Below are 72,089 nucleotides of genomic sequence, written 5' to 3'. Positions count from 1 at the left end.
ATATTTTGATAATTACAGTTTGTATTTCTTTACAAAACGAGTATGCAGAAAGTGGCTATTTATTTCATTTTTATGGTGTATGGTGTTCTGAAATATCAAATGATTATTTCATCATGAAGAATTTCAAAATTTATTATATTATTTTAATATAAAAACCAAAAACAGAAAAACTATTGACGAGACATATTTTCCGATATTTATATTTTATGTTGCAAGCAAGATGAGTCGAGAGTACATCTTATTGATATTTGACAACATGTCGTAAAATAAATGTCACTAATTATTTTACGACACTAGTTTAAATATTGAAAAATTCCCGACATCGAAATTTCCGACATTTATTTTAAGTGTAAAATAAATATCGGTTAAGCATTTTATGACATTTATGTGATCTATGGCGACATTTTTAAAATGTCGTCATAGCCTTATTTTCTTGTAGTGATTAGAGTGGGATGAACGACATTACAAAGGGAAGAACTCCAAAGCTGAAGTATACAGGATGAAACTAGCTGATAGCATGTATTATATATGGCAAGAGAGGAATGCAAGAATATTTCAAGCAAAACAGAGGAATACATCAACAATTACTCGACTACTAACACAGGATATACACTGTCGAGGGGGCTTGAAAGCAACGAGTGAAGGGAAGGTTACTAGAGTTAAATTACTATCCTAATGTTCATAGAGATATGTAAAGGGTAGTTATGGTAGTTAGAAAGAGCGGAAATGATAGAAGTGTAGCCGAATGTGGGACTATTGTTCAGATCAGGCTACCGTGAGAAACAGTATGTAAATACTACTTGGTAAATAAAACTGTTTAATTACCAAAAAAAAATATATTAAGTGGTTAAATTTTCACCCTAATTATACGGATGAGTTCACTAATTACACAATGCAGCATGAGGTTACACTACTAGAAATCCGGTAAAAATCGACCAACGTTGGTCGGTAATGGCCAAAACGCGACCAAAACGCGACCATTTACGTGTGGACGGTATTTTTGTGGTCGGAAAGGCATACCGACCAAAGTTGGTCTGAAATTACCGACCAACTTTGGTCGGTCAATTAAATTCAAAAAAAAAAATATTACAAGAAAAATCGACCAAAGTTGGTCGGTATTTTAATTGTATAATAAGAAGATCCACCATCTGGGAATCGAACCGGGGTCTGTACTGTGTTAGGATACTATTCTACCACTAGACCATTTGTACATATTATTTTAAGACTGTCTTTTATTTGATTTATACTCTTTAATTATATTTTCGCACGAAAATAACCGACCAAAGTTGGTCGATTTTATTAAAAAGTAAAATTACCGACCAAAGTTGGTCGATTTTTTTAAATGACCGGCCGAATTATCGAACCAATTTGAATTGGTCGGTTTTTTTAATATTAATTTTTATTTATTTTAATTGAAAAACCGACCAAAGTTGGTCGGTTTCTTGAAATATAAATTTCGCGGGATTCAAAAATAGTTTTTCGCATTTTTGCACCAAAGAAAACCGACCAAAGTTGGTCGGTTTCGTAAAAAAAAAAATTAAAAATATATATATTTTGAAAAACCGATCAACTTTGGTCGGTTTTTTGACCGACCAAAGTTGGACGGTCGACCTTGGTCGGTTTTTGCCGAATTTCTAGTAGTGTTACATAGTTTATGCTATTTGTTGATGAAATCATGCCAAAATTAACTAAACGAGCGCCTACCAAAAGTTTAAGAAGCATTATAGAGAGTAAGGATTTTAGAACAGTAAAAGTGTGTATATATATATATATATATATATATATATATATATATATATATATAATTTTACCAGAAGTTTAATTAGTTAGTATAAGAAGAGGTAAATTGATATAAGATCAGTCTAATGATTTGATGCATCATCACATAGCCCTCGTGTAACTCCTCGAGAATCATATCATTCGCTTATCACGTGTTGCCACCAAAGTTATAAATACTCGAAATAAGATCCTAGATCGCCCTTACCTACAGTGTTTAAATGCAAACAGTTCAGATATTTAGGCTCGATGTCCGAGAAAAATAGTATAAGAGCAGACGGGATTGCGGTGCGTAAATGGTACCGAAGTATGATGTGATAGAGCTTAGATTACACGAGATTGCGGTGCCTAAATCGACTCATTTATAACTCTATCATTTTCAAAGAGAAAAAGCACGTATGCATGGATGGAATATTCGTGGGATATATATCGAGCAAGTTGATATATCCATATATGGAAGAATGTAAGTCTTTTAACAGGCAAATCACCAGCTTTTACGACTGAAAATATTTTTTAATCAAACCTAAAGTCATACATTATCTATGTTAGCTTGTAAAGTAACTTAATTAAAAAATGCTAAATAAAAAACTTTAAACAAAAAACAAGTGGTGAGAAAGTTAATTAACTTGAACGCTATAGTGGATTACTAGTGTTGGTTATGACTTATGAGTGGGATTCCTCTAGCTTCCCATTTTCTTATGAGTTGGACTTTTCAATAATTTGACTAATTGCTTTTAGCCCTTCACCTCTTTTTTATTATTATTTCTTTGGTCGTAAAATAAATACATCAATTTGACCAATTTTAAAATTAAATTAGATTAAATTAACTTAATATTCAAAAATTAAAGTCTAAATATTTAAAAAGTATATGAAAAGTATTGTATGTTGCAATTAATTTTTAATTTGTTATCCTTCTTTAAGCTAATATGTTTTGATGTCCCACAAAACATATTTTTTAATTTGTTATCCTTCTTTAAGCTAATATGTTTTGCCGAGGGGCTTTCGAAAACAGCTTCTCTACTCTATCGGGGTAGGGGTAAGGTCTGCGTATACATTACCCTCCTCATACCTCATTAGTGAGATTTTACTGGGTTGTTATTGTTGTTGTTGTTGTTGTTTTGATGTCCCACAGATTTGCCTATATGGGTTGTATATTCCATATATGAAATCACCCAGAATTTCTTTACGCCCTCTCACCTCCTTCCATTTATTATTACTGTATTATTGACTATTATCATTAGTATATAAACTATAAAGGAGAAGATGATTTATACTTTAAATACAAATACCACTCTAGAAAGAGAAATTAAAACAGGCAACAAAGTCTATAAAGTGGGGATTAAAACCCCTGAAAAGTGGGCGGGCTGGTCAGAGGTTGGCCCACATATTCTTGGCCCATTGGGCTCGTATCCTTTTTTAAGGTGTTGGTCTGGGCCGATTATAATATTGTAATTGATAATTGAGCTTTTGACAAAGTTAGCCGCTCGGCAAAAATTATAAACAACCGCCTAGACCACAATTGCATATTACAACTTGTAGCCAAAAATAAATAAATTATGTTAACTAGCATATCTGTGCCGCCCGCCCTCCCTAGTCACCAAAGTCCAAAATTTGGCGATGGATCACCACTTCTCTAGCATTCATTTATTGATTCTCCTTCTTGCACTAAGCAATTTCTTCTATCGGATTGTCGTGTCCGTTGGAAAGTTTCGATTGTACTTTTTTTTTTTTTTGTGAAATTGAAGAAATCATAAGTTTCCAAAGAAAGAGTACGAGTTTCTGAAGGAGATCGGAATTGGCCCTAAAAATCTAGGTTGTTATGTCAATGGCACCTGGAAAGCTAGTGGCTCCGTCATCTCTACTGTTAATCCCGCCAACAATCAGGATCTTAATTTTTAACGATTTTAAGTTTTTTTTTATATTTAAATTGTACTACTGGTTAATTTAAAGCTATTTTTGTGGATACAGACTATTGCTGAAGTTTTAGAAGCTTCTGCCCAAGATTATGAGGAAGGCATGCAAGCTAGCTCTGAAGCAGCAAAGATATTTTGGTTTAAAATTCACGTGCTAAAGTAACATTTATGATCTTGATGAGGGAGGTTTTATTCTTCTTAGTTTCTGCCGCAAAAAAGGATCCTAGAAATCCTTTTCCTTGTAACCTCTTTCTTTTATGTGTATTATTAAGGAACAATTGTAGTTTGGTTTAGAACAAATATCTGGTATACATTTTTAAATAATTTAATTTCAGGCCCACCATTAGTATATATTTACATGGATATTTATGCATTTCTTTTGGTGAAAATAAATTTAAATATTGGTATATTACAAAATATATATAAAATAGACTGTCACTATACAAAAATTATACAAAATAGACTGTCAGTATACAATTTATATACAATACATTGTCACTTTACAAAATATATACAAAATAGACTATCATTATACAAAAAATATACTAAATTGACGGTTACTATACAAAATATATACAAAATAGACTGTCACTATATAAAAAATATACTAAATAGACTGTCACTATACAATTTATATACAATAGACTGTCACTATACAAAATATATACAAAATAGACTGTCACTATACAAAATATATACTAAATAGATCGTCACTATACAAAATATATATACAAAATAGACTGTCATTATACAAAAAATATACAAAATAGATATTTCTGAGTATTAGATATAATATGTTTGGGCAGGAGGGACATTTCATGTCAATAAAAAAAAACATGGGCTATTAAACTTTTGAGGGGCTGTAGAGGATAATTTACCCTTGATAATTCCTATCCTAGCTCACGAACTATATGGGCTTTAAATGAGCCGGGTCGGGCTCTTTTAGAAAAGTCTTGTTTAAAATAGATTCTAATCTGTATTTAAATTATACTTAATTAATTGAAAAAATATAACTGGACAGTATTTTGAAAACTTTTACAGGATCTTAGCATAATTACTTAATTAACATTTTTGGCAATTATATATTTGCACATATAACATAATTCAATTGGAAGGAAGTCACACGTTTCCTTAAGCATTTAATACCCTTTTATTGCTAATTTAATACTCAACAAATGATTTTTATCTTTTTATTCTAAAATGATTTTGTCATTAATGATGATTTTATTGGTACTTTCCCTCTCTACCTATTATGATGGTTATACATATTTTATCATTTGTATAAATGATTTTTTTTATTGATAAACAGGAATGTTTGGATAATAATGCATACTTGGATAAATAACTAATAAATAACTACTCCTATTATATACGTTATATATAACTTATATATAATTAGTATAATAAATAATTATTTAATAAGTATATTATGAAGTATATTTCAATATTATTTTTATATAATATTATGATATTTGGACATACATATACATAATTATTTTATCAATTCCATGAATATATACTATATATATTCGGAGTATTTTAAATTTTATTACTCAAAATGTATCATATATTTATTTTATGAATATTGTATATTCAGAGTACATGATAGTTGTATAATTTCATAGAGTATAATATTATTATTATATAGTATGAAAATATAAATATGTAAATGATATAATAATGAAATAATGTATATTCTTTTGTGTTTATTTGCGCAGTTTATTTAGAAAAAAATGCAGATTTACTTATGTTAATAAATATAAATACTAAAAGTGATAGAGTTATCATGAAAGAGGATGAGGAATAAATTGATAAGAATTTAAAGTCATCCCCTTAATTTGAGGGTTAGTATTTATTAGTTTCTAAACCTGATAACTATTGCACGTGAGCAATTTGTGCTACAATTGTTATTAAATCTGTTATTTTTAAAATAAATCAAAAGCATTGTTATTTATTAAATAAATTCTTAATTAGTGCTCTACAACGTAAAAAAACCTAATTAATTTAGAGAACTTAGTTAAATACTTTTATGCTTTTTTCCCCACTAATTGAATTCTTGTATTATTTAGTTTATTTTGTTTGATAATATGAATCACCAACTCCAAAATAACAACAACAAAAACCCGGTATATTCCCACAGAACCATCAACTCCAAAAATGAATTGGTAAAATACCATCAAAGTACCAATATAAGTTGTGGTGGGATAGATGGATCCCTCCACCCTTAACCAGAGGTCTCGGGTTCGAGCCATGAACATGAAAAAATCATAATTAGGAAATGTTTCGCCCTTAAATGGGTTTTATTTGGTGCATATTTAGATATAATCGGGCTTCAAAGCAAGTAGCGACGGACGGGAACCCATCCAAAAAAAAATGTCGTCAAATTAATTGCGGTAATTGTTTTTTATTTTTTATTTTTAGAAAGAAGCAAACGGCGACTGTTCTCCTCGTTGCTGCAACTCCTGCAACTTACATTTTATGTGGCAGCTACAATTTGGCCTGAAGGAACAGATATTTTATCTCCTTGGCTAATTTTTATATTATCTTTTAATTTTTTCCCCATACCTCTGAAAACAGGAATAGACATAGGACCACTTTCTTTTTATGGTGATAATAGAGTTCATATTTCCAAATTGACTCTTGTGGAAAATTAAAATTGTTTTTTAGTTGTTTTGCTTTATGTTTACATAAATTTTTAAACAGTAAAACAGAGATATGACTTATTAAAAAGATTGAAAGAAATTTTAGTCAATAGGTAAACCGATAAAGATGTGATAAGCGACTTATAAAGTCAAATATATATGATGAATTAAATCTTTGTATTGTTAACAGATTTTCTCGTCCTAACCAAACATCTTACATATTACAAGATTGTTAGACTCCAGTTTAATATATGCTAGGTGGCATAGTTAATTGGTCTTTTACAAAGACCAATAGAAGTCTATGTCTAGTTGGGATTAAAATTGTAATTTTTTTAGTTAGTGACCCTATGGGCTCACTAACTTATAAAGAGGAGACACATCATCCTTAAATGGGCACCTTTTAGAAATTTACAAATATAGAAAGTTAATTTTATAAATATCGAAAATAGAAATTTTCCTTTGGCTAACGTATGTTTTTTTTAAACTATTATAAAACTACGGGAGAGGAATATGAAATTCAAACATTGGATCCAATCTAAACTAGTGAACGGTCGTGGCGAAACGATGACTATTGTTCATTAGACCGTTTTTATGGGCCCGCAATATTTTAGCAGATTAGGGGCCGGTCATCCGAATTCATGCAGATGGAGCACACGAAAATCTGGGAATCGTTTTGAATTCCTGTTTTATGGCCCTAAAATGCCAAAAAGCGAGGAACAGACATGGCGAAATGATGACTATTGTTCATTAAGTGGTTTTATATGTGCCCGCAAAATTTTAGGAGATTCAGGACCGGTCGCCTGAATTCATGCAGATGGCGTGGACTATAGTACAGGAAAATCTGGGAATCGTCCTAAATTCATGTTTTATGGCCCTAAAACGCCAAAACAAGAGGAACGGTCATGGCGAAACAATGACTATTGTTCGTTATATCGTTTTATATGGGCCCGCAAAATTTTAGGAGATTCTAAGCCGCTTGCCCAAATTCATGCAGATGGCGTGGGTTACATCGAATAAAAATCTGGGAATCGTCATGAATTCCTATTTTATGGTCTAAAACACCAAACACGAGGAATGATCATGACGAAGTATTAACTATTGTTCAGTAGGTCATTTTTTATAGGCCCTAAAAATTTTAGGAAATTCGGGGTTGGTTGCCCGAATTCATGCAGATGACGTGGACTATTGCACACGAAAATCTAGGAATTATCCCGAATTCTTTTTTATGGCCCGAAATGCCAAAAAATGAGGAATGGTCATCGCGAAGCGATGACAATTGTTCATTAGGTCATTTTTTATGGGCTCGTAAAATTGTAGGAGTCTCGGGGGGGAGGGGGAGGGGTCACTCGAATTCCTGCAGATGGTGTGGACTATAGCGAACAAAAATCTGGGAATCGTCATGAATTCCTAGTTTATGGCCCTAAAATGCCAAAAAATAAAAATCGATCTTGGTGAAGCGATTACTATTGTCCATTAGGTCATTTTTTATGCGCAAACAATATTTTAGAAAATTTGGGGCCGATCGCCTAAATTTATGTAGATGGCGTGGACTATGGCACATAAAAATCTGGGAATCATCCAGAATTTCTGTTTTATGGCCCTAATACGCTAAAAAATGAGGAACGGTCATAGCGAAACAATGACTATTGTTCATTAGGTCGTTTTTATGGGCTCGCAAAATTTTAGGAGATTCGGGGCCGGTCACCCTAACTCATGCAGATGGCGTAGATTGTAGCACATGATAATATGAGAATCGTCCCGAAATCCTTTTATATGGCCCAAAATGTCAAAAAAGAGGAACGATTATGGCGAAGCGTTAACTATTGTTCATTAGGTCATTTTTATGGGCCCTTAAGATTTTTGGAGATTCGGGATTGGTCGCCGAATTCATACAGATGACGTGGACTATAGCATACAACAATCTGGAAATTGTCCCAAATTCCTTTTTTATAGTCCAAAATACCAAAAAACGAGGAACAATCATGACGAAGGGATGGCTATTATTCATTAGGTAATTCTTTATAGGCCTGCAAAATTTAAGGAGACTTAGGGGTGGTCGCCCGAATTCATGTAAATGGCGGGGACTATAACACACTAAAATATGGGAATTGTCTTGAATTCCTGTTTTATGGCCTTAAAATACTAAAAAACGATAACAGTTATGACGAAGCGATGACTATTGTTCATTAGGTCGTTTATCATGGGCCCGAAAAATTTTAGGAGATTCGGCATCGGTCGCCTGAATTCATGCCAATGACATGGACTATAGCACATGATAATCTAAGAATTGCACTAAATTCCTGTTTTATGGCCCTAAAATGCCAAAAATGAGAAACGGACATGGCGAGGTGGAGACTATTGTTCCTTAGGTCATTTTTGATTGGCCGACAAAATTTTAGGCGATTCGGGTCCGGTCGCCTATGCCATGTAGAAGATGTGGGTTATAGCACACGAAAAATTGAGAATCAGGCGAAATTTTAAAATTTTAGGCGATCCGGGTTCGGTCGCTCGGGCCCGTGCAGAAGGTGGGTGGGAATCGGGCGAAATATCGGGTTTATGACCCTTAAACGCCAAAAATGAGTAACTGTCATGGCGAGGCGGTGAATATTGTTCCTTAGATAATTTTTGATGGGTCGACAAAATTTTAGGCAATTCGGGTCCGGTCGCCTAGGTTCATGTAGAAAGCGTGAGCTACGTTACACGAAAATTTAGGAATCAGGCAGAATTTCGATTTTTTGGCCCTAATATGCCAAAATATTAGTAACTATCATGGCAAGGCGGTTAATTTTATTTCTTAGGTTATTTTTTATGTGCCGGAAAAACTTTTAGTGATCGGGTCCGGTCATCCCGACTCTTGTAGAAGACGTGGGCTATAGCACGAAAATCTGAGAATCAGACGGAATTCCGATTTTATGCCTCTAAAATGCAAAAACGAGTAAGGGTCATGGCGAGGTGGTGACTATTATTCCTTAGGTCGTTTTTGATGAACTGGTAAAATTTTAGGCGATCCGATTCTTGTCATCGGGACCATGCAGTAGGCATGGGCTATAGCACACAAAAAAATGAGAATCAGGCGAAAATCCGATTTTATGGCCCTACTACGCCAAGAAATGAATAATGGTCATGGCTAAGCAGTGACTACTATTCCTTAGGTCATTTTTTATGGGCCACCAAAATTTTAGGCGATCCGGGTCTGGTCGCCCGGGCCCATACAGAAGACTTGGGCTATAACACACGAAAAACTGGAAATTGGGCGGAATTATAATTTTATGGCTCTAAAATGCCAAAAAAATGAGTAACGGTCATGGAGAGGCAGTGACTATTGTTCCTTAGGTCGTTTTAAATGGGCCAGCAAAATTTTAAGTGATCCGGATCCGATCGCCCGGGTCCACGAAGAAGGGTGGCCTATAGCACACGAAAATCTGTGAATCAGGCGGATTTTCGATTTTGTGGTCCTAAAACGCTAAAGATGAGTAACTATCATAGCGAGGTGGTGACTATTGGTCCTTAGGTAATTTTTGATGGGCCGGAGAAATTCTAGGTGATCCGAGTCCTGTCGCCCAGGCCCATGTAGAAGGCGTGAGTTATAGCACACAAAAAATTGAGAATCAGACCGAATTCCAGTTTTATAGCCCTAAAATGCCAAAAACTGAGTAACGGTTATGGCGAAGCGATGACTATTGTTCCATAAGTCGTTTTTGATGGGCTAGATAAAATTTAGGCGATCCACATCTGTTCGCCTGGGCCCAAGCAGAATTCCAATTTTATGGCCTTGATACGCTAAAAATCGAGGAACGATCATGGCAAGGCTATGACTAATGTTCCTTAGGCCATTTATTATGGGCTGACAAAATTTTATGCGATTTGGGTCAGGGTGCCCGGGCCTATGCAGATGGCGTGCACACGAAAATTTGAGAATTGGGCGGAATTCATGTTTTATGACCCTAAAACAACAAAAAAGAGGAACGATCATGGAAAGGCAATAAATAATGTTCCTTAGGTCGTTTTTGGCGGACCGATAAAATTTTAGGCTATCCGGGTCTGAGCTCCTAAGCTATGCAGATGGTGTGGACTATATCATACGAAAATTTCGGAATGAGATGGAATTCCAGTTTTATGACCCTAAAACGCCAAAAAGTGAGGAACGATCATGGGTAAGGGATGAATAATGTTCCTTAGGCCGTTTTTGATGGGCCAGGAAAATGTTAGGCGATCTGGGTTCGGGCGCCCGGGCCCATGCAGATGGTATGGGCAATAACACCCGAAAATCTGATAATCGAGCGAAATTCCAGTTTTATGGCCCTAAAACGCAAAAAGAGGAATGGTCATAGCGAGGTGATGAATAATGTTTCTTAGGTAATTTTTGATGGACCGGCAAAATTTAGGCGATCCGGGTCCGGGCGCCTGTGCTCATGCAGATGGCGTGGGTAATAGCACACGAAAATATGGAAATCGGGCGGAATTCCTATGTTTATGGTCCTAAAACACCAAAACACGAGGAACGGTCATGGCGAGGTGATGGCTAATATTTATTAGGATGTACTTGATGAGTCGACAAAATATTAGGCAATCCGGGTCCGTGCGCTCGGATCCATGCATATGGCGTGGGCTATAACACACGAAAATTTAGAAATCGGGTGTAATTCCAATTTTATGGTCCTAAAATGCCAACAAACAAGGAACGGTCATGGCGAAGTGATGATAAAAGTTCCTAAGGCTATTTTTATGGACCGAAATTTTTTTAGGCGATCTGGGACCGGGCGCTTGAGCTTATGCAGATGGCGTGCACATGAAAATATGAGAATCGGGCGGAATTCCAGTTTTATTACCCTAAAATACCAAAAAAGGAGGAATGTTCATGGAGAGGCGTGACTAATGCTCCTTAGGTTATTTTTGATGGGCCGGCAAAATTTTATGCGACCAAAGTCCGGCCGCCCGGGCCTATGCAAATGACGTGGCTATAACACACAAACATCTGGGAATCAGGCGGAATTCCAGTTTTATGGACCAAAAAGCCAAAATATGTGGAACGATCTTGGCGAAGCGATGACTAATGTTTCTTAGGTTGTTTTTTATGGGCCGACAAAATTTTAGGTGATCCGGGTCAGGGCGCCTGGGCCCATGCAGATGGCATGCACACAAAAATCTGGAAATCTGCTGGAATTCCAATTTTATGGCCTTAAAACGTCAAAAAACGAGGAACGTTCATGGCGAGGTGATGAATAATGTTCTTTAGGCCGTTTTTGATGGGCCGACAGTATTTTAGATGATTCGGGTACGAGTGCCCAGACCCATGCAGATGGAGTGGGCTATAGCACAAGAAAATGTGGAAATTCTGCAGAATTCCAGTTTTATGGCCCTAGAATGCCAAAAAATGAGGAACGATCATAGCGAGGTGATGATTAATGTTCCGTAGGTCATTTCTGATGGGCCGACAACATTTTAGGTAATACGAGTCTGGGCGCCCAAGCCCATTCAGATGGCGTGGGTTATAGCACACGAAAATGTGGAAATTGGGCGAAATTCCTGTTTTATGCCCCTAAAACGCCAAAAAATGAGTAACAATCATGGAGAGGCGATTGCTAATGTTCCTTAGACCGTTTTTGATGGGCCAGTAAAATTTTAGGCGATCCGAGTTCGGGCGCCCGGCTCCTTGCAGATGGCTTGGCCTATAGCACAAGGAAATCTTGGAATCAAGAGAAATTCCAGTTTTATGACCCTAAAACGCCAAAAAATGAGGAACGGTCATGGCAATGCGATAAATAATTTCCTTAGGCCATTTTTGATGGGTCAATTTTTTTTAGGTGATCTAGGTTCGGGTTCCCCATCCTATGCAGAAAGCGTGAGCTATAGCACATGAAAATCTGAGAATCGGGTGGAATTCCAGTTTTATCGCCCTAAAATGCCAAAAAACGAGGAACAATCATTACGAGGCGATAACTAATGTTCCTTAAGTCATTTTTTATGGGCCCGTAAAATTTTAGGCGATTCGGGTTCGGCGCCCGTGCCCATGCAGATGGCATGGGCTATAACACAAGAAAATCTGGGAATCGGGTAGAATTCATGTTTTATGGCCCTAAATCGCCAAAAAATGAGGAATGGTCATGGCAAAATGATGACTAATATTCTATAAGCCGTGTTTGATGGACCGACAAAATTTTAAGATATCCGGGTCGATCTACCCCAACCTCGGTTCGGTCGGTCATGAGGCTTTAGGGGCCCGGGTCCATACAGATGGCATGGCATAGCACACGAAAGTTTTGATGGACCGGCAAAATTTTAGGCTATTCGGGTCCAGGCGCCCGTGTAATGACCCAATCGGTCGTTTTGCTTTCTAGATCCCTATTCCCCTAAATAAGACTCCCCCTATGTGCTTTTGTTGTTTTGTGACTTGCGGGGATGGTTAGTTCGAGTTTGGAAGGGTTCGGATTGAAATCAGAACACTTAGTTCCTTAACATTGGCTTTAAAGGGTTAAGATTGACTTGGGTCAACATTTCTAGTAAACGACCCTGGAATCGGTATTTGACGGTCTCAATTGGTTCGTATGATTTTGGACTTGGGCGTGTGTTCGGATGGGGTTTTGGATGACCCGGGAGCATTTCAGCGCCTAAAGTTGAAGGTTGGCTTATTAAAGGTTTTAAAGTTCTTTAAATTTGGTTTGGAGTAGGTTTTGGTATTACCGAGGTCCATTTGGGATTTCGAGCCCGAGAATAGTTCCGTATGGCAATTTAAGACTTTCACGCAAAATTGGTATCATTCCGAGTTGTTTATGTATGATTCGGCGCGTTCGGAGTAAGTTGGAAGAATTTGAAGTTCATAAGTTGATTCGATTTGGTTTGGAGTGTGATTCTTAGTTTTTGGTGTTGTTTTCCGTATTTTGTGAGGTCGAACAGGTCCATTTTATGATTTCAAACTTGTTGATATATTTGGGCGAGACCTCGGGGGCCCCGGATGCCATTCAGACGATGCGCCAAAGTCGTTTGCACTTAGAGAAAATGGCTGAATCAACAGAGCTTCTGGTGCAATCGCACCTGCGAAGAGCCAGTCGTAGGTGCGAGCTCGCAGAAGCAAGACAACGACCGCAGAAGCGGTCTGGCATAGGCTGCCCAGGGATCGGGGAAGCAGAGCGTGAACCGCACCTGCTAAAGCGCAGGTGCGAAGAAGGCAACCGCAGAAGCGGGCAAGGCCGCTGGTGCGACACGTGGGCCGTAGACGCGAGCTCTCAGAAGCGGGCCATTGTCCGCAGATGCGGAAGTAGGCCAGCTGGGGGATAGCCGCATCTGCGATGCTTTTTTCGTAGATGCATAGCCGCAAAAGCGGCAGATTCCCCACAGAAGCGGATATCGCTGGAGGCAAAAGGGTGCATTTAATATGGGACTTAGGCCATTTTGGCTCATTTATTTCACTTCTTGGGCAATTTTTTGAACTTCTTAGAGATGGGTTTTCACCTAGATATTGAAGGTAAGTAAATTCTATCCAATGTAAGTTAAATACATAGATTATGGGTTGATTTTAACATGAAAAATTGTGAAAATTATAGGTTTAGTTGAAAAACCTAGGTTTTGATAAAAATGGGATTTAACCACGAAAATAATTTGAAATTGGGTAAAAATGATATATTTGAGTTCGTAAGGTTATGGGTAACAATTATATTCAAAAATTTCCGAAATCCGTGTACGTTGACCCGAGGGTGAATTTTAGGAATCATCCAATTTGGGTTGGGTAATTACTCTAATAGTTAAATTATGAACTTTTGAACATGTACTGATTAATTTATATAACATTTGACTAGTTTCGGGTTGTTTGGCACCGAGTTGAGGATTTAAAGCATATTTGTGGATCGGAAGTGAGCTTGAGAACGAGGTAAGTCTCTTGCCTAACCTTGTGAGATGGAACTCATCCCCTTAGGTGTATTCTTTGTTGTGAATTACTTGTGTGGGGAGATACGCACACACTAGGTGACGAGAGTATGTGCGTAGCTATATTCCGTGAGATGTCCGGGTAATCTTAGATTTCCACCATGCCTTGATTATACTGTTATGTTTGTTATGCATATTAATTGTCTTAATTAAAGTTGAGATTTGAGATTTTAAGGTTGAAAATTTCAAATTTAGATTTCATATTTTTGGGAAGAATTGAGGAATATATAATAATTATGAGAAATCCATGTCCACTCGTGTCGCAAGTATTTCCGCGAGCGAGATAAACTTCTCTACTATCATGGGAGCGGACCGTTTGCCTCTATAGGTTAATATATGCATCTATGGTTCGTGCCATTCAACCCTCGACAGTGCACACAGTATATTTTTGGATCAGGCCGTATGACCTCGGCATAAATCATGCGTGATAATACTCGGAATCTGATTACACTTGATATTATCTCATGGCTTATGAGGTTATAATTTATTTGATGACAGAAATGGAATGGGTATTAGTAGGTGTTGGCTAGAGAAATTCTTGGAATTTTATCATCAGTTAAGGAACCATTTATTCACTGCTTGTTGTGGTGTTTCTATTATTATTTCCATGTTCCATACATGTTTATAATTCCTGCATTTTATTATTGGCCCATAGTAAGTGTCGATGTCACGGGTTCGAGCCGTGAAAATAGCCTCTTGCAGAAATACAGGGTAAGGCTGCGTACGATAGACCCTTGTAGTCCGGCTCTTCCTCGAACCCCGCGCATAGCGGGAGCTTAGTGCACCGGGTGACCCTTTTTAGTAAGTGTCGATGTTGACCCTTCATCACTACTTCTTCGAGGTTAGACTATATACTTACCGGGTACGTATTATTTATATACTCACACTACACTTCTGCACTAACCGTGCAGGATCTGAGGCAGGTGCATATGGTATTCATCCCGGCGCGCATCCATGATACTCTGAGACTTAGTGGTGAGCTGCTTCTGAGTCCGCTCTGCAGAACCTAGAGTCTCTCTTTTGTATTTACTTTCTGTCTACTCTACTTCAGACAGTAGTTAGTGTTTTGTATATTCTACTAATAACTCATACACTTGTGACACCAGGTCTTGAAATTATACTAGTAGACATTTAATAATTTGTTTTGGGTATTTATTTCACCACACTTGTCCTTATAAAGCTCACACTTTATTTTTATTCAATTTCTCACCTCTCACTTATTTAATAATTAAAAATCAACCATTTCTAAAGTGTTAAAAAGAATAAGTACATGGCTAATTCACCGTTGGCTTCCATAGCGGCGACATTGGGCGCCATCATGACCTATAGGGGAAATTGGGTCGTGACAACATGGTATTAGAGCACTAGGTTCACGTAGGTCTCACAAGTTATAAGCATGCCTAATAGAGTCTTGTGGATTGGTGCGGAGACGTCCGTACTTATCTTTGAGAGGCTATAGGGTGTTAGGAAACTACTCTTTCTTCATCTCCTATCGCGCAGTTAATGTTGTGATAAGTATCTTTCTCTTATTCTCTCACAGATGGTGAGAACACGTGCAATAGATATGCCCGATCATGGACTAGCTGCTCCCCCTGTTGCTAGAGGTCGAGGGAGGGCTCCAACTCGTGGTAGAGGACGAGGGCGTCCTAGAGTTGTTCCAGTCATGCCACCAGTGGATCCGGTAGAGGATCCTATCATTGAGGAGCAGGGCAAGGTGCTTGCAGCAGATCCGGCCCTAGTGGATTTCATGTCTGCACCGGGATTCTAGGAGTTCATGGGCAGTATGATGCGGTTCATGGATTCTATGACTCAGGCTAGTTTAATTCTAGCAGACCCGACCACATCTCAGGCGTGACCACATCTCAGGCGGGAGGGGGAACACAAACCTTTACTGCTCAAGCTCCTAGGCATGCAGTTGCCATATATCAGACCCCGGGCGCACTACTTATGGGCGGAGACCAGCCAGTTGCAGAAACTATACCTGAGCCCAGGCTAGCTGTGGCCGGCGAGCCGTAGAATCTATTAGACAGATGGACTAGGCTACACCCTCCTGTCTTCGGAGGTGAGCGACATGAGGACCCCCAGGACTTTATTGATCGGTGTAGGGATAAACTGCACAACATGAGGATATTAGAGTCCCCTGGGGTGGACTTTACCACTTTCCAGCTGGAGGGTAGGGCTGTAGGTGGTAACAGTCATATCTTCTATGCATACCAACAGGTTCTCCTCCATTGGCTTGGGATCAGTTCACACGTATCATCCTAGATAGGTATATTCCACCCTCTCAGAGAGAAGAGTTGCGATTTCAGTTCGGGCAGTTCCAGCAGGGTCAGATGTCATATTCCACCCTCTCGCTATGCACTTATGATACTCCCTACCTATGCAGAGAGAGTGTAGAGATTTGTTGCAGGTTTGCACTCTGATATCCAGGACACTATGGCCTGAGAGGTTGAGATGGGGACTTCTTACGAGCTAGTTGTAGAGATAGCTTGGAGGATCGAGGTGTGTTTGTCAGCGGAGCCGAGAGAAGCTACCCCGAGACAAGCGGTTCCATTATTCTAGAGAGTTCAGTAGTGCTCCGTCTGGGGGCAGAGGTCAGTTTGGGTGGGGTAAGCCTAGCAGGCCCACATATCCAGCATCGCCGACTCCTCAGGGTGTTCCAGTGCGGCCCTATTTCAGCGCCATGTTAGAGAGTTCCCAACCACCCACCAGCTATTAAAGGTTCCTCCAGTGGGTATTCAGGCCATCAGGGCCAGACTTCAAGTCAGCAATCCACCATTCCGAGGGGTTGTTACGAGTGCGGGGATCCTGGCCACATGATGAGGTTTTGTCCCAGACTTCTGGGCAAGGCAGTACAGCAGGGTCATCAGCCTATAATTACAGCACCAGCTACCGTACCAGCCGTCCGGCCACCTAGAGGCGGAGGGCAAGTGGGTAGGGGCCGTCCTAGAGGTGGAGTTCAGACAGGTTGCGCTCCATCTAGATCTATGTTTTCTTAGGTAGACCAGATGCAGTGGCCTCAGATGCCGTTATCATAGGTATTATCTGTGTCTGCGGTAGGGATGCTTCGGTACTATTTGATCCAAGGTCTACATATTCATATGTTTCATATCTTCTTTGCTCATTTCTAGGGTGTTTCTTGTGAGTCCTTGGGTAATCCTGTTTATGTGTACACACTGGTGGGCGATTCTGTTGTTGTGGACCAGATCTATCTATCCTGCATTGTTATCTTCTGTTGCTCGATATGACCGACTTTGAGATCATCTTGGGCATGGATTGGTTGTCTCCGTATCACGCCATCCTTGATTGTCACGCCAAGACTATCACCTTAGTGATGCCAGAGTTGCCTAGATTGGAGTGGAAGGGTTCATTTTTCAATGCATCTAGTCGAGTTATCTCTTTTCTGAAGGCTCGACACATGCTCAAGAAAGGTTGTTTGGCTTATCTAGCCTATGTTTGGGATACTACCACAAAGACTCCATCGATTTATTCAGTGCCCGTGGTCCAGGAGTTCTCCGATGTGTTTCCTTCTGATCTTCCAAGCATGCCACTAGATCATGATATCAATTTTTGTATTGATTTGGCTCCAGGTACCCATCCTATCTCTATTCCACCATGCCACATGGCTCCGAAAGAGTTGATGGAGTTGAAGGAACATCTTGAGGAGTTGTTAGAAAAGGGGTTCGTCAGACTGAGTGTATCGCCCTGGGGTGCACCAGTGTTATTCATGAAGAAGAAAGATGGGACTATGCGGATGTGCATTGATTACCACCAGTTGAACAAAGTTACCATCAAAAACACGTACCGTTGCCTCTTATTGATGATATATTTGACCACTTGCAGGGTGCCAGGGTGTTCTCTAAGATTGACTTGAGATCTAGGGGTACCATCAATTGAAGATTCGTGATTCAGATGTTCCGAAGATGGCTTTACGCACTAGATATGGACCCTATGAGTTTCTAGTGGTGTCCTTCGGGTTGACTAATGCCCCGACGACATTTATGGATTTGATGAACCGGGTGTTCAGGCCATATATTGACTCATTTGTCATTGTCTTCATTGATTACATTTTGATCTACTCGCGTAGCATGGAGGAGCACGAGCAGCATTTGAGAGTGGTGCTTCAGACCTTGCGGGAATATAAGCTATATGCTAAGTTCTCCAAGTGTGAGTTTTGGTTAGATTCTGTGGCATTCTTGGGGCATATTGTATCAGACGAGGGTATTAAGGTAGATCCCAAAAGTATCGAGGTAGTTCAGAGTTGGCCTCGTCCTACTACATCGACCGAGATCAGGAGTTTCTTGGGGTTAACAAGTTATTATCATCGGTTTGTAGAGGGCTTCTCATCTATTGTAGCACCTTTGACTAGATTGACCCAGAAGGTTGCTTCGTTCTGATGGTCCGATGATTGCGAGGTGAGCTTTCAGAAGCTCAAGACCGTCTTGACTTCAGCACCAATATTAGTGTTGCCTTCTAGTTCGAGGATGTATATTGTGTATTGCGATGCTTTACGCGTTGGCCTAGCTTGTATATTGATGCACGGGGGGCGAGTTATTGCATATGCTTCATGTCTGCTAAAGCCCCACGAGAAGAATTACCCCGTGCACGATTTGGAGTTTGCCATGATAGTTCATGCTCTTAAGATCTGGAGGCATTATCTTTATGGGGTAACCTGTGAGGCTTACACCGATAATCGCAGCTTGCAGCATTTGTTCAAACAGAGGGATCTTAATTTGAGGCAGCGCATGTGGCTTGAGTTGCTAAAAGATTATGATATTACCATCCTTTATCATCCGGGCAAGGCGAATATGGTTGCGGATGCCTTGAGTAGAAATGCGGAGAGTATGGGTAGTTTGACATTCATTTCAGCAGAGGAGAGGCCATTAGCCTTGGACATTCGGTCCTTGGCTAACATACTTGCGAGGTTGGATATTTCAGAGCCTAGCCGAGTTCTTTCATGCATCGTCGCCCAGTGTTCACTATTCGAGCAGATCAAGGCTCACCAATACGACGATCCACACTTATTGGTTCTCAGGGATACGATAATACATGGTGGTGCCAAGGAGGTTACTATCGGTGAGGATTATGTTATGCGACTCTAGGGTCATCTATGTGTCCCTAATATTGATGTATTGAGAGAAAAGATTCTAGAGGAGGCACACAGTTCTCGATATTCTATTCACCTAGGTGCTACGAATATGTATCGCGACCTGAGGCAACATTATTGGTAACAACGGATGAAGAAGGACATAGTTGAGTATGTAATGAGGTGCCTCAATTGCCAGCAGGTTAAGTACGAGCATCATAGGCTAGGTGGCCTACTCCAACAGATGGTTATATTTGAGTGGAAATGGGAGCGCATTACTATGAATTTTGCAGTTGGGTTGCTGCGGACCTTTCGGAGGTTTGATGCAGTTTGGGTCATTGTCGACAGGTTGACCAAGTCGGCACACTTCATTCCGGTGGTGACCACGTATTCTTCAGAGAGATCGGCCCAAATTTACATTCAGGAGATTGTACGGTTGCATGGTGTGCCTGTCTCCATTATATCATATAGAGGCCCTCAGTTTACTTCGCATTACTGGAGGGCAGTACAGAGTGAGTTAGGGACCCGGGTAGAGCTCAGCACAACCTTTCATCCGCAGACCGAGGGGCAGTCAGAGCGGAAGGTTCAGATCTTAGAGGATATGCTCAGAGCATATGTGATTGACTTCAGAGGGCAGTGGGATCGATTCTTTCCTTTGGCAATGTTTTCTTACAACAACACTTATCAGTCTAGCATCGAGATGGCTCCATTTAAGGCTTTATATGGTCAACGATGTCATTCGCCCATCAGATAGTTTTAGCCCGGCGAGTCTAGGTTATACGGTACTGATTTAGTGAAGGATACCTTGGAAAAGGTAAAGTTGAATCAGAAGCGACTTCGCACAGCACAGTCTAGACAGAAGAGTTATGCGGATCAAAATGCGCGTGATTTATCATTTATGGTGGGCGAGAAGGTTTTATTGAAAGTCTCGCCAATAAAGGGAATCATGAGGTTTGGGAAGAAGGGAAAGTTGAGCCCAAGGTTTATAGGTCCATTTGAGGTGTTGAGATGAGTTGGGGAGGTTGCTTATGAGCTTGCTTTGCCTCCCAGTCTATCGGGGGTTCATTCGGTTTTCCACGTGTCTTTGCTCTGGAGGTATCATGCCGAAAGGTCGCATGTGTTAGACTTCAGCACGGTTTAGCTAGATGAGAGCCTGGGTTATGAGGAGGATCCAGTTGCCATTGTTGACAAGCATATTCGCTAGTTGAGGTCCAAGAAGATTTCTGCGGTAAAAGTTCAGTGAAGGGGCCAACCAATCGAGGAGGCGACTTGGGAGGTCGAGGAGGACATGCAAAGAAGATATCCACACTTATTCGACACTCCAGGTATGAGTTTAGGCCAGTTTGAGGACGAACGGTTTTTTAAGAGGTGGAGAATGTAATGACCCGACCGATCGTTTTACTTTCTAGATCTCCGTTCCCCTAAATAAGACTCCCCGTATGTGCTTTTGTTATTTTGTGACTTGCGGGGATGGTTAGTTCGGGTTTGGAAGGGTTCAGGTTGAAATCAGAATACTTAATTCCTTAACATTGGCTTTAAAGGGTTAAGTTTGACTTGGGTCAACATTTCTAGTAAACGACCTCGGAATCGGGATTTGACGGTCCCAATAGGTTCGTATGATGATTTTGGACTTGGGCGTATGTTCAGACCGAGTTTTGGATGACTCGGGAGCATTTCATTGCCTAAAGTTGAAAGTTGGCTTATTAAAAGGTTTTAAAGTTCTTTAAATTTAGTTTAGAGAAATTTGGAAGAACTTGAAGTTCATAAGTTGATTCGATTTGTTTGGAGTGTGATTATTAGTTTTGGTGTTGTTTTCCGTGTTTCGTGAGGTTGAGCAGGTCCGTTTTTATCACGACCCAAAGCGGAGGGCCGCGATGGGCACCCGGTGCCTTACTCAACCGAGTACCAACGTAACATATCTTTCTTATCACACCATCATAGGTAAATGGGCTAGAAGGGCCATCATGATATAACTGGAATAAAACATAAGGGAATGCTAGACGTAGGACGACCCAACATGATATAGAAACTTATACACGTGACATACGAGCCTATAAGGTCGATATGATTATTTGTACACTCAAAACATAGGCCGATAAAGCCATACAAGTATCCATGTACATGACATCTGTCTACAAGCCTTTAAGAGTACATAAACGTCATAAAGGTCGGGATAGGGCCCCGCCATACCAATCAATACATGTCCAAATCATACTTACGGAAACCATCAGCTCTATTGTTTTGATGGGCTTAATCCCGAGGACTTACCTATTCCCACTCGCCTATTCTTATCCTTACTCATGTCTTCCTAAAACCTTGTCTCTCTACCATACTTTCGCTTGCGACCTACACATATCTATTTATACTACTCGCAACCTCCTTTAACTTGCTTGCACCATAGGTTTCCCTATGTTATTCTGGAACCTCAAGCGAGACATCACATTGTCTCTAACTCTTATTTACTCTCTTAACTATACCTCTCGGTACCTAGAAACCATAGGCTGGTAGATATGTCACTGACGACACTGCTATCATTTCTTGATACTAAATCCCAGTGCTTCTAGCCCTTTATCTGAAGTACGGACTATTCATAACCTTCTGCACATGAGTATCTCGTACCTTCTTTACCTTTACCTTACATACCTTAAAATCTCATATCATATCTTCCATCTCTTTCATAACTTCCCTTCCATATAGGTATAATTCACATCCATAACTTGAAGCTCTACTATAATACTTGCACCTCTGGTGTATACACAATGCGATGGAAGCTTCATACTGACTTCCAATGAGGCTGGTACTCTTCTAACTGGCTTTATCATAGAGCCGTTATAGAATATGGCTGATGCACTATCTCTCTTGTACCTCTGATATTAAGAGTGATTATGCAATGGTTTCAATCATGATTTCTATCATTATCTAGGTCCAATAATCAGACTCCTGATTTACTTAGCTGATGGACCTCTTTAGTTTCCTCTTCTCTCTCAACCTTTATGTAGGCTTAAACTATCTTTCGATCCGTGGCTCAAGGTATTAGTTATTACTTTAGCCTTTCATGGACGCTATGAAATATCTATGATATACTTTTCTAATAATTTAATCCTTTGTCTATGACTCGGGCTCAATTCTTTCTTTTAACTTATATCAGAGCCTTTTACGGCTGTATGAATGTCAACATATATGCTGCATGGATAATACTCCAAAATATTAAATGCGTTTATAACGTAACTAACTCTGGGTCATTGATAAAATAATTCCTTTCCTTCCTTCTCAGCTTTCTTTAAACGTAAGCAATTACTTTTCCTTGTCATTCTGCTACCTGATGCATGAATAATTGGCTTATCTTAGTGCCCACAAATACTATAGTTCCCTGTAACTCATATGATCTCAAATGTCACTTTTGGATTTTTTTTTTCACTTCCCATTCATTAGTTATAGAGTGCATATAATGCTGTAGTGAGACTGTTTTTACATGACCATTTCTTCTTCAAGTTACTATGCTTAGGTTGAAGCCTTCTTGCTTATTTCCTCAGCTAGTCTTTCATTGTAGTACTTAGGGAGGACCCTCTGACTCTTGTAAAGTTGCGAGCTTATTACATCGTATACTCGACGGAATATTTTTGATGTTCTTCCTCGCCTATAATTGTCCTTAGTTACTTACCTCCACGCCCTTGTGCTTGTAGGGTTTCTTCTGGATTGATATTTTGACTGTCTTCCCAGTGGCACTCTCTTTTATTTTCGTAACACCAATACAGTACCTTTAACTACCCCAACTCCCATCTGAATATTTCTCAAGGATTACAATGTTAAAACTGCGAGACTGAATTCACCATATTGGATTTCACTATGTTTATCTTGCACGATCTGCTGATTTGTCTGTATCATCTTGTCTAGCCATAACTAGGCTCTTCCTGAATCAACTACTAACTACTCGTTGGTCCATTCTCATATCTATATTCCGCGTAATCTCTCTTGGGATATGTCCTTTGTCTTAACTTACCTCTCGCATGAGATCTTTATGTATCAAGTATTCATTCGTAATTATTTATCAATAACATCCTAGTCGGGAACCTTTCCCTGCCATCGTGCTTGCGTAATGTTCTGGAGTCGTAACCTATATGTGGGATTTTAATAAGTGCAATCTCATCCCTTTCTCATTTTTATCGCATTCTTACTTTACTATTCCATAGTTCCCTGAACCATATAACTCCTACTTAATACTATATCACACCATCTTTCCCCCTCTTCATCTTTGGCATCTTTTCACATATTCACTGACTCTTACTCACCTTGTGGTAATCCTTTTATATCAAGGATAATGAAATTTCTTACTCACGAGGGTGACACCTAGTGTAAGTGGAACAATTAGTCCCTTAAACTTAACTCTGCTCACAATGCTTGGTTTAGGGAAGCGTCATCGTGAATGAACTTTAAAGGTTATTCTTTTGTTGTCCATTCTATTTTTGCTGGAACGCTATCTCTAAAATTCTCATGATGCCGACTATTATAAAATCCTTAAGAAATGTCAGCTAACGCTAACAATCCATCCACCATTTTGGGTTTCTCTAACTCTAGCTGGATCTTGATAACCCGTCCTTCTCTTAAACTATATCTGTTGGCTCCCATGGAGCATAACTGAGATGGATGTGCCAATTGTATATACCTCTGTTACAATTGAAGGTAACTCAAAATGCTTATATTTCTCTGCCTAAATTATAAATAATGATAATCTTAACTAATTGGGTACCTCGTACCCTTCTTCACCTTGCTTCTTTTACTTGTTGAAACTTGTATCTACCTTCTGATTCTCTCGTTTCTTTAAACCATATGAGTAGATAGATATTCATGCCTTAGGGCTCCTTATCAAGAAGATTACACGTCTTAGTACACACATGATCTACTGAAGACCTCACATTTACTCATCATAAGCTTGATCAAAAATCGAGTTCCTCTGACTCAACTCTTCCACAACCATAGTCAATCTCTTACCAACTGTCTTTCTAGATGTAGGTATCGTTGTATTATGAATAAAATAGAATTTAGGAGTTTGAATTCTTACAACGGAGCTCTACCACACAATCTAGAGTAAGAAGAAAGAGTGACAGTCCTAAATGCCCTGTAGCCTCCTACTTATAAGTGTGATGCACAACATACCCATAAACAAGACTCTACTAGACACGGCTTGTAGACTTCCTAGGACAGAACTGCTCTGATACCACTTTGGGAGGGCTGCAACGGGCACCCGCTGCCTTACTCAACCGAGTACCAACATAACATATCTTTCTTATCACACTATCATAGGTAAATGGGCCAGAAGGGCCATCATGAGATAACTGGAATAAAATATAAGGGAATATTAGACATAAGATGACCCAACATGATATAGAAACTTATACACGTGACATACGAGCCTATACAGCCGACATGATCATTTGTACACTCAAAATATAGGCCGATAAAGCCATACAAGTATCCATATACATGACATCTGTCTACAAGCCTCTAAGAGTACATAAATGTCATAAAGGTCTGGACAGGGCCCTGCCATACCAATCAATACATGTCCAAATAATACTAACCAAATCGGAAACTCCGGAGCAAGTGGAGTGCACCAACACCTTCCATTGAGCTGATAGCCTACTAGGAAGACTGTTAACCTATGTATCGGGACAGGTAAGCATGAAACACCACATCCTCAGGCAAAAGAGACGTCAATACAAATAAAGTACCGAGTATGTAAGGCATAAAAGAAACATGGTGTAAAGAACTCAACATATAAGTCTGAATATCTCTGTGTATTATGAAACATTTATAATTTCATGCATATGCGTGCAAATGTCATGCCATGCATAGGTATATGAGTACATAACATCATCAAGCCTCTGAGGGCATCCCATCATATCATAAACTTTCCCCATACCCCATATACATATAATATAGCCATTTGGACATAGGTAAATGTACATGTATAAATAAATGCAATGCATAAGAAGTAAGTCGATAAGATGTCTCGGATCATAAAATCAACATGCCTTCGGATAAACTTTGTCAACTTACGTATTTTCTAAAACCCATGAACAGACGATATAATAATAAGACACATAGGGAATCAACAACATAGGCACCCATAGTGATTCTATGAATAGATACATTTATGAAAGTTATGCGTTTGCTCATTTCATTTGTATCGTATGGATAATGCCAAAATGAAAGAAGGGATAGCCTTAACATACCTTTGTCGTTTACCTAACCACACGATGTCGGTTCAGCCCGTTATAGTACTTCAATCTACGACAAACAATAAAGGACCATTGTTAAGCTTACGGAAGCTAGAACTCAACACAAATGAGTGACTAGCTCATCTATGAAATTTTGGACAGCACTTCCCCTTATTCTTTTCACTTTCCTCAAATCCACAAAGAAGACCAACATGTCCATAATGTCAACAAGCATATATATATATATATATATATATATATATATATATATATATATATATATATATATATAAAACCTCATATTCATTACAATACATCACCAAAACAGTCCACATCATCTCACCCAACAACCAAGTTCTAACTTCACTTTCCAAGACTTCTCTTCTTCAAAACACATCAACCACAATAGAAATAGTATTATTAAGTTATTTCTACTGATTTCCAGCCATAAAACATCAAGAATTCAACTCCAAAATAGTCCAAAAACTACAACACTTCAACATGAAGTTCAACTTACTTCACAAGTTTCCTTTATCAAATCAACTAGATATACATAGATGATCTTAAATACATATAGGAGAAGTTAAACCTTACCTTGGCCGTAAAAATACTTATCCAACTAAGCTTTACTTCAAGCTCAAATAAGCTCTTTACCCCAAACAACAAAGTAGAGAGATAACTAGGTGACCTTGATCTTCCAAGAGACAAATCACCTTACCAACTTGTGGATTTGGTTTTGAACCCTAGGATAACTTTGAGAGAGATCTTGGGCTGATATTTTGGAGCTCCTTCACGTTGCAAGAGAGAGAGATGGATTATGAATTATTTCTAAGTGAAATTGAGATATATCTATGTTTATATGGCCCCACTAATGGGCTTGGGAAAATGGGTCTTGGGCTGCCCTAAGACTTGCCCATCTCTATCCTTTTCCATTCCCTTTTAATTTGATACACAAGCTCTAAGTAGGAGATGCACCTACTTGTCACCTACTAAATCAAGTAGGTGATTCATGTTGGTCCTTTTTCCATTTTGAAACATGTGTCTCATCCTCATTAAATAATTTAGACATGAATCAAGTAGCTCAAACAAGTAGGACGGAAAGTAAGTTGGTGAAGCAGGCACGTAGGGTAAGCAATCAACTCGTTTTTATTTGTCCAAAATCTCCTTTCTCACGTTTAAGTGCATTCGTCCTCAACCTAGTCATTTGTATGTTGAATGGAAATACGGGATGCAATATCATTAGATCACTTTATATACTTTCAAAGAGAATCTCATTTACGAGCTTACATCAATTGACTTACGACGTACTTTCATGTACGAAAACAAGGGGTATGACAATTTTATGATTTCAAACTTCTTGGTATGTTTAGGCGAGACCTAGGGGGGGCCGGATGCCATTTGTACGATGTGCGAATGTCGTTTGGACTTGGAGAAAATGGTTGAAGCAGCAGAACTTCTGGTGCAATCGCACCTGCGAGGAGCCATCCGCAGGTGCGAGCTCGCAGAAGTGAGCAACGACCGCAGAAGCGGTCTGGCATGGGCTGCCCAGGGTTCGAAGTGGAGCGTGGACCGCACCTGCAAAAGCGCAAGTGCGAAGAAGGCAGCCGCAGAAGCGAGAAAGGCCGCAGGTGTGACACGTGCGCCGCAGACGCGGGCTCGCAGAAGCAGGCCATTATCTGCAGGTGCGGAAGTAGGCCAGCTGGGGGAGAGCCTCATTTGCGATGCTTTTTCTGCAGATGCGGAGCTTTAAAAGCGGCTGATTCCCCACAGAAGCAGAAATCGCTGGAGGCAGAAGGGTCCATTTAATACGGGACTTAGGCCATTTTGGCTCATTTATTTCACTTCTTGGGTGATTTTTGGAGCTTCTTAGAGAGGGGGTTTCACCTAGATATTGAAGGTAAGTAAATTCTATCCAATGTAAGTTAAATACATAGATTATGGGTAGATTTTAACATGAAACATTGTGAAAATTATGGGTTTAGTTGAAAAACCTAAGTTTTGATAAAAATGGGATTTAACCACGAAAATAATTATGAAGCTGGGTGAAAATGATATATTTGAGTTCGTAAGGTTATGGGTAACAATTATCTTCAAAACATTCTGGAATCCGGGTATGTGAGCCTAGGGGTGAATTTTAGGAATCTTCAAATTTGGGTTGGGTAATTACTCTAATAGTTAAATTATGAACTTTTGAACATGCATTGATTAATTTATATAACATTTGACTAGTTTTGGGTTGTTTGACACCGAGTTGAGAATTTAAAGCATTATTGTGGATCGGAAGTGAGCTTGAGAACGAGGTAAGTCTCTCGCCTAACCTTTTAAGAGGGAACTCATCCCCTTAGGTGTATTCTTTGTTGTGAATTACTTGTGTGGGGAGCTACGTACGCACTAGGTGACGAGAGTCCGTGCGTAGCTATATTCCATGATATGTCCAGGTAGTCTAAAATTTACACCATGCCCTGATTGTACTGTTATGTTTGTTATGCATATTAATTGTCTTAATCAAAGCTGAGATTTGAGATTTTAAGGATGAAACTTTCAAATTTAGATTTCATATTTTTGGGAAGAATTGAGGAATATATAATAATTCTGAGAAATCAATGTCCACTCGCGTCGCAAGAATTTCTGCGAGCGAGGTAAATTCTCTACTCTCATAAGAGCGGACCATTCGCCTCGGCAGGTTAATAGATGTATATTTGGATCGGGTCGTACGACCTCGGCATAAATCGTGCGTGATAATACTCAAAATCTGATTACACTTAATATTATATCATGGCTTGTGAGGTTATAATTTATTTAATAATGACAGAAATGGAATGGGGATTAGTAGGTGTTGGCTAGAGAAATTCTTGGAATTTTATCACCACTTAAGGAACCATTTATTCGCTGCTTGTTGTGGTGTTATTATTATTATTTCCATGTTCCATACCTGTTTATAATTCCTGCATTTTATTAGTGGCCCATAGTAAGTGCCGATGTCGACCCCTCATCACTACTTCTTCGAGGTTAGACTAGATACTTACTAGGTACATATTGTTTATGTACTCACGCTACACTTCTGCACTAACCGTGTAGGATATGAGGTAGGTGCATCTGGTATTCATCCCAGTGCGCACTCCTGATACTCCGAGACTTAGTGGTGAGCTGCTTCTGATTCCGTTCTGCAACACTTGAAGTCTCTCTTTTGTATTTACTTTCTGTCTATTCTACTTCAGACAGTAGTTAGTATTTTGTATATTCTACTAGTAGCTCATACACTTGTGACACCAGGTCTTGGAATTATGCTAGTAGACATTTGATAAATATTTTTGGGTATTTATTTCACCACACTTGTCCTTATAATTTCTCACACTTTATTTTTATTCAATTTCTCACCTCTCACTTATTTAATAATTAAAAATCAACTATTTCTAAAGTGTTAAAAAAAATAAGTAGATGGCTAGTACGCCATTAGCTTGCCTATCGGTGACGTTGGGAGCCATCACGACCTATAGGAGAAATTGGGTCATGACAGCCCGGGCCAATATAGATGGCATGGGCTATAGCACACGAAAATCTTGGAATCAGACGGAATTCCAATTTTATGCCCCTAAAACGCCAAAAATGAGGAGCGGTAATGCAGAGGCGATGACTAATGTTTCTTAGGTCATTTTTGATGGGCCCACAAAATTTTAGGCGATACGGGTCCGGGCGCCGGGGTCACGGAGATGGCGTGCACACAGAAATTTGGGAATCAGGCGAAATTCCTGATTTATGGCCCATTGCCAAAAAATAAGGAACGGTCATGGCGAGGTGGTGATTAATGTTCCTTATGTCATCTTAGGTGGGATGGAAAAATTTTATGCGATCCGTGTTCGGGCGCCCACGCACATGCAGATACCGTAGGCTAGCTCACAAAAATCTAGGAATTAGGCGAAATTCCAGTTTTATGACTCTAAAACGCCAAAAGCAAGGAACGGTTATGGTGAGGCGATGACTAATGTTTCTTAGGACGTTGTTGATGGGCCGGCAAAATTTTAGGTGATCTAGGTCCCGGTGCCCGGGACCATACAAATGGCGTGGGCTAAAGTACGCGAAGATTTGGCAATCAGGTGAAATTCCAGTTTTATGACCATAAAATGCCTAAAAATGAGGAACGGTCATGGCGAGGCAATGTCTAATGTTCCTAAGCCGTTTTTGATAGGCCAGCAAAATTTTAGGCGATCCGAATCTGGGTGCCCGGGCCCATGCAGATAGCGCGGGCTATTGCAGACGAAATCTGGGACTCAAGCGAAATTCTATTTTTATGGCCCTAAAACGCCAAGAAACGAGGAACGGTCATGGAGGGGAGTTGACTAAAGTTCCTTGGGTCATTTTTGATAGGTCGACAAAATATTAGGTGATCCGGGGTTGGGCGCCCGGACCCATGCAGATGGTGTAGGATATCGTATACGAAAATTTGAGAATTGGGCGAAATTCTAATTTTATGGCCCTAAAATGCAAAAAAATAATGAACTGTAATGGCCAGGAAATTACAAATATTCATTAGGATGCTTCTGATGGGCTATAAAATGTTTAGGCAATTTGGGTCCAGGCGCCCTGGCCCATGCAGATGGCATGGGCTATAGCACACAAAAATCTGGGAATCGGGCGGGAAATCCAGTTTTATGGCCGTAAAACATCAAAAAATGAGGAACGGTCATGGTGAGGTGATGACTAATGTTCCTTAGGCCGTTTTGGATGGGTCAACAAAATTTTATGCAATCTAGGCTTGGCCGCCCAGGCCCAAGCAGATTGCGTTGGCTATAACACACAAAAATCTGAGAATCGGGTGGAATTCAAGTTTTATGGCCGTAAAACACCAAACAAATGAGGAACGGTCATGGCGAGGAGATGACTAATGTTCTTTAGGCCATTTTTTATGGGACGACAAAATTTTAGGCGATCCGGATCAGGGACCAGGCCCATGCAGACGACAAGGGCTGTAGTACACAAAAATCTAGGAATCGGGTGAAATTTCAGTTTCATGGACCTAAAACGCCAAACAATAAGGGAAGGTCATAGTGAGGTGAAGGATAATGTTCCTTTCAGCCGACAAAATTTTAGGCGATTCAGGTCCGAGCGTTCAGGCCAATGCAGATGGCGTGGGCTATATAGCACACGAAAATCTGGGAATCGGGCTGAATTCCAGTTTTATGGACCTAAAACACCAAAAAACGAGGAACAGTCATGGCGAGGCAATAGCTAATGTGAATCTGAGAATCTCACTCAGATGGCATGCATACGATAATCTGTGAATCAGGCGGAATTCTTATTTTATGGCCCTAAAATGCCAAAAAAGAGGAACAGTCATGGGGAGGCGATGAAAAATGTTACTTAGGTCATTTTTGGTGGGCTGAAAAAATTTTAGTTGATCCATTTTCGGGCGCCCAGGCATATGCAGGTAACGTGGGCAATAACACATAAAAATCTGGGAATCAGGCAAAATTCCAGTTCTATGACACTAAAATACCAAAAAAGAGGAACAGTCATGGTGAGGTGATGAATAATGTTCCTTAGGCCATTTTTGATGGACCGAAAAAATGTTAGGCGATCCGAGTTCGGGCGCCCGGGCCCATGCAGGTGGTGTGGGCTGTAGCACACGAAAATCTGGAAATCGAAGTTAATTCCAGTTTTATGGCCCTAAAACGCCAAAAAATGAGGAACGGTCATGGAATGACGATGACTAATGTTCCTTAGGTCATGTTTTATGGGCCTGCAAAATTTTAAGCCATATGGGTTTGGGCGCCTGGGCTCACGGAGATGGCGTTCACACGAAAATTTGGGAATCAGGAGTAATTCCTGATTTATGACCCTAAAATGCCAAATAATAAGGAACGGTCATGGCGAGGTGATGATTAATGTTCTTTATGTCATTTTAGGTGGACCGACAAAATTTTAGGTGATCCGTGTCAAGGCGCCCGGGCACATGCAGATACCGTGGGCTAGCTCACGAAAATCTGGAAATGGGACAAAATTCCAGTTTTATGACCCTAAAATGCCAAACACAAGGAACGTTCATAGTGAGGCGATGACTAATGTTGCTTAGGACATTTTTGATGGTCCGACAAAATTTTAGGCGATCCAGGTTCGGGCGCCCGAGACCATACAGATGGCGTGGGCTAAAGCACATAAAAATTTGGGAATCGGGCGGAATTCTAATTTTATGGCCCTAAAATGCCTAAAAATGAGGAACGATCATGGCGAGGCGATCTCTAATATTCCTAGGCCATTTTTGATAGGCCGGAAAAATTTTAGGCGACCGAATCTGGGTGCCCGGGGCCATGCAGATAGCGTGGGCTATTGGAGACGAAAATATGGGATACCATTTTTATGGCCCAAAATGCCAAGAAATATTGAACGATCATGGAGGGGCGATGACTAAAGTTTCTTATGTCAGTTTTGATTGGTCGACAAAATATTAGGTGATCCGGGGTTGGTCGCCTGGGCCCATGTAGATGGCGTGGGCTATTAGCACACGAAAATCTGAGAATCGGGCAAAATTCTAATTTTATGGCCCTAAAATGCCAAAATACGATGAACTTTCATGGCCAGGCGATTACAAATGTTCCTTAGGCAATTTTTGATGGGCTGGCAAAATTTTAGGCGATTTGGGTCCCGGCGCCCTGGCCCATGCAGATGGTGTAGGCTAGTACACGAAAGTCTGGAAATCGGTCGGAAATCTAGTTTTATGGCTGTAAAATATCAAAAACTGAGAAACAGTCATGGCGAGGCGATGAATAATGTTCCTTAGGACATTTGTGATGGGTCAACAAAATTTTAGGCGATCCGGGCTTGGCCGCCCAAGCCTAGGCAGATTGCGTTGGCTATAGCACACGGAAATCTGAGAATCGGGCGAAATTCCAGTTTTATGGCCTTAAAATGCCAAAAAAAGGAAAAGTCATGGCGAGGAGATGACTAATGTTCCTTAGGCCCTTGTTTATGGGACGACAAAATTTTAGGCGATCAGAGTCCGGGACCCAAGCCCATGCAGATGACGTGGGCTGTAGTACACAAAAATCTAGGAATCGGGTAAAATTCCAGTTTTATATACCTAAAACGCCAAAAAGGGTCATGGCGAAGCGATGGCTATTGTTCCTTTCGGCCGGAAATATTTTAGGCAATACAGGTCCGGGCGTCCATGCCAATGCAGATGGTGTGAGCTATATAGCACACGACAATTAGGGAATCAAGCTGATTTCCAGTTTTATGGACCTAAAACACCAAAAAATGAGGAACGATTATGACGAGGCGAAGACTAATGTTCCTTAGGTCATTTTTGATGGGCCAAAAGAGTTTTAGGCGATCAGGGTTCGGGCGTCCGGGCTTACGTAGATGGCATGCATACGATAATCTTTGAATCAGGCGGAATTCCTATTTTATGGCCCTAAAATGCCAAACAATGAGGAACGGTCACACCGAGGTGATGAAAAATGTGCCTTAGGTTATTTTTGGTGGGCCGAAAAAATTTAAGGCGATCCATTTCCGGGCACCCAAGCACATGCACATAACGTGGGCTATAGCATACGAAAATCTGGGAATCAGGCAAAATTCCAGTTTTATGTCACTAAAATGCCAAAAAAGAGGAACGATCATGGTGAGGTGATTAATAATGTTACTTAGGACATTTTTGATGGACCCGCAAAATGTTAGGCGATCCGGATCCGGTCGCCCGGGCCCATGCTGATGGTGTGGGTTGTAGCACACAGAAATCTGGAAATCGGGTGGAATTCTAGTTTTATGGCTCTAAAATGCCAAAAAATGAGGAACAATCTTGGAATGGCAATGAATAATGTTACTTAGGTCCTTTTTATTAGCCCGCAAAATTGTAATCCATACAGGTCCGGGCGGCGTGGCTCACGGAGATGGCGTGCATACGAAAATCTGGGAATCAGGCAGATTTTTTGATTTATGGCCGTAAAATGTCAAAAAATAAAGAACAGTCATGGCGAGGTGATGATTAATGCTCCTTATGTCATTTTAGGTGGGCCGGCAAAATTTTAGGCGATCCGTGTCCGGGCAGCCAGGCACATGCAGATACCGTGGGCTATAACCCACGAAAAATTGGGAATCGGGCGGAATTCCAGTTTTATGACCCTAATACGCCAAAAGAAAGGAACGGTCATTCTGGGGCGATGACTAATGTTGCTTAGGATATTTTTGATTGGCCGGCAAAATTTTAGGCGATCCAGGTCCGGGGGCCTGGGACCATACAGATGGCGTGGGCTAAAGCACGTGAAGATGTGGGAATGAAGCGGAATTTCAATTTTATGGCCCTAAAATGCCTAAAAAGGAGGAACGGTCATGGTATGACGATGTATAATGTTCCTAGGCCATTTTTGATAGGCCGGCAAAATTTTAGGCGACCGAATCTGGGTGCCCGGGCCCATGTAGATAGCGCGGGCTATCGGAGACGAAAATCTGGGACTCGGACGAAATTCCTTTTTTATTACCCTAAAACGCCAAGAATCATTGAACGGTCATGGCGGGGCGATGACTAAAGTTCCTTATGTCATTTTTGATAAGTCGACAAAATATTAGGTGATCTGGGGTTGGGCGCCCAGGCCCATGTAAATGGCTTGGGCTATAGCATACGAAAATCTGAGAATCGGGCAAAATTCTAATTTTATGACCCTAAAATGCCAAAACACATTGAACGTTCATGGAGAGGCGATTACAAATGTTCAGTTTGTAATAGCATACGAAAATCTAGGAATTGGGTAAAAATTCAATTTTATGACCGTAAAACGTCAAAGAATGAAGAATGGCCATGGTGAGGTGATGACTAATATTCTTTAGGCCATTTTTGATGAGTCGAAGTTATTTTAGGCGATCCGGTCTTGGCCGCCCGGGCCTAGGAATATTGCGTTGGCTATAGCACACGCGTAATTTTAGTTTTATGGCCCTAAAACGCCAAAAAATGAGGAACGGTCATGGAGAGGAGATGACTATTGTTCCTTAGACCTTATTGTATGGGACGAAAAAGTTTTAGGTGATTCGGGTCCGGGGCTTAGGCCTATGCAGATGACGTGGGCGTACACAAAAATCTAGGAATCGGGTAAAATTTTAATTTTATGGACCTAAAACGCCAAAACATAAGGAAAGGTCATGCCGACGTGATGGCTAATGTTCCTTTAGGCCGTTCTTTATAGCCGGCAAAAATTTAGGCAATCCAGGTCCGGGCGTCCAGGCCAATACAGATGGCGTGGGCTATATAACACACGAAAATATAAAAATCGGGCTGAATACTAGTTTTATGGACCTAAAACACCAAAGAATGAGGAACGGTCATGGCGAGGCGATGACGTTCCGACGCGTCCTTGACCTTTTTTGATTAAGACAAAAAACCTATCTCTAAAATGGAGCCTAGTTTAAGCTGTCAAACAAGTGATGATTGAATGAAAGAAAAACCACTAATAGGGATATGGATGGAGTCTCGCTCAGTAAAAAGAGTTGTAGGATTCGTAAAACAAGAGCCTTTACATTTAAATGACAACTGCTCTTCCTGCCGTGAGGGCCTTGAAACAAAACTGCCCCCGCCCGATCAAGTACATGCTGCTTCGCTGGTAGGCCTACTTAGGTTAGGGTTCCAAACCTCAGTTCTTACCAATATCCGATGTGTAATCTATATCTTTCTAGCTAGAACTCGGTCAAATAAGAATAATTGATTCCCTCTGCAGTCAGTTTCTTGATCATTCATTACATTCGGCCGATGCTCCTTTCTCATCTCAAACCATAACTACTTTGAACATTAGGGAAGATAAGGGAAGACCGTTTAAGCGAAGGGACCAAAGGAACTTGACTTATCCGAACCGAATGATAGCGGCTTAAATCGTTGCCTATCACGAGCAGCTTTGCTCCTTGATCGGGAGGGAGGAGCATCTCAAAGTATGGGGCAAAGGATGTTGCATTTTGACTTTGTCTCACGGGATCCACCACAGGTTGGGTTTGAGAGCCGTGTGATGGGTGATTATCCAGCATAATTCGGAGAGCACTTTTAGTTTGCGCTGGTGAATGGAAGCCTCCCTATTAAGCAAGAGGGAAGCGGCTATTCCCATGGCGGAGTCACCATTGACTCTATTTACTATTATTGTAAATCAGTGTATCAAGAAGTCAATCAGAGATCTTATTTCGGTTCAATACGTCCACCTACGAGACTCACCTTTGGATTTCCTTTGGGAAAGTCGGGCCGATCATATGTCTTCATTCAAGTGATGATATAGAATAAGAACAAAATGAAGTGAGTGGTCGGGGGCAAGGAAAAGAGTCGAGTCGATCATGCTCGATGATCGGGAGAAGCAAAACAAAATCAGGATTTGGCCGAAAAAGAAGCAAGGCGATGGATAACATGACCGATCACCATCGATAAAGAAGAATCTTTCTAAATCACTTCGTGTCAGTGGGGTTTTCAAGCATCCAAAATACACCGGGATTGAAAATGACATAGTATTCCTGATAGAAAATGATGACTCTTTCAAAACAACAAACTTATTCAAGTTCTTTTTCCCAAAGAAGTCCCGCTCGACCGCCCGACGAGTCATCTACTTAAAAGGACCCTTCTTGCAGTCTGCCCTTCCTTGAATTATTCGGTTATGCAATACTTATTGAATACAAAGAACAAAATGCATTTCGACCCCGTCGTAGTTCTCAATTATTTCGTGGCACCGGGTGTGGCTGAACTACGGGGGGGGGGGGGGGATAATTCACGAGGAAGAAGGTTAGATAAAATAATATGTTCTTACATTGCTATTTTTGTAGAAAACTCGAATAATGAGAAAAATTATCTGGACGAAGCCAAAATGCGGGTGACCCACTTTATTCGCCAAGAGAATGATCTTCGCTTAGCGGGAACAACAAAAACCACCATCTCGCTCTTTCCTTTCTTCGGTGCTACCTTTTTTTTTCCAAGGGATGTTAGGGTGTATAATAACCTTTTTTTTAGGATGCTCGGGAACAACTCCTAGGTCAATTAAGGATAAAATGTTGGAACCTTATGGGTAAGGATACGGTAATAGAATTGATAGAGAAATTCATAGACCTAAATAGGATAGGAGAATTAATGAGGGGAATAAGATGATGATAGAGACTATACTGAGAAACAGAAAAATTTCGCACGGGCATAACTATTATTTGAACGAAGTGAAAAAAATGTGATCTTTGTTGACTAATAGAACAAACACTAATACCTTAATTGAATCGGTCAAGGTCAAATATTTTTATCAAAGTGCTTCTCCGATTGCTCAAGACATCTTTTTTCAACCGAGAAACAAAACAAGATCATTTTGTTCTATTTTTAGTAAAATAGTGAAGGATATTCCATTAGTAATGAAAAAAAGGGTGGAGGGGATTTGTATATGTTGTTCAGGTCAATTAGAACGTATAGAAATAGCAAGAACTGAATGCGAAAAGTATGGAAAAACATATAGTAATGTATTTAACCAGAAAATAGGTTATGCTCCTGTAGAAGTATCTACTCGTTACGGAATCTAAGGTGTCAAAGTGTGGATTTCATATAGTAAGAAAAAGGGATGTGCTATATCTGAAATGTACAAAATATAGTAAATATCGTAAAGGAAGATGTAGTAGGGATTGAAAATGGGGCGGTACACAACTTGGTTTTGGAATATATGGCACTAAAGGTTGTAGAGGTGGTCATCTTTCATATCGAGCCATTGAAGCAGTGTTTCGTGCTATAATCGGAAACTTCCATAGTGATATTAGCGGACAATTCCGAAGAAATAGTAAGATATGGGTAAGAGTTCTTGCAAATATCCCTATTACCGGGAAACCTATAGAAGTAAGAATGGGAAGAGGAAAGGGAAATCCTACGGGTTGGATGACTCGTGTGTCCAGGGGACAAATCCTATTTGAAATGGATGGTGTGAGCTTGTCAAATGCTCGACAAGTCGCTACATTAGCAGTGCATAAACTATGTTCGTCATCCAAGTTTGTCCAATAGTCATAAGCTTATTTATCTAACTCAAATTCTCTATTTTGGTACACGCCAAAGCATTCCATTTCGGCGGATTGAAAGAACCAGCAATCACTATGATCTCTTTCTTAGAAAAGATATTGTGTAAATGCTTTCTTTTTTTTTCTCCCATGCTTTCCGTTGGTCAACAACCAACTAAAGTGCTCTATACTTCTTCACTACTCGTACAGGGAAGGTGGAACAAATGAAGTCTCTTTTTTTGGGGGGAAGGGGGGGGGAGATCAGATCAGTCAAAGAATGAACCAAACCAAATGATTGTTCTAAAATGGCTATTCCTCACAATTGCTCCTTCTGATGCAGCTGAACCAAGGCAATTAGGATCTCAAGACGCAACAGCACCTATAATGCAAGGAATAACAGACTTACATCACGATGTCTTTTTCTTTGTTATTGTGATTTTGGTTTTCGTATTATGGATCTTAGGTCACACTTTATGGAATTTCCACTATAAAAAAATCCAATCCCGCAAAGGATTGTTCATGGAACTACTATCAAGATTCTTCGAACCATATTTCCTAGTATCATCCTTATGTTCATTGATATACCATTATTTGCTCTGTTATACTCAATGGACGAGGTAGTAGTAGATCCAGCCATTACTATAAAAGCTATTGGATATCAATGGTATCGGAGTGTGCCTCTTCACGAGGTTTAGTAAAGTTCAATAAAATGCCTAAAAGTTGAATATGGTTCGCGAAGCATATGGCTTACTGGTAATCTCCCATTCCCGACATTGAGAGACTTTAATATCTATATCATGCCAGAAATGGGTAGTTAAGGTGGTTAGACCTATACCCCGAAATGCTCCAGCAGAGGAGCCTATGGTTCCATTCTTGTTGTTGTTGGAGGTACACATCCCTCTTCTCGGTGTGGAACGATATACGAGAAATAGATGCTCAACCTATAATGTCCGATAACGGTGCTGAAGTAGTGAATCTATCGGCACCATAGTAGTGGTAGACAACTTTGGACCTAACGACCAACCTAGTAACCTTTCAGAATGGGGGATCCACATTGGCAACAACCACGGTAGTAGTTGCGGAACTACAAGGCCGGGAGAGGACAACCTCTTGTTCCTGCTCCTCTTTCTTTGCGTTGAGGATAAGGGTTTTACGGTAGGTAACAGCAGGCACAAGCAAGTTGACCGAAGGGGCGCTTCTACTCCTTTACCGAAGACTCGTTCTTGCGAGAAGCAAGGGATGTCGTGAACGGTGGGAGGTTACAGAGAATTGACCTATTCATAGAGTGATCCTATGATCGATACATGATATAGACTATTTCATTCTTTATTCTATTCTATTTTTGAAAGAAAAAAAAGAAGGGTGACTCAACTTCTCAGCTAGAGTTAGTGGTGGGACCTGTTGGCATAATGCATGCTGGAACGTGGGAATTCAAGATCTCATGAACTACTACTAAAAACCAACCTTTTTTATTTTATTTGTGGCTAAACGATATCCGGTCGGCCTATGGCTGGTTCCTTTTAGATCTACTGGCTGGCCGGCCCCCACCGTTTACATGAGCATAGAGAATCTATACTCGAGCGTTACACTAGGCCCCTGGCAGGATAGGTGAGGAACCACTCTGGATCTTCTTTTTTTGTGCTACAACTTCGCCGAGCCGACTAACATCCCTTTTCATTGTGCATTTTTTGAACAAAGAAGACGACTATAGGATCAAATTCGCTCTTCAAGAAACTGCTCGTCCCTTACCTTCTGCCTATCTCATATGTGTGGAACCTAGTCTTTTTCGGTTCCAGCCTCTCCCTCGAATACATAGGGTAGGTAGGGCTGGGTGAGAAATGGTTCCCTCTTGCCAATAAACTTTCCCCGACCTTCAATTAACCTTACTCATAAAGGGTCTTACGGTCGAGAAAACTACCTAACTAAATAAAAATATTGATCTCTCTAAGAGTAGGCGTGGAGAGTTTTTTGCGGGGAAACTTGCAAGTATAGTTTGCGGGGAGGCGGGCGTCGACCCTACCTTATGAGTATTCAGACTATAACAGTTCCGATGAACACTCACTCACTTTTAATAGTTATACGATTTCAGAAGAAGATCCAGAATTGGGTCAATCACGTTTATTAGAAGTCGACAATAGAGTGGTTGTACCAGCAAAAAGTTATATATTTTTTATTGTAACATCTGTTTATGTACCTCATAGTTGGGTTGTACCTTCCTTAGGTGTCAAATATGATGATGTTCCTGGTTGTTTAAATCAGACACCTATTTCGGTACAATGAGAAGGAGTTTACTATGGTCAGTGCAGTGAAAGTTTTGGAACTAATCATGCCTTTATGCCTATCGTCGTAGAATCTGTTCCTAGGAAAGATTATAGGTTTCGGGTATCCAATCAATTAATCCCACAAACCGGGAAAGCTTTAGCAGAAATGAAAGAGTAGGGTGAGGGAAGTTACTAAATTGAGGGGTTCGCTCTAACGCTCTAATGCTCGTTTAGTAGACAGCGAATGGAGTGCATAAGCCCCATTAGAGATAGGAGTGAGTACTACATGAGCTCGTAAGTAAAGTACGGAATGAGCCTTGTCTACCAACTAGAGCGACCTCATCTTGCTTGATTCTGGCAAATCTTCTAGATCTAAACTATTGGACAAGCGATAGCGAAGCCAAACCATATAAAGGCGAGCAGCCCTTATAGGCTATAACAACAACAAAAGGCCTACTTATAGCCTATCAACAGGTTAGTCAATATCAGTAGGGGTCCTCTTGCCTAACAGAGTCAGCCCAACATGGACAAGGATAGGCAGATCAAAGATTCACAGAGTCATTGTGTGCTTGCTTTGCGCAACGACATAGCAGAATTCAAATCCGCTGGCTTAGATGAGTGGCTATTGGCTTGGTAAGCATACCCATGTTGTTGATTTTTCACTACCAATGAGTAGGCAGCTTTGGATGCTTATGGAGGTATGGATTTGGTAAATATCTTCTTAGCGTATGCTTTCTCGGGTGCTACTTAGAATAGAGATAGTCAGACTCTAACTTGAGAATGTTATAGCATTGTGAAATAAGGACATTCTGATCGACCCGATTGGCTCTCGTTCTGGTTTGGTAGAAAGGTGAAAAACACCAAATCTTTCTTCCTGGTTGGTGTACTAGGGTGAGGCAAATCCAACCCCTTCATTAGCTAGCTAAGCTTCCCATATTTTCAATCTATATCAGATCCTCCATTACTTCTTCGCCAATAGCTTTTAGCTTTCCTTTAGCTTCTACTTTTTCCCAGTCCACGCCCAATCAGAGTAGTTATTATTCTTGCTCCGTTCTTCTTTGACAAAATGGATGTTGTAGGAGAGGTTGAGAATTAGGCGAAATTCTAGTTTTATGGCCTTAAAACACCAAAAATGAGGAACGATCATGGCGAGGTAATGACTAATATTTCTTAGGCCGTTTTTGATGGGATGGAAAAATTTAAGGCGATCCGGGTCCCAGCGCCTGGGCCCATGCAGATGTGGGCACACAAAAATCTGAGAATCTAGTGAAATACAGGTTTTATGGCCCTAACACACCAGAAACGAGGAACGATCATGGCGAGGCGATGACTAATGTTCCTTAGGACATTGTTTATGGGCCAGAAAAAATTTAGGCTATCCAGGTTAGGGTGCCCGGGCCCATGCAGATGGCGTGCACACAAAAATTTGGCAATCGGACAAAATTCTAGTTTATGGCCCTAAAGCACAAAAAAATACGTTACGGTCATGGCGAGACAATGACTAATGTTTTTAGGCCATTTTTTATGGGCCAGCAAAATTTTAGGCTATCCGAGTCTGGACGCCCAGGACCATGCAGATGGCGTGTGCTATAACATACGAAAATCTAGGTATCGGGCGGGATTCCAGTTTTATGGCCCTAAAACACCAAAAAATGAGGTATGGTCATGGCGAGGCGTTGACTAATTTTTCTTCGACCGCTTTTGATGGGCCAACAAAATTTTACTCTATCCAAGTATGGGTGCCCAAACCCATGTAGATGGCGTGAACTATAGCACACAAAAATCTGGAAATCGGGCAGAATTTCAGTTTTATGGCCCTAAAGCACCAAAAAATGAGGAACGGTCATGGTGAGAAGATGAATAATGTTCCTTAAACCATTCTTTATGGGCCAAAATATTTTTAGGCGATCCGGGACCGAGCGTTAGGGCCCATGAAGATGGCGTAGGCTATAGCACACAAAAATATGAGAATCGAGCAGAATTTTAGTGTTATAGCTGTAAAACACCAAATATCGAAGAACGGTTATGGCGAGGCGATGAATAATATTTCTTAGGTTAATTTTTGTGGGTCGACAAAATTTTAGGCGATACAGATCCGGGCGCCCGGGACCATGCATATGGCGTGGGCTATTAGCACACGAAAATCTAGGAATCAGGCGAACTTCCAGTTTTATAGCCCTAAAACGCCAAAAAATGAGAAATAATCATGGCGAGACGATGACTAATGTTCCTTCGGCCATTTTTGATGGGCCGGAAAATTTTTATGCAATCCGGGTCCAGCACCCGGGCTCATGCAGATGGCATGGGCTATAGCACATGAACATCCGATTATGAGGCGAAAATCCAATTTTATGGCTCTAAAATGCCAAAAAACGAGGAACATTCATGGCGAGACGATGACTAATGTTCCTTAGGCCATTTTTATGGGCCGACAAACTTTTAGGTGATCCGGGTCTAGGCGCCCGAGCCCATGCAGATGTCGTGGGCTATAGCACATGAAAATCTGCGAATCGGACGGAATTCTAATTTTATTGCCCTAAAATGCCAAAAAATAAGGAACAATCAGGGCGATGTGATGACTAATGTTCCTTAGGACGTTTTTGATGGTCGACAAAATTTTAGGCAATCCAAGTCCGGGTGACCAGGCCCATGCAGATGGCGTGGACTATTATAGAACACATAAATCTAGAAATCGGGCGGAATTCTAGTTTTATGACCCTAAAATGCCAAAAAATGAGGAACGGTCATAGCGAGGTGATGGCTAATGTTTCTTAGCCTGTTTTGATTGGCCAGAAAAGTTTTAGGCCATCGGGGTCCTATCGCCCGGGCCCATGTAGATGGCGTGGGCTATAGCGCATGAAAATTTGATAATCAGGCGGAGTTCCAATTTTATGGCCCTAAGATGCTAAAAATGAGGAACGACCATGGAGAGGCGATAACTAATGTTCCTTAAGCCATTTTTGATGGGTCGGCAAAATTTTAGGCAATCTAGCTCTAGGCGCCCGATTCCCAAATTTTGTGCCAGCCTAAAATTTTGTCAGCCCATAAAAATTATATCTACAGAACAATAGTAATCGTTTCTCCATGACCATTCCTCGTATTTTGGCATTTTAGGGTCATAAAACTAGAATTCCACCTGATTACCAGATTTTCCTGTGCTATAGCCCACACCATCTTGATGTATCCAGGCGATTGGGCCTTAATAACCTAAACGTTTGCCTAAAAGTTTGCTCGCCCATCAAAAATGACCTAAGGAACGACAGTCGGTGCTTCGCCATGACCGTTCCTAGTTTTTTGTCATTTTAGGGCCATAAAACTTAAATTTCACCCGATTTCTAGCTTTTCGTGTGCTATAGCCCACGCCATCTGTATGCATCCGGGCGACTAGACCTGAATAGTCTAAAATTTTGCCGGCCCATAATAATAACCTAAGGAACAAAAGTCATAACTTCTCCATGCCCGTCCCCTTTTTTCTGGTATTTTAGGGCCTTAAAATTGGAATTCCGTCTAATTCCTTGATTTTTGTGTGCTATAGCCCATGCCATCTGTATGCATCCGGGAGACCGGACCCGAATTGCCTAAAAATTTGCTAGCCCATAAAAAATAACTTAAAGAACAATAATCACTGCTTCGCCCTGACCGATTCCCACATTTTCGTATGCTATAGCCCACACCATCTACATGCATCTAGGCGACCGGAGCCGAATCGCCTAAAATTTTGTAGGCCCATAAAAATGAAATATGGATTGATAGTCACCGTTTGCGATGACCGTTCCTCATTTTATGACTTTTTAGAGCCATAAAACTAAAATTTCGCCCAATTCCCAGATTTTCGTGTGTTATAACCCACACCATCAACATGCATCCAAGAGACAGGACCCGAATTGCTTAAAAGTTTGCCGACCCATAAAAAATGAAATAAGGAACAATAGTCACCGCTTTGCCATGACCGTTCCACTTTTTTGGCGTTTTAAGGCTATAAAATTGGAATTCCGTCTATTTCCCAGATGAATATAGTTTATATGGGAACGGTCATGGAAAAGAGATAACTGTTTTTTATTAGATCATTTTTAATGGTCCCGCAAAATGTTACGCGATTCGGAGTCAGTCACCCAATCCATGCATAGGACTACAACACACAAAAATTTGGAATCGTGCTGAATCCTATTTTATGGCCATCAAATTCCATAAAGTGAGGATTGATCATGGAGAAGCGATGACTATTGTTCATTAGGTCATTTTTTATGGTCCTGCAAAAATTTAGACGATTTGGAGCCGGTCGCCCGAATTCATGCAGATGGATGGACTATAACACATGAAAATTTGGGTATCATGCTGAATTCCTGTTTCATGGATCTAAAATACCAAAAAATAAGGAACAGTCAAGGCGAAGCAATGACAATTGATCATTAGATCATTTTTGTGGTCCCGTAAAATTTTAGGTGATTTGGAGCTGGTCGCCCGAATTCATGCTGATAGCGTGAACTACATCACACAAAAATATGGGAATCATGCTGTATTCCGGTTCTATGGCCCTAAAATTAGAAAAGTGATAAAAGATCAGGGCGAAGCGATGACTATTATTCGTTAGGTCGTCAAACATACCAAAACAAAAAAACAATTATCATAGCATAGTGATGAGTATTGTTTATTAGGTCATTTTTTATGGTACCATAAAATTTTAGGCGATTCAGAGTCAGTCGCGTAAATTCATACAAATGGCGTGGACTATAACACACGAAAGTCTAGGAATCGTGTTTTATGGCCCTAAAAGGAAAAAAAACGAGGAACAGACATGGAGAAGCCATATTTATTGTTCATTAGGTATTTCTTGATGGTCCACCAATTCTTTTGACAATTCGGACGGCTCACCAAATTCATGCAAATGGCGTGGACTATAGCACATGAAAAACTGGCAATCATGCTAAATTCCTGTTTTATGGCCCTAAAATACCAAAAAGGAGAAACAATCATGGCGAAGTGATGACTATTGTTCATTGGATCTATTTTATGGTCCCTCAAAAATTTAAGTGATTCGGAGCCGGTCGCCCGAATTCATGCAGATGGCGTGGATTATAACACACGAAAATTTGAGAATAGTGTTGAAATCCTGTTTGATGTCCCTGAAATGCCAAAATATGAGGAATGGTCATGGAAAAGCGATGACTATTATTCATTAGGTCATTTTTTTATGGTCCCGCAAATTTTTTGGTGATTCGAAGTAGGTCGCCTGAGTTTAATGCAGATGACATGGACTATAGCACACGAAAATCTGGGAATTATGCTAAATTGCTGTTTTATGGCTCAAAAATACCAACAAAAAAAACTGTCATAGCGAAGTGATGAGTATTGTTTATTAGGTCATTTTTATGGCCCCAATAAATTTTAGGTGATTTGGAGTCGGTTGCGTAAATTCATGCAGATGGCGTGGACTATAGCACACGAAAATCTAGGAATCATGCTGAAATAGTGTTTTATGGCCCTAAAATGACAAAAAAAGAGGTACGGTCATGGAGAAATGATGTTTATTGTTCATTAGGTCTTTCTTGATATTCCAGCAAAATGTTTGGCGATTCGGAGCCGGTAGCATGAATTCATGCAGATGGAGTGGACTACAACACACAAAAATCTAGGAATCGTGCTGAATTCTTGTTTTATGGCCCTAAAATGACAAAAAATGAAGAATGATCATGACTTTGTGATGGTTATTATTCATTGGGTCATTTTAATGGTCCCGCTAAATTTTAGGCGATTTGGAGCCGATCGTCCGAATTCATGCAGATGGCATGGACTATAGCATATGAAAATTTAAAAATCGTGATGAATTCATATTTTATGGCCGTAAAATGCCAAAAATCGAGGAATGATTATGAAGAAGTGATGACTATTATTCATTGTCGGTTTTTATGATCTTGCAGAATTTTAGGCGATTCTGAGCCGGTCGCCGAATTCATGTTGATGGCGTGGACTATAGCACACGAAAATATGGGAATCGCGCTAAATTTCTATTTTATGACCCTAAAATTCCAAAAAATAAGGAACGGTCATGTCGAAGCGACGAATATTGTTCATTAGGTCGTTTTTGATGGTCCTATAAAATTTTAGGCGATTCAGAGTCGGTCGCTTGAATTCATGTAGATGGCATGAACTATAGCACACGAAAATGTGGGAATCATGCTAAATTCTTATTTTATGGTCCTAAAATACCAGAAAATGAGGAACGGTTATGGCAAAGCGAGTAATATTGTTCATTAGCTCGTTTTTGGATTGTCCCACAAAATTTTAGGTAATTCGGAACCGGTCTCCGGAATTCGTGTAGATGGCGTGAATGATAACACACGAAAATTTAAACATTTTGCCGAATTCCTGTTTACGGCCCAAAATGCCAAAATATGAGAAACGACAATGGCGAAGCAATGACTATTGTTCATTAGGTCATTTTTATGGTCCCGCAAAATTTTTGATAATTCAAAGTCGGTCGCTAGAATTCATGCAAATGACGTGGATTATTACACACGAAAATCTAGGAATCATATTGAATTCTTGTTTTATAGCCCTAAAATGCCAAAAACGAGGAACGGTCATGGCGAAGCGATGACTATTGTTCATTAGGTTATTTTTCATAGCCCTACAAAATATTTGACGATGCGTAGCCAGTCGCCCGAATTTATGCAGATGGCGTGGGTCATAACACACGAAAATATGGGAATCTTGCTGAATTCCTATTTTACAACCCTAAAATTCCGATGACTATTGTTTATTAAGTCATTTTTATGGTCCCGCAAAATTTTAGGTGATTCAGAGGCGGTCATCAGAAGCGGAATTCATGTAGATGGTGTTGACTATAACATGTGAAAATTTGGGAAACGTGTTGAATACTTTTTTACGGTCCTAAAATACCAAAAAATGAGGAACGCTCATGGAGAAGTGATGACTATTGTTTATTAGGTCGTTTTATGGTCCTGCAAAATTTAAGGCAATTCAGACCCGGTCTCCCGAATTCATATTGATGGCATAAACTATAGCACACGAAAATTTGGGAATCGTGCTGAATTCTTATTTTATGGACCTAAAATGCAAAAAAAAAAAAAAAAGTAAAGGTCAATGAGAAACGATGACTATTATTCATTATGTCATTTTTTACGGTCCCGAAAAATTTTAGGTGATTCGGAGCGTCGTTCAAATTCATGCAGATGGCATAGACTATAGCACACGAAAATTTGGGAATCGTGCTGAATTCCTGTTTTATGACCCTAAAATACCAAAACATAATTAACCATCATGGTGAAGCAATGATTATTATTCATTAAGTCATTTTTTATGGTTTCGAAAAATTTTAGGAGATTCGGAGCTAGTCGCCCGAAATTATGCCGATAGCGTGGACTATACATACGAAAATTACGGAATCGTACTAAATTCCTACTTTTTGGCCCTAAAATACCAAAAAATGAGAAAAATTCATGGCGAACAATGACAAATGTTCATTAGGTCATTTTTATGGTCCTGCAAAATTTAGGCGATTCGGAGCCGGTCACTCGATATTCATGCAAATGGCGTGGACTATAGCATACGAAAATATGGGAATCGTGTTGAATTCCTGTTTTATGGCTCTAAAATGCCAAAAATGAGAAACGGTCATGAAAAAGTGACGACTATTGTTCATTAGGTCATTTTTGTGTTCCCACAAAATTTTAGGTGATTTAGAGCTGGTCGCCTGAATTCATGCCGATAGCACACGAAAATTTGGGAATCGTGATAAAGTCCTGTTTTATGGCTCTAAATTGCTAAAAAACGAGGAACAGTCATGGAGAAACGATGACTATTGTTCATTAGGTCATTTTTTATGGTTCCACAAAATTTTAGGTGATTCGGAGCTGTTCGGCCGATATCATGCAGATATATAGCACATGAAAATCTGGGAATCGTATTGAATTCCTGTTTTAAGGCCCTAAAATTCCAAAAAATAAGTAACGTGCATGGAAAAGCGATGACTATTGCTCATTAGGTCATTTTTTGATGGTACCGCAGAATTTTAGGAGATTCGGAACCGATCGCCCGACTTCATACAGATGGCGTGACTTATAGCACGCGAAAATCTGGGAATCGTGCTGAATTGTTATTTTATAGCCCTAAAATGTCAAAGAATGAGGAGCGGTCATGGCGAAGCAATAAGTATTGTTCATTAGACAGTTTCTTATGGCCCCGCAAAGTTTTAGGCGATTTGGAGCCTGTCGCCCGAGTTCATACATATGGCGTAGACTATCGCACACGAAAATTTGGAATCGTGCTGAATTCCTGTTTTATAGCCCTAAAATGCCAAAAAACAGAAGAACGATCTTGGGGAAGCAATGACTATTGTTTATTAGGTCATTCGTTATGGTGCCGCAAAATTTCAGGTGATTCGGAACCGGTCGCCCGAATTCATGCAGATGGCATCGACTTTAGCTAACGAAAATATGGGAATCATGCTGAAATCCTGTTTTAAGGTCCTAAAATGTCAACAAAAAAAAAAAAAAGAGAAGAGGAACGGTCATGGCGAAGCGATGACTATTGTTCATTAGGTCATTTTTTATGGGCCTGCAAAAATTTAGATGATTCGGAGTTTGTCGCTAGAATTCATGCAGATGGCGTGAACTATAGTACTCGTAAATTTGAGAATTGTGTTAAATTCTTGTTTTATGCCTCTAAAATGCCAAAAATTGAGAAATGGTCATGGAAAAGTGACTACTATTGTTCATTAGGTAGTTTTTCATGGTCCCGCAAAATAATTAGGTGATTCGAAGGTGGTCGCCCGAATTCATGCAGATGACGTGGACTATAATATTCACAGGTTTTTGGAAAGAAAAAAAAAGGATATATATAGTGACGGATAATGTATGGACACGATTATAGTTGTGCAGAAAATAAAACTTAGCTTAGACAAACACACAACACTTTACTTGGTTGTAATAACATGTCTTTCAACAAAACAAAAATACTTGAAACAAAGCAAATACAAGCATAACAGAATAGGAAACATGGAAACAATTTTACAACTGAGAAAGAAAACATCCCATAGAGAATAATTTTAAACTTAAGATTGAATGAGAAAAAAAGCCAAACTGGTTTTCTAAATATAACAATCTCATCAGATGACTGGATTGCAGAAAAACATGAAATGCACACCATATCAAATACTTCATTACCCCAAGCTCTCAGCAAGGGCAATGTTGTCCTGATGCTCTCCTACAGAAAAGAGGAAATTTAGTGGACTAACAATACAATCCAAATTTTTAGCAAGTGCATGCGTTTGATCAAGAATTCAAGGGGAAACAAATATTTACATGAATTGCTATACATGTCTGAGGAATTAAATAGTAATGAAAGATACAGACAAGGTGATATTATACCAAATGAAGCACACATATCATATAGATACATTATACCAAATGAAACACACATATCATATAGAAGATACCGATGATATGTGGGGGGGGGGGGGGGGGATAGGATATAGTGAGCTTGAATTTGAAACTCTCTGGAGCTTGACTATCTGTTCCAGATTTTCTTTCTGCAACTTTCGCATGAGTTCTTGCATCTCTGTCTTCCTGCCTTATATAGCTTTTGCAGATTTATTCGCTTTTCTTTGTGTTCTCCAGAGTCATCTCTTGAAAGCTACTTACACCAGCAAACTCAAATGGCACAGCCTCAAATCAGTAGTAGTGTCAAAATATAAGAGGATGGGTGTTTCCGCCAGCTGCATAATAGGCCTTAGCATGATCATGGCTACAAGAATTATCCAAGAAAGACATCCATCCAATCTGCATGTGCTCTTGCTGCAGTTACCTAAGCAATTTTCAAATTCAAACACATTCTCGTTACTTTGAGATCGACAAGGAGCAATTAAGAGAAGTGGAGCATCGAATTGAAAAAAAGAAGGAACAAGGTAAAACTGAAACAATACCGTGTTATTGTGACAAAACAGCTTCCGGAGATATTCCCACCGATCCTGAATTGAACATATTGTTCACACATTAGATGAACGTCTATACTCAAAACAGCACATAGGATAGTCATGTTTCTACTTACTTTGATAATGATGAGATTAACAAGGTCGTTTCCTTGAATATTTTCGACTTCTTCCTTAATTTTCAAAGCTGAAGCCTCCAGATTCTCGCACCTAATCAGCTTAATCTGTTTTAGTGTTTGAATATCGGCGAAGTCTAGGGGGATCTCCTCAAGCTGGTGACACCCTTTTAAAACAAGTGTTTCAAGCTGGGGAAAAGATGCCTCTGAGGCATTCCACCTTACGATACCTAAGTCCACCAGTTTCAAGAACTTAAGTTTATCAAACGTGATATCTCCGAGGCACCACTCTTCCGACTCACGTCTCCAATCCATTAATTCAAGATACTCCAGACTTGGTAGTCTTGCAATCAAGGAAGCCGTGCTTACTATACTGGGACCATAAAGCACCAACTTTTTAAGATTTAAAGGCAAATGTAGCTCGGATACAGTAATATTTCTGCCACGAAAGCAAAGGTCAAGCAATTGAAGCTGTGTAAGAGTCTCCAATTTGGGAATGGAAGTACAAATCTCTGCAGAATACCATTCGCTGCTAGAAATATTGATCTCAAGTTCTTGAAGATTAGGACACCTTCGTAATAAAACATCCATGCAATCAGCATCATCAATTGGAAATTCAACCTTCCTTAATGTCTTCAAATTTTCCAATTTAGAGGATTCTTCAAAGATCCACTGCTTATTATTTTCCAAATCGAAAGAAGCATAACACTCAACATGCCTTAATTTTTGCATCTTCCAAAAAATTGCTGGTAACAATACACGACCACTTCCCTTCACTATAATAGTTTCTAGATGGTGCAGATGTGATTCTGGATGGAAATCGAAATCAAATGTGTAAACTGCGAGGTACTTCAGGTGAATTAATGGACGTAATGTAGCTGACGACAAACGATCCACTCTATTGCAACTCAAATCCAAGACCTTAAGAAGTCTGAATTTACTAATCTGAGGGAAGGGATTCCAATCTAAAAATATTCTTTCATAGGTTCCATAGGTTGTTATCAGTGACCTCAAATGTTTATGGAAGGGCTTATGTGTTTTGGAGCCCACCAATGCAATCTCGGAAAGCTCATCAGTGATGTCAAATCTCAGTCGATTTTCCTTCCAATCCAAATGTTGAAATTGGCTAGGATGCCCCTTCAGCGTTAACATAAACTTTTCTTCTCTACTCCTCTTCAAGCAAAAGTGAAGCACTACGTCATGAACCTGACAGTATTTGACTTTACCGTTATATCTTCTCCTTGAAACCATTACCACGTTACTGCTAATGAGATCCATCAAGTAACCTTCGGCTGCCTCTTCCATCGATCTCCCAGATTCAATGTTCTGCACGAAGCCTTCCGCGATCCATAAACTTATCAATTTAGACACTGGAATTCTTGTGTCCTCTGGAAACATCCCCATGTAAAGAAGGCAAGGTTTTAAATAATCGGGTAAGTTATCATAACTTAGATGCATAGTTGCATGACTATATTCTTCAAATTCACCAACATAGGAAAACATAGCACTTTTAACCTCATGCCACCAAGCTTCTTCCATTTTCTTATTTTTTATTATTCCAGCTACTAAGATAATCACTATAGGCAGTCCTTTGCATCTTTCTACAACTGCTAGACTCGCATCTTGTAGTTCAGGCGGGCAACCTTCGTTTTGAAACACTCTTTTCTGCAACAATTTGCAACTCTCATCTAGTGGGAGGAATGAAAGAGAATAAGGATCAGTATGGTGCTTGACTTGCCTACCCACTTCCTCAAGTCGTGTTGTTACAATTATTCGACTTCTGTTTTTATCATTTGGGAAAGATAATCTGAAATCATCCCATGCTTTAACATCCCACATATCATCCAAGACAATGAGATATCTCTTTCCTGTTAAGCTTTTCTTCAACATGTGAGCAAGTTCGTCATCCTCATCTACCAGTTTGCTCTCGGAAAATTGATTGTAGATCTCTCGTAATAACTCTATACGGTTATATGTTTGGGAAATGCAACACCATGCTAGACCATCAAAGTGAGAGACAATGATATCTTTATTATACACCTTTCTAGCAATAGTTGTCTTCCCTTGTCCCCCATGCCTATAATTGGGATGACATCTAGCTCATTTGTACCTCGAATCAGATATTGAATTATTCTTTCACATTCATCCTCAAAACCCACTATCTCCTCATCATCCGCAAGATTGCTATGTTGAGATGGCATATGTTTAGATGGCTCTACCGCAGAGCTGTTCTTAAGAGCAATGTTCTCCGACCAAATCTCGCTCACATCTGCACTAATATGCTTGATCTCTTTTAAGATTGTAGGAAGTGAGAAAAAAAGATGCCAATGAGCCTTATACTGAGCAAGAATAGAGTCAATGGAAACTTCAGCTTCATATGCCAAATTGATAGTACACCTCTGAATATATTTAAGAATTTCATGTTCAGGGTGCACCTTTGCAACATCTCTGAAAATGGATGTTAGAGACGAGAGCTCTATCTCTAAAATAACAATATGAGGCTTCAACATGAAATTTGAACCAACTTCAGATTTCAATATCTCATTCAATTTCCTTAGGAGAGAATCTAGAAAGCTCAATGCACCAACTGTGGGAAACTGAGAAGGAGTGAATTCTAATGATATATAGTACATCTCCACTTTTGCCTTCAAATTTTCAACTTCCTCTAGTATATGTATCAATCCAAGATTAATTTTTCTAATTCTATCTTTTATTGTAGAGCTCGCAAGCAGATTTTGAATTACAAAAACTGTATCACCCACAAGAGCTACAACCTTTTCCAATACCTCATTCAACCTCTTACCATTAATAATATGATTTGGAACATCACCAAGAAAAACCAACAAGAACTCTATTGCCACATCAATATTTCGAGCAGAGACATTAGAATGGAAATTCTTAAACTTTTGTTTTCTGAGGCACACTAGAAAATTGTAGAGATGATGTGAAAATCCTTTTGGAAATTTCTTGTCCTTGAAAGTTCTTGATTGACTAAACTTTGAAGCCTTCAGTTCACAGACAAAAATCTTCTTCATTTCCAGCTCCACTATCACAACCAAGGTTAATAGATAAGGAGGCATACCCTCAATATGAGTCGTATCATCTCCATCCTCATTAAGCCAAAGAGCAAGACAGAGCTGCCCCACACTGTCAGCCATGAACTGAATTCGAGTCTCCAGACCTTCCAGCTTCTCATGGTCAACGTAACTATTTATCTCCGTGGCATATAAGTATCTCAAAAATCTCATTTTCTTTTGAATGATTTTCACTTGCTTTAAAAATCAATCTGTCTTTTGAAGGATTTTGATTCCTTTCCTCAAAAAAGGGTCAGACTTGACTAGATACCTCGGCACATCATTTAGATTCTTGTCGAGGTAATCCATATATTCTGACAGATAGGAATTATCCAGCTCATAATTGGACCTTGGACTGGTATTATCTTCCTTGAATTCTAGCAAATGTGATAATAGCCTTTCCACATTAAGGTTAGTTTTACATTCATCTATGTTACCATGAAAAACTAATTGAAGCATTTCCACAATCAATTGGGCCTTCTTTGTAATTTTGACTAAGGAATCATGCGAAAGAACATGATGGTATTTGAGGAAAGTTGTAAAAAATCTTAGCTCCGTTTCAAGTGTCACAATTTGATCAATCTTGACACGATTCAGATCACCTCCACTCTTGATCCTTCTTAGGTGATCTAGCATATCATAAATATCAGTATGTGCCATCATCTGTAGATAAAGTAGAAAATGCATGTTAGACGCTACGAATATTCATCAAACTCTTGGAATATTAGTTTCATTCAGAGCAACATTTTTGTTCATGTCTTTCAATATCTACTGTTAGAAGCTACAGTTCTTGTGAAAGATTATAGACCTTCTGTACCATTTTGGACAAACCTCCTATTTTGTTACTTTATTATAAATGTTGCTACGACTTTAGGCATTGACTCTAAATTCACAAACCTCCTATTTTCAAAACAAAGATAATTAATTGTAGCAAAATGAGAACATGACTTTCAAATTGCAAGTGAAGCCAACTTAAACATTTTGAAAACAAGAAAAGGAATCAAAAGTTAATATTCAGTCTTCCAATGAAGCAAGCGTGATCAGTAGTCCTTTATTTTTTTTTCTTTTAAATTGTATCTCTAGTTTCAGGTCCAATCCTGTAAAGGAGCAAAAGGAGTTGTAAATATAATTAAAATGCTAAGGGAAAAGAGAATTCAGGGGTAAAATGAGATTGAAAAAGTCACAAAAATGATCAGATCAACAAAATAAAATATATCTTTTGATCCAACTAAATGCATGAACAAAATTTTCGGACGTAACATGTTAAGTGAAATTAGAAAGTTCATTGAAATATACCTGATAAAGACCAAAGTTTGCAGTAGGAGAAAACTTCTAATGATAACTCTAATTAAGAAGAAAAGATTAATATCAGCATAAAGGTCCGAAGGAGGAAAGGTTTTCTCTTTAGGAAAAAATAATATCAGCATGAATAATTATGGTTCGACCAAACTCATGTTTAATGTATATGGACTGGATCAAAATGTTACCAAAAGTCAATGGTTGCAGTATTTTATTAGTAACAGGGGCTATCATATTGGCAGGTTATAATCCATTCCCATAGGCCTCAAAAGTCAATAGTTACATCAGTTAATGAATAACATGGCTTAGTATATTAATATATTATTAATACAGAGATACAGCTATTGCATTAGTTAATATACAAGTAGCAGAGCTCGCCAATTATCTTTCCAATGATATTGTATCGTTCAACCAAGATTTATTCAGAATGGGCTAAGAGAACTTCTTCCAAGATAAAGGAGGGCCTAGAGGTATGCGTCAATGATATATGAATTCTATTGTGTTAGTGCAGGTACTTATTTTGTTTATGAATCCTAGAGGTAGCACTCCACTTTTTTCCATTTTTTAGAGGACAAATGAAGTCCCAGATATCTAATAGGCAAGGTACCTATTGAGAATCCAGTCTTTTCCAATATTCTCTCTTTGAAATATGCATCCACTCCAGCTATGAAAATGTTGGACTTGTTTAGATTTGCTACTAGCTCTGTCACCTCACTGAAATGGTCTAAAGCTTCCATTACCCTTGAGATATACTGCATATCTGCCTTGCAAAACACCATCAGATCATCGGCAAAGATAAGGTGATTAAGTTTTGTTGCCTTGCACATTGGGTGGAATCTGAAATCTGGAAGCTCGCTTATTGATTTCAAGGTTCTTGAGAGGTACTCCATTACCAAAACAAACAACAGCGGTGACATAGGATCACCCTGTTTCAATCCTCTCATCCCTTCAAAATACCCATAGCTCTCACCATTTACCTTGATAGAAAACCTTGTAGTTGTACAAAAGTTCCTGGGAATCCCAGCCCGTTAAGAGCCTCTTCAATGAAGTCCCAGCTTACCGTATCATAGGCTTTTCTTCAAGCAATTTTCATAAGATACCTAGGAGATGTTTTCCTATTATAGTGTCTCAACAAGTCGTGGCAGATTAGCACATTATGAGTTAAAGATCTGCCTCAACAAAGGCTGCCTGGCTATCTGCCACTACATGTGTGATTACCTTTCTTAGTCTCACACATATCATCTTAGAAATACATTTATACAAGACATTACAACAAGAAATTGGTCTAAACTGGCTTGCATTCTGTGGATTTTCAACTTTAGGGATCAAGGAAATTATAGTAGAGTTAATTTGTTGTAACAGTTTTCCATTTTCAAAGAACTGCAGCACTGCATTAGTTACCTCCTGCCCAATTACACTCCATGTTGCCTTGTTGAAACCACTGCCATAACCATCTGGACATGGGCTTTTGTTGCTGTCTATACTGAACATGGCTTGTTTTACATCCTTCTCTGTGTAAGGTTGGATCAGCTCCAGTTGCTGCTCTATGGCTAATGTTTGTCCTCTCCTCAAAATACTGTTGAAAGCTTTTATTCTGTGCCTTTCCTTCTTCCCCCAAAGTTCCTTATAGTAATCTACTAGAATGTCAGCTATTGCTTCTTGTTCGGCCTGTAAGCAGTTATATTTATCTCTAAGTTGTATAATGGCATGTTGCAGTTTCTTATGTTTGATCATTGAATAAAAATATCTATTATTTTCATCTCCCAATTGATCCATGTTGCCTTGCTTCTTTGTTGCATAGACATTTATGCTAAATAGGATGATCTCCTAAATTTTTGATACTCCTCCCTCTCCTGTTTCTGCAGCTCCATGTTTATTGGATCATTTTGGAGCACTTTTTGAATTCAAGCTAGCTTGTCCCTATCTTCATCTGCTTCTGTGATGATGTTTCTGAAGTGTTGGCCATTTTAGTTGTCTGAGCTTACTCTTTAAACTTTTAAGCTTTTTTACTATCTGAAACATGCTGCATCCCTCTACTGGATTCTGCCATTCTTCCTTCACTATATTCATGAATTTAGGATATGTTGCCCATACATTACAATACTTAAATTGTCTTCTTTTCCGGGGGTTATTAATAAGAGCAATCTAGACAGGGCAATGACCACTTATGCCTTCTGTTAAAAAATTTGCACTATAGTCTGGCATTTGATCCAGCCATTACTGGTTCACAAACACCCAGTCAATTTTGGAATAAATTCTGTTTTCCCCTTGCTTATCATTCCAAGTAAATTTGCTCCCATGTTGAGGCAGTTCTATAAGCTAACAAGCTTCCACACAAGAGTGGAACTCCACAATTTCAGCTAAACTAACAGGATTGCCTCCTATTCTGTCATCCATATTTAGGACAGAGTTAAAATCTCCCATAATCAACCATGGGATTGTACACCCTGTGCTTACATTTTTCAGATATCTCCACAGCTCCCTCCTTTCCTCTTTAGTGTTATGAGCATAAACAGCGGTTAAGAGGTGTTTCTTCTGTAAAACAACATTAGACACCTCAGAGGTGAGTGCCTGTGCTGTCCCACTAATTTGAGTAACATGGAAGTAATCAGGCCTCCATGTTAGCCATACTATACCTTATATGGTTCAATAAGCTGAGTCTCTGCCAGCAGTTTTCTTCTGTCAGCTGGAATATCGCGATTGGGGAGCAGAACAGCTTCTACAATCATGTTTTCTTTCTACTACCAATAGAACTTATAAATCATACTTCTATCTGCATCCCTAGCTAGTCAAACTCTGAAGTGATTAACTGCTCAAGATACTATATATAAAAAATGAGCCTTCATCTTCCAACGACGGCTTGACTGCAGAAAACATGAAATGCACGCGGCTGCACCATATCAAAGACCCCAAAGCTCCCAGCAAGGTGAAAGTTGTCCTGATGCTCTCCTGCAGAAGAGAGCAATATAATTAGTCGACTAGCAATACAGTCCAAATCTCTTAGCAAAGTGTGCTCGATCAAGAATTTAAGGGGAAACAATATTAGTATTTAGAAGGGCTAGTTGATAATAGAATTTCATGAATTGCTATACATGTCTGAGGAATTATATAGTAATGAAAAATACAAACATGTTGACATTCTACTAAATGAAGCACACATATGACATATCATATAGATAAATTCTACGAAATGAATAACAAATATCATAATCATATAGAAGATACAGATGCAATCTCTTTCTAATAAAGAAGAATGTATAGACACTTGGTGAAAAACATAATGAAGATTTAAAATCATCTCAAAATAAAATGAATTTGACTGACCTTTTTAAACTTCACTATGTGGTGTCGCAATCAGCTGATTCAGGGAGGAATATAGTGAGCTTGAATTTGAAACTCTCTGGAGCTTGACTATCTGTTCCAGATTTTCTTTCTGCAACTTTTTGCATGAGTTCCTGCATCTCTATCTTCCTGCCTTCTATGGCTTTTGCAGATTTATTCGCCTTCTTTGTGTTCTCCAGTGTCATCTCTTGAAGGCTACTTATACCAGCAAACTCAAATGGCACAGCCTCAAGCTTATCACAAGATATAAGAACAAGGTACTTAAGTCTTTGGAATGAAAGGTTTGAAGTTTTCCAAGTTTCGAAATCTGCTCTTTCAATCCACAATACCTTGAGTTGGCTAAAACCTTCTGAATCCCAGGCCGTCCCACTAAATGCATTTCCTTTCAGCTTTAGAACCTGAAGGCATTCCAACCGCCCTAGTCTATTCGCATCACTCCAAACAAACTTTGTATTTGACAAAGTTAACTTCTTCAGTCTGCGTAGAAACTCGAGAAATGCTGGAGGAAGTTGAAGAACTTTGCTCTTGGACATGCCAACATCATTCAACAGCTTCAATTGTTCCAGGCACTTTAGTTTTTGAAAGTTGTTGAACCCACCCTTGTTAATTTCAAGAAAATCAGCCATTTCTCCTTGAATACTCACTTTTCTGAGATTACAAGCCCTTACAAGCACATCTTCTCGGCAGCTTCCTGGTGCAACTTTAGACAGTGTTTGTAGGCATAAAGATTCATCTGTTGTTTGCGTACCAGGCGGCAATTTTGCAGGAACATTGGTGTGCAGATGCCTCAACCGTAGCATGTTCCATATGTCTGCTTTTATTTCAATGGAGGATGCTTTTGTATTAAGAATAAGAGTTTGTAAATTCCAAAACTTACCAAAGAAGGCCGGAAGAGCATAGTAGTCACCTGAGATAGCTATGTACCTCAAATGAAATCGCTCTTGAAAATCCTTTGAGAAAGTGAAATTGAGGGATTCAACATCCAAGACCCTAACCAGTGGAAATGCTTTGTGGAGGATTCGGATATAGCCAAGCTGCTCACTTCCTTTTTGTTTTGTAGAAAAACATAAGAAAGACCTAACATGCTCAGCAGATGGTCCTCTGGAGATAAAAGCTTTCAAAAGAGAGAGTTGAATACACAATCGATGGGAAGTATCTAGATTTGGTATAATAAGAGTGTTGAGGTTTTTGTTTTTAACACGAAATATTCTTTAAAATGAGAGTGAATGGAAAATGGAGGAAAAATAAAATTTTGAGTAAAATTTTAAGTTTTCCCCTCTTGACAATGAGACATTGTCCCATATTAGAAGAGGAAGATATTTTTGGTGGGTATATATATAATTGCTCTTCTTGTAGCCCTTAAAGAGTTAAGAAGAAATCAAGCCTCGCGCCGTCGTCGTCGCTCGCTCAGCTCGGCTTCGGCTATTAACGTAAGATTATCCGCATTTGTAACGGATATTTTCCAATCCGTGTATTGACCATTTGGCAGCCGCCTAATGCTCTTCCCACCATGAAGTGCTTGCTCCACAAACATGTAATGCTTACTCGACGTTTGGTGTTGAAGCAGATGTTGAAGAAAGACACTCAACACACAACATACAATTCGCTCAACAAATTGGCTATACATTGCACTCCTTCCTCTCAGCATTTCCATACGATTTTCTGAGTATATACTCCTTCGTTCTGCATTGTTTTTAACTTCAAACAAAGCAACTGTAAGTGTGATTTGCTACCGAACTTTGTGTTCGCTGAAACACTGGGGTTTGAAGTACCGCTACACCAGTGTGTTATTCGTTCTATCCTGGGAGGAAATAATCCATTACCTTGGGTACTAGGAGGGGATTAAATTCCTTAAGGAAACACTGTGAATTCAGTGGGCTCGAATTTATTATTGTTCATAACGTTAACTTATATTTTGCAGAATTATTATTTACAAATACAGCAATATTGGCAGGAATAACAATCTTAAGGAATTTAATCCTAATTTCTGTATTTGTATTATTCTTATTATTCTGCAAACTAAAACCTTTGTGGTTTGTGTACTCCCATTTTGGAGAGTTAAGCCTTCGTGGCGTTTTGTTGGATATTAAAATCTACGTGATTTTTACTCCAGTTTGAAAACGTGTATTAAACGTTTGTTTGTATCATTCTTTTACAGAAAAAATGATGACTGAAAACGAAAACCAAGCTGTTCCGATGGTAACTGCCAATGCATCGATAAGCCGAACACCGGCGTTGGCACCGGCAGAAAAACCCGGAAAATTTTTCGGGATTGATTTCAAGCGCTGGCAGCAGAAGATGTTCTTCTATTTAACTACGTTATGTCTACAGAAGTTCATCAAGGAAGATGTTCCTGATCTGCCAGATAAAACTCCAGATAATGAACGCTTTCTCGTGATTGAAGCGTGGAAGCATTCTGATATTTTATGCAAGAATTATATTCTTAGCGGACTGGATGATAATCTGTATAATGTATACAGTAGCGTGGAGACGTCAAAAGAATTGTGGAATGCGCTTGAAAAGAAATATAAAACTGAAGATGCCGGGATGAAGAAATTCGTTGCCGCAAAATTTTTGGACTACAAAATGGTAGATAGCAAATCTGTTATTACCCAAGTCCAGGAATTGCAAGTGATTATTCATGATCTACTTGCTGAAGGTCTTGTCATCAACGAAGCATTCCAAGTAGCAGCAATGATTGAGAAGTTGCCTCCATTGTGGAAGGACTTCAAAAATTATTTGAAACACAAACGAAAGAAAATGTCCCTTGAAGATCTCATTGTTCGGTTGAGAATCGAAGAGGACAATAAAGCTGCTGAAAGGAGAGGCCGTGGAAATTCAACAATAATGGGAGCAAATATTGTTGAAGCTAACAAAAAGAGGAAGAAGGCTTCTGGTCCGAAATACAACCCAAGCAAGAAGCGGTTCAGTGGAAACTGCTACAACTGTGGAAAAACTGGACACAAGTCTACGGAGTGTCGTGCTCCGAAGAAAGACAAGAAAAGAGGTCAAGCAAACATGGTAGTAAACCATGATGATGTTGATAACTTGTGTGCCATGCTTTCTGAATGTAACTTGGTGGGAAATCCTAAACTGTGGTGGTTTGATTCAGGAGCCACTCGCCATGTTTGTGCAGTTAGAGAGGCTTTTGCTACCTATGCTCTTGCTGAACCCGGAGAGACAGTTTATATGGGAAATGCTTCAACAGCAAAAGTTGAAGGATATGGGAAGGTATTTCTAAAAATGACTTCTGGCAAGGTCATGACTTTGAACAATGTCCTTCATGTTCCCGAAATGAGAAAGAATTTAGTCTCTACTGGACTTCTTGTTAAGCACGGTTTTAAGTGCGTTTTTGTGTCAAACAAGGTTGTAATTAGTAAGAATAAAATATTTGTAGGAAAAGGTTACCTCACCGAGGGCCTTTTCAACCTAAATGTAATGGTTGTGGAAAATAATAATAATATTTCAGCTTCTTCTTACTTACTTGAGTCAAATGATTTATGGCATGTACGTTTGGGTCATGTCAATTATAAAACCTTGCGAAAAATGATTAACTTGGAAGTACTGCCCAAGTTTGAATGCGAAAAATTAAAATGTCAAACATGTGTGGAATCTAAGTATGTTAAACATCCTTATAAGTCAGTTGAAAGGAATTCAAATCCTTTAGACTTAATTCACACAGATATTTGTGACATGAAGTCAATACCATCTCGCGGTGGAAAGAAGTATTTCATAACTTTTATTGACGATGGTACTCGATATTGCTATGTTTACTTACTGAATAGTAAAGATGAAGCAATAGACGCATTCAGGCAATACAAAAATGAAGTTGAAACGCAACTTAACAAGAAAGTAAAAATGATAAGAAGTGATAGGGGTGGTGAATATGAATCTCCTTTTGAAGAAATATGTTTAGAATATGGAATTATTCATCAAACAACAGCCCTTACACGCCCCAATCTAATGGGATTGCGGAAAGAAAGAATCGCACATTAAAAGAGATGATGAATGCGTTGTTGATAAGTTCTGGCTTGCCACAGAACTTGTGGGGGGAAGCCATTCTTACAGCTAATCGAATATTAAATCGAGTGCCCCATAACAAAACACAATCCATTCCATATGAAAAATAGAAAGGAAAGAAGCCCAACTTGAATTACTTTAAAGTGTGGGGGTGTTTGGCAAAAGTGCAAGTTCCTAAACCCAAAAGGGTAAAGATAGGACCGAAAATCGTTGATTGTGTTTTCATAGGATATGCGACAAATAGTAAAGCATATCGATTTCTGGTTCATAAATCAGAAAATCCCGACATTCATAATAATACGGTTATAGAATCAGATAATGCTGAGTTTTTTGAAAATATATATCCGTATAAAAAGGAATGTGAGTCGTTTGGTGAAGGATCTAAATGACCTCGGGAAGAAACAAAAGAAAGTACATGTAATCAGGAGAATCCAAGACATAGTAAACGTCAAAGAACGTCTACTTCATTTGGACCAGATTTTGTGACTTTCTTATTGGAGAATGAGCCTCAAACATTTAAAGAAGCTATGACTTCTTCGGAATCATTGTTTTGGAAAGAGGCAGTCAATAGTGAAATAGAATCCATATTGAACAACCATACATGGGAATTGGTTGATCTTCCTCCTGGAAATAAACCTTTGGGTTCTAAATGGATTTTTAAGAGAAAAATCAAAGATGATGGCACTATTGATAAATTCAAGGCAAGGCTCGTAGTCAAAGGGTATAGACAACGAGAAGGTCTAGACTACTTTGATACATACTCTCCAGTTACAAGAATTACGTCCATACGGATGTTAGTAGCATTAGCTGCAGTGTATGGTCTTGAAATTCATCAAATGGATGTTAAGACTGCCTTCTTAAATGGAGAGTTGGAGGAAGAAATTTACATGGAACAACCTGAAGGGTTTGTGGTTCCAGGTAAAGAAAAGAAGGTATGTAGACTTGTTAAGTCTCTTTACGGACTAAAACAAGCACCCAAACAATGGCATGCAAAATTTGACCAAACAATGTTGTCAAATGGTTTTAAGATAAATGAATGTGATAAATGTGTGTACATTAAAAATGTTCCAAATCACATAGTCATTGTTTGCCTATATGTGGATGATATGCTGATAATGAGTAATGACATTGCCAACATAAATGCTACTAAGCGTATGCTCAATAGCAAGTTTGATATGAAAGACTTGGGAGTTGCTGATTTAATTCTGGGAATTAAGATCCATAAGACTCCTCAAGGTCTGGCATTGTCACAATCTCATTATATTAAGACAGTACTTGAAAAATTCAAGCACTTGGGCTTTAAAGTTGCAAAGACTCCAATTGACGTGAATCTTGCATTAGCAAAGAACAAAGGCCAAAGCATATCACAATTGGATTATGCTCGTGTATTGGGATGCTTAATGTATATCATGAATTGTACACGACCAGATATAGCTTGTGCTATAAGTAAACTGAGTCGATATACGAGCAATCCAGGCCAATCTCATTGGATGGCAATGAAACGAGTTTTGGGATATTTAGAACATACCCAGAACTTTGAATTGCACTACAGTAATTTCCCTGCGGTGATTGAGGGATACTGTGATGCAAATTGGATCACCGGTTCAACTGATTCTAAGTCCACGAGTGGATATGTATTCACTATTGGTGGAGGAGCGGTATCTTGGAAGTCGTCCAAACAAACATGTATTGCCCGCTCTACAATGGAGGCTGAATTCATAGCCTTAGATAAAGCCGGTGAAGAAGCTGAATGGCTCCGGAATTTCTTGGAAGACATTCCATTTTGGCCCAAACTGTTAGCACCAATATGCATACATTGTGATAGTTAAGCGGCAATTGGAAGGGCTAGGAGCGTTATGTATAACAGTAAATCTCGTCATATACGAAGAAGACATAAAACCGTTAGGCAATTACTCTCTAGAGGAATTATCACGATTGACTATGTAAAGTCAAGTGATAATGTGTCGGATCCACTTACAAAAGGTCTAACTAGAGAGGTAGTTGAGAAATCATCAAGGGGAATGGGGCTATGGCCGAGAACAAGTCATTGTGGCGGTAACTCTACCTAGAAGACTGGAGATCCCAAGATCTAGGTTCAAGGAGATCAAACAAAGTCATTAATGATGGTTCAACATTGTCAAATAAAATTTTAGTCCATTCTCGTGATGAGACAATGTTCAGTACCAAGGATAAAGCATTAAGGCTTTTTAATGATTTCTAAATTTGATACGGGGTATATCAAATAGTGTATCTACAGGATGACACGTTTAGGAATCACCTATGTAAGTGTGAAGTGTTAGCCGCTTCAAGGAGAACTTTGTAAGGCCAGTTCTCTACGCACTTATGAAACCAGGCGGTGTTCATGGCTGAAACGAACACAACAATGAGAACCAAAGACGGTTAAGGGTTGATTGTGTGACTTATGGTTGTCTAGGTATACACCAAAGATCGACGGTTCAAAGATATCAAATCTACCGATTGACCGAGTATATCCGACATAAGTTTACTACGGAAAGTTCAAAGGGAAACCTACTTATCCAGATGCAATTAATCCTTGCTTGTAAATCACACAGTTTTTCATGCATACTTCCGTGATATAGCCATTCCCCATTCATGTGGGGGATTGTTGAGGTTTTATTTTTAAGATGTAATATTCTTAAAATGAGGGTGAATGGGAAATGGAGAGAAAATAAAATTTTGAGTAAAATTTTAAGTTTCCCCCTCTTGACAATGAGACATTGTCCCATATTGGAAGAGGAAGACATTTTTGGTGGGTATATATATATAATTGCTCTTCTTGTAACTCTTAAAGAGTTAAGAAGAAAGCAAGCCTCGCGCCGTCATCGTCGTCGCTCGCTCGGCTCGGCTTCGGCTACGGCTACGGCTACGGCTTCAGCTTTGGATTTGGATTTGGATTTGGATTTGGATTTGGTCAAATGATCGATTGATTGATTAATTTTTTGGACCAAATTTATTTGTTAATAGTAAATATTAACGTAAGATTATCCGCATTTGTAACGGATATTTTCCAATCCGTGTATTGACCATTTGGCAGCCGCCTAATGCTCTTCCCACCCTGAAGTGCTTGCTCCACAAACATGAAGTGCTTGCTCCACAAACATGTAATGCTTGCTCCACCATGGAGGGTGGACGTTTGGTCTTCTTCAACATTTTGCTGCTATATATATGTGCAGCAGATGTTGAAGAAAGACACTCAACACACAACATACAATTCGCTCAACAAATTGGCTATACATTGCACTCCTTCCTCTCAGCATTTCCATACGATTTTCTGAGTATATACTCCTTCGTTCTGCATTGTTTTTAACTTCAAACAAAGCAACTGTAAGTGTGATTTGCTACCGAACTTTGTGTTTGCTGAAACACTGGGGTTTGAAGTACCGCTACACCAGTGTGTTATTCGTTCTATCCTGGGAGGAAATAATCCATTACCTTGGGTACTAGGAGGGGATTAAATTCCTTAAGGAAACACTGTGAATTCAGTGGGCTCGAATTTATTATTGTTCATAACGTTAACTTATATTTTGCAGAATTATTATTTACAAATACAGCAATATTGGCAGGAATAACAAAGAGTACCAGGTTGATCAGTCTTTTCACATACTTCTTTGAAAAGACCTCCATTTTCCATCTTGCAGAACTGGCGCAACATCATGAAGACGACATGTTTTTGAAGTGTGTGGCCATGTTGTCTAAAAGTTTAAACTTTTAGAAATAGCATACTTTTATTTTCTTAATTATATTTTCAACATGCCCCCTAATTGGGGCCAAGCATGTGGAATTTTATTTTTATAATGGGTGGCAGTGATGCTCGAACCCAGGACCTGTGCATGCTCTAATATAAATGTTGAAGTATGCGACCTTCTAATATTATGTTTTCAAGACCATTGAATGAATATTGTTGCCTGAAGCATTCTTTTCCACCACCAAAAGGCCATCAAAGAAGAGCTACACACTCCGCTAAGGGCTCTAATTAAAGATTTATTCTTCGGCTTAGCTATTGCAGCTTGGCCTCTTTCCTGATGGCAGCATAATTTTATTTTTTTAAAGATTTGGTTTAAAAAATTGTGGAGCAATTCTTTCAGTCATTGAAGAGCTTATGATGCAATAGGCGTTTGTTTTGCTAATGCTTCCCATTTAGAAGTGAGTATGAGATTTGATACATGTCTCGTAGTTATATTTTTGTCTTAAAGGGCAGTCTTTCCATTTTTATTGTCTTTCTGCCTCATATTTTCTGATCTGAGCCTATTTGATAACATCTGCTGCTTGTCTTTGAAACAGCTATTCAGTCACAATGGGATGTACAAGACTGTCAGAACTTCTCAAGAAGTTTATATTCATCCTTCATCTGTGCTGTTCGGGTATTTATTTATATATGACAGGTTTCGATAGTCCAAGGAACTATGTGATTATAATCCCACTAGTGGGGTCTGGGAGGGTAGTGTGTATGCAGACCTTACCCCTACCCTACCCCTACCCTGGGATAGAGAGGCTGTTTCCGATAGACCCTCGGCTTCCTCCTTCCAAGAACTCCCCACTTTGCTCTTGGGATGATTCGAACTCACAACCTCTTGGTTGGAAGGAGGGTGCTCACCACTAGAGCAACCCACTCTTGTCTAAAGAAAGGTGCTATATTTCTTTTATTTTATGTGGATTGTTTAGGGCTTCCCATGTGGGCTTCAAACTCCGGGGAGTTTGGACTCGCCCCTATACCTCTCTTCTAACTTAACTACCAGACTTTGTTTGTGGTAGTTTTCGAACCCGTGAGACATACGCCGTGCTCACACATGTGCTTTGTCCTTACCACTGAACCAAAACCCCGAGAGCTAAGAAGAGGCTATACTTGTTGAGTCGAATGGATAGTTAACAGACATTGAATGTTCCAAATTGTTGCATCCTATTATAGCATGGTTTGGTCAGGAATTGGTTCTTTATTGTCGCCATCCTTTCTTCGTATATGTGCCTGCGTGTATCGACGCTGAACATCTTTTTTTTTTTTGCTTTGATCAGCGAAAGCATGGCTGAACTCATTTCGTAACTGCATGTTCATGTCCCGCACGAACACAGCTTCTACTCAAAACAGATCTTGTACTAACATTTGCATATTGTCCCTTGTTACTTTAGGATAAAAAGGAAGAAACAATACTAGATAAGTTGAACTGTTATTATGTTCTGTTACATGTTAAGTTAATAATGTACAACTACAACAACAACCCAGTAGGATCCCACAAGTGGGGTTTAGGGAGGGTAGAGTGTATGCATACCTTATCCCTACTCCAGAGGGATAGAGAGGTTGTTTCCGATATTTCTTGTACAGTCAAACCTCTTTATAACATCCTTGTTTGCTCCGATATTTTTTGACTGCTATAGTGAAGTGTTGTTATAGAAAACATATATTATAACATAACATCAAAATCGATTCCAAGAAAAACTTGGCTTTTACAGTGAATGACTATTATATAATGATGATGTTATAAAGAGGTCTAACTATAGTAGAACCTTTGCAACGCGAATTAGATTTAATTGAATTTGGTTTCAGATAACAAGTGGCTAAAGAAAAATACAGTACAGCCCCACAGGCTTACCTCACAATCACTCATAAATAGCCCCTCGGGCATACCTCACAATCACTTATGCTTCCCAGTCACTCAGCACTCGCACTCGGTAGGTACATGCGCTTACACGGTGTGTGTATAAAATTCAGAGGGGCTCCTACAGCCCAAGTGCTATAATCTACACGGACAACTAACGTGCTATAATATCACATCAGAATCAGCACGGACAACTCACGTGCCATAATAAGCTAATAAGTCCTGCTGCAGACGGGCATCCCCGATCTATATAATAGTAATAACATATATAGAGCCAACATAGCCTGCTGCAGCGTGCAACCCGATCCCAAAAAGATCCTTACAATCAGGCCCTCGGCCTCCCTCAGTCATCAATCTCTCCAGTCTCTCTCTCATGGGCTCACAATGTCATGAGAATAGCCCAAAAATAATGATATGATGTATCAATGAATAACAACAGAGACTGAGATATGATATGTATTGAAATGAATATGACTGAGTATGAATTTTCAATTTAAAATAAATAATTCACAACAATATGACTTCTGCGGGTCCCAAAATACGGGTACATAGCCTCAACATGACTTTTAATATGCTTTTCAGCTCAATTTCTTTGACACATAAAACTACATGGAGAATGCCAATATTATTTAACTGTAAAATTTCCACAGAAATAATTATGTCATAATTTCTATAGTACATGCCCACACGCACGTCACCTAACATGTGCGTCACCTCCCAACAACTCACATAATACATATATTCAGGGTTCATACTCTCAGCTCCAAGATTAGAAGAGTTACTTACCTCGAACAAGCCAAATCCAATGCCGAGCAAGCTAAACAATGCTCCAAAAATCCCGTTATGCGCGTATCAACTTCCGAACGACTCGAATCTAGTCACAATTAATTTGATTCAGCCCACAAAAATTATAGAAATTAATTCCATATCAAAATACTAATATTTTCCATAAAAATCCGAAATTATGCCCCAAAAATCGCTCGTGGGTCCCACATCTCGAAATCCGACGAAACTCACAATATACGACAACCCATCTAATTACAAGTTCAGCCATACTAATTTCACTCAATTGCGACTCCAAATCGATGTTCAAAACTCAAAAATTCGTATTATGAACTTTAGGCCAACACCCCCAATTTTCTCTTTATATTCATCAACCAATTGCTAAAAATGAAGATAGATTCATGGAATATTATCACAACGGAGTCAAGAACACTTACCCCAAGTTGTGTGAAAAAGTTCCTCTCTAAAGTCGCCCAAATCGAGCTCCAAAATGTCCAAAATGAGAAAAATTCTCTGAACCTTAATTTTAACACTGCCCAGGCATTTCCGCACCTGCGGTGCCTGGGCTCGCACCTGCACATCCGCTTTTGCTGACGAAAATGCACGCCTGCGAAAACAGCAGGCCCTCTAAAATGAATTTTCAAAAAGATCCCAAAAAGATCCTCACTATCAGGCCCTCGGGCTCCCTCAGTTATCAATCTCTCTAGTCTCTCTCTCATGGGCTCACAATGTCATGAGAATAGCCCAAAAATGATGATATGATGTATCAATGAATAACTACAGAGACTGAGATATGATATGTATTGAAATGAATATGACTGAGTATGAATTTTCAATTTAAAATAAATAATTCTCAATAATATGACTTCTGCGGGTCCCAAAATACGGGTACATAGCCTCAACATGACTTTTAATATGCTTTTCAGCTCAATTTCTTCGACACATAAAACTACATGGAGAATGCCAATATTATTTAACTGTAAAATTTTTACAGAAATAATTATGTCATAATTTCTATAGTACATGCCCACACGCACGTCACCTAACATGTGCGTCACCTCCCAACAACTCACATAATACATATATTCAGGGTTCATACCCTCAGCTCCAAGATTAGAAGAGTTACTTACCTCGAACAAGCCAAATCCAATGCCGGGCAAGCTAAACAATGCTCCAAAAATCCCGTTATGCGCGTATCAACTTCCGAACGACTCGAATCTAGTCACAATTAATTTGATTCAGCCCACAAAAATTATAAGAATTAATTCCATATCAAAATACTAATATTTTCCACAAAAATCCGAAATTATGCCCCAAAAATCGCTCGTGGGTCCCACATCTCGAAATCCGACGAAACTCACAATATACGACAACCCATCTAATTACAAGTTCAGCCATACTAATTTCACTCAATTGCGACTCCAAATCGATGTTCAAAACTCAAAAATTCGTATTATGAACTTTAGGCCAACACCCCCAATTTTCTCTTTATATTCATCAACCAATTGCTAAAAATGAAGATAGATTCATGGAATATTATCACAACGGAGTCAAGAACACTTACCCCAAGTTGTGTGGAAAAGTTCCTCTCTAAAGTCGCCCAAATCGAGCTCCAAAATGTCCAAAATGAGAAAAATTCTCGGAACCTTAATTTTAACACTGCCCAGGCATTTCTGCACCTGCGGTGCCTGGGCTCGCACCTGCACATCCGCTTTTGCTGACGAAAATGCACGCCTGCGAAAACAGCCGACTGCCCAGTCCCTCTCTTGGTCGCTTCTGCGACTGATTTCGCACACGTGTGGCTTCGCACCTTCGATCAAAAGCTTCGCAGGTGCGACCACACCAGTCGGCAGCAGTTCCAACATTTCCTTAAGTTTAAATTTGATCCGTTAACCATTCGAAAGTCATCCGAGCCTCTCGGGACCCCGTCCAAATAAAATTAAGAAGATGAAGAAAAAGAAGGAAAGCTAATAGATAAAGAGAAAAGAAATGCATGATTTTTGTACAAAGAATTATTGACTTTCCATTCAAATTGCTTATGTTTAGGGATTAATAATTAATATTCCTATTTAATGGAACTGTGTGCTACAAATATAAATATTTTTCTGCCACAACTGTAATATTGAATTTTATGCTAAGAATTTGTTATATTTCTTTTAAATCGTGACAATTATGTAAAGTTCCCAAAGTAAAAACACAATCGTTGTAGTTTTCTTCCATTCTCTTTTGATTCATCCCAACTGACTATCTCATCCTCAATTGGAGTTAGGATAACTGGCTATTTGTCTGTAGTTATTTACGCCATTTGTTTCAATCTGTTTGTCATAGTTTGACTCAACACAAAATTTAAAAAGAACGGGAGACTTCTGAAATGTGTAGTCTTAAATATGCCATAATATTTGTGTGAGTATAATGTTTTTGAAACTTTTGGCCTTAATTAAATATGTCATAGCATTTGTGTGGCTATAAAATATTTCTATTACGGGAATATATAAATGTAAAATTCTTTTGGAATTCACATGAATTTACTAGAAGAAGACTAAACAAGTACTCCCTCGGTTCACTTTGCTGTACTTTTGCCCGAAGATTTGTTTAAAAGATTTTGTGGAGCAATTCTTTCGGTCATTGAAGAGCTTATGATGTAATAGTCATAGCTAAAATTAGTCATTTTGCAGGCAGTGAGGAAGGCACTTACGGTTTGCCAATGCTTCCCGTTTAGAAGTGAGTATGAGATTTGATACATGTCTCATAGTTATATTTGTCTTTCCATTTTTATTGTCTTTCTGCCTCATATTTTCTGATCTGAGCCAATTTGATAACATCTGTTGCTCGTCTTTGAAACAGCCATTCAGTCACAATGGGATGTACATGACTGTCAGCTATTTTTATATCATAGGTTTCAATGTATTATTACTTCACTTCTGCTATACTCTCTAAAGAAAGGTGCTACATTTCTTTATTTTTATGCGAAATTTTGAGGGCTTCCCACGTGGGCTTCAAACTCTGGGGAGTTTAGGCTCGCCCCACTACCTCTCTCCCAACTAAAATACCAAGTTTTGTTTGCGGTAGTTTTTGAACCGTGAGACATGTGCCTTGCTTACACGTCACGTGCTTTGTCCTTACCACTGAACCAAAACCCCGAGAGCTAAGAAGAGGCTATACTTGTTGAGTTGAATAAATAGTTGTCACGACCCAAGCTAACCCCTGTCGTGATGGCATCTATCGTGTAACTAGGCAAACCGACTCATTTCCAAAACAAACCGATATTTTCATTTCAAAGATAATTTCAATGTTATTTAACATAAAAACCTTCTTAAAAGAGTTCCAATCAAAATAAAAGTGCGGAAAGAATAGCCCGACATCGGGGTGTTATCACACATCCTTTTTCCCGAGGGGGATAGGTAGTTTTTCCAATTTAAGTGACATTATTCGAAATGAGATTATTTATTCAATCAGAGTCACCACTTGGAATAATTTATGGTATCCCAAGTCACCGGTTTATTTTAAATCCCAAATCGAGAAAATTTGACTCTTATTTATGGTCCGCGAACACACAAGACCGGGTAAGGAATTCTGTTAACCCGGGAGAAGGTGTGAGGCACTCCCGAGTTTCGTGGTTTTAGCACGGCCGCTTCAACTATTATTAATTTGCCTAATTATCTGATTTGTTATTTATTTAAAACCTATTTTGTATTTTTACTTTTAACCGCTTTTAATTATTTATGGAATAAGTCATGATGCCGTACACTTGTCGTTTTGGCACAAGTCGCAAACCGCGCCACATGAAATGCACCCGCGATTTACGACATACTTATTTTTATTATTGTTAGAATTTATGGTCGGGTCACATGAAATGCACACCCGAATGGAATTTACGTATCGTGACCATGCCACGGGAACCATACTTATGGCCACGATGATTTATTAATCGCGCTTAAAGTAAACTACGACATTCATGATTATCGTCCTAAACTAATTTTGAGATTGCTGTAAGGCCGGGATTTATGGAATTATGGAATTTAAACTTGGATGGAATTTGATGTATTAAGACTAATTTGATAGATTCCAACATACTGCAGTATTTGCGAAGGAAAGGTCTCCTAAA

General features: G+C 39.3%; 1 protein-coding gene and 1 pseudogene across 1 annotated transcript; both read right to left on the bottom strand.

The window, feature by feature from the left end:
* Positions 1 to 48,923: 48,923 nt before the first annotated feature.
* LOC117275947 (putative late blight resistance protein homolog R1A-3) lies at positions 48,924 to 58,741 on the bottom strand. Its single transcript, XM_070185970.1, has 2 exons — positions 57,552 to 58,741; positions 48,924 to 49,014 (listed from the first exon to the last, which is right to left on the bottom strand). The coding sequence occupies exon 1, from the start codon at positions 58,367 to 58,369 to the stop codon at positions 57,566 to 57,568; it is 804 nt and encodes a 267-aa protein (XP_070042071.1). The 5' UTR covers positions 58,370 to 58,741; the 3' UTR covers positions 48,924 to 49,014; positions 57,552 to 57,565.
* LOC104092903 (putative late blight resistance protein homolog R1A-3) lies at positions 49,274 to 53,736 on the bottom strand (annotated as a pseudogene).
* Positions 58,742 to 72,089: the final 13,348 nt, after the last annotated feature.

This window comes from Nicotiana tomentosiformis, chromosome 9 (assembly GCF_000390325.3).
Source record: "Nicotiana tomentosiformis chromosome 9, ASM39032v3, whole genome shotgun sequence".
Taxonomy (NCBI): domain Eukaryota; kingdom Viridiplantae; phylum Streptophyta; class Magnoliopsida; order Solanales; family Solanaceae; genus Nicotiana; species Nicotiana tomentosiformis.
Note: the sequence above shows the minus strand (reverse complement) of the source record. Positions and strands in the feature narration are given on the sequence as shown.

What these genes read in the sequence shown, in the direction of transcription:
- LOC117275947 (XM_070185970.1), bottom strand. Translation starts at nt 58,369, where the DNA reads ATGCTACGGTTGAGGCATCTGCACACCAATGTTCCTGCAAAATTGCCG.